Raw genomic sequence first — 71,797 nt, forward strand, 5'->3', positions numbered from 1 at the left:
TCTGTCCAAAAAAAAGAAAAAATTCCTTGGATTTGGTCAGAAACAGAGAATATCTAAAATATTTCAACAAGATCAGACCACAAGAGTTTGTTATCTTAACTGAGAATCTTGAGACATCCCAATTATTTTAACAATGGGAGAGTGGCTCCTTGGCCTGTCTGCTTCCAGCCTGTCCACTTCTCAGTTATTGAGAAATTCATGGGGAATCCTGTGACAACTTTAGTAACTGCAGACTCGGTTAAAATCTCTTTTCTAGCAAGCATGAGAGCTTTGCTTTATGCTTTTTTTCCTAAAAGTCTTCTCTTAAAAAAGATGTGTTTTCTCATCTTTTATTCAAAATTCTGCTAGTTCTCCTAAACCAACAGCTCGTTCTTTGCCAGGTAACTCAGTCTGAACTCATCTTGTATGCATGGGACTGAGTCTTGACTGTTGAGGGCTGTCTGGTCATACTGTGTAGCTTGGATGACTGACAGTTGTGTGTGTCCAGGGTCTAAACCTGGGTATAGGGAGCCAGGTACCAGAATTCATCCATGTCATTTGAAGAAATGTCATCTGTTTCCCTCTTTAGCATGATTACTTCTCAATAGTTTATAATGACTGGGAATATGCTTAGTTGTCCTGTCCTTTTGATCAAGGCACAACATACCTAGCTATTCACCAGTCTGTGGAAGGCAGATGGGTCTGGTCTATGTAGTTCTATATTTATGATTAAGAAGAAAACTGTTATGCTGTTCAAAGGTTGTGTCTGCAGATAATAATGCTTTGCTTCTCCTGGAATGTTTTGCACAAGTTTCATGAAGAAATTGAACTTGTCCTTGTTTTATCAAATCGTTCAGACTTAAATGGCTACTGAAATGATGTCTTCAGCTAGTTTCCCTTTTTCTCCTCCTCCCCACCCACCACAGTGCTCCTGTTGGGAAGGGAGAGTTGGAATGTGCAGACACATGGATGCTGCAGCTTAAAAGTCAGATGTATAGGAATGAAGGACAGTGCTGGTGCATTGATGGAGTGACACCTCTGCTCTCATTGATAGGGGTCAATAATTTCAATAACAATGATCATATAAATATCTGGGGATTTTATGGGCTGAGCTATGGTAACTGCTCTACTTCAATTTATATTTTTAACTACTGAAGTCTTACACATTTATCCTGAAATTGCTTTTTATTACAAACAGTGGCTCTTTGCACAAAGAACTTCATAATCTCAAAGCAGTTATTTTTCTGCAAGTAGATAATTGGGTCATTATCAGCTTTTTCTCAAAAGAAGGGGAAAACTTAATTAGTCTAATACTTTTCAAATGCAGACTGAAAGTTAAAATAATGTAATTTCTGCAATGGGTTGGGCATTTTCTGCACTTTTGTTCTCTACCATTTTGTTGCTTGATGGTCAGTCAGGAGACCTTTACTAGACATTCTTCCTACCAGGCATAGCAGAACAGTGAACTGCATTTATGGCATCTCCAGAGCATTGTGACACATCACAAAAGAAAGCAGTAGGTTGCTTCTGGTTACTCATTGGTGCATTAGATTTCTACTAGCAGAACCATTTTCAGGTTTCCAGATTGTATGTGGCAGATGGAAATAATTACTTTCAATAGGCCCTGGGGTATTGCTACCTGAACAAGAAAGACAGCGTGGCTTCCCTCTCCCACCACCCAGGGTTTAGGATATGCCTAGTTGAAGTGCAAAGAGGATCTGGATTGATTCCTGAGCTTCATTTTGGTGTTCTTTATTATTTCCACAGAAGCAGTTGAGGGGTAAATGAAAATTTCAAATGTCAACCTCCGGGGAAGGTGCTAATCTGATCTGTGACAGCACTTGTTGACAATGAATTCAGAGTAGTCTTGCTTTTAATGCTTGGTTTTCACATGGCTTGTGATGATTTGGGGTTTGTTGAGACCAGTGAGGCTTCTTTATGCATTTGTGCCTTTTAAGCAGTGTCCTTTCTGAAGGCATCAGTGCCTAATCTCAGGCACAAATCCTGTGCAGCAGAAACCTTCCCTGTCTCTTGAATCTCCTAAACACAATCTGGGATTGCAGCATCCTCTGATACTTCTGCATGTAAAACATTTTTAAAATTTGGTCTGTTCCTCTCCAGCTCTTTGGATCTCCCAGCTGTGTGAAAATAATGGGATGTTAAAATTTTAAAATCAAAAAAAAAAATATGATTCCATACACCAACTTCAGAGGACAGCTGCTGATTACAGTACATTTTCTTTGCTATCTTCTTTTTGACTGCTGTTTTCTGTTACTGTAGTAGAAAGAAATTTGTGTTATCCCATGCTTACAGGACATAGGAACCAGCAGATACCTAGGTATAGAAATTCAGCATTAAACAAGTGATTTGTTAATTTTCTGAAGTTGTCCAAAAAGTAAAATGCATTGTGCTACCACAGAGCAGTCCTCAGAGTGCTTCTTTAATTAACAAACTACTTCTTTTGACTTGACCATCTTGCTTAAGATACAAAGTGCTCGCCAAGTCTCTCTCACAGCTTTCATCTGTATTTGTGGAGCATTTTGCAAATGAAAGTTGGGAGGTTTGCTGTCCTTGTAAACAATATTGCAAACCCCAATTCCAGAACTGGGAAATGCCTTCCTGTCTAAACAGGCAAAATTCAACAGATGCTGAATTTTGCAGTTGTTTTATGTCTCACAGCATAAAAGCCATGGTATGAACATTGAGGAAAGGCCTTTTCCCCACCAAAACTCTCAAGCAATCGTACCAGTGAAGCAAAGCTACTTCACTTGTCCTGAAGAGAACATCAGTTGGAGGAAGGGATGTGCAGCAATGGATGAGAAGGTTTAGTCTAACTGGTCTTTTTCCTCACATGAGATCAGCAGAATACTATTTGTCACAGTGTGTTGTTGAAGTACCAATATTAGGGGGGGGCGGGGGTTTAAAGATAAAAGATTGATTTGATGAAAATCGATAGAAAAGTGCAGGAAGCTGCTGATGTGGAAAATTTTCACATCACCCCAAAACAACATTTTTTATCAAACTTTTATTCTTTAAGGTGTCACTTTGCAAGGTTGCATGCTGATGATAATGTTTTGCTGCTAAAGCTGAAGGAAATGAGACTGATGAAAATTTTCTGTGTGAAAGCCTGTAGAAGTTGACTTCAAACAATGAAATGTTCATAAAACAGGAATGCGGCAGAGATGTTCCACAGGAATGTTTCAGCTATCAGGAATATGAACTGTTATGAGCATTTCCCCTCTCAGATTTGCATAGATGGAGATACATTGATTCAAAACAGAAGGATTTTGATAAACAGATATTAGCTTCAGTCATAGCTGAGTAAAGAGGAAAAAAGGTAGGTCACATTCAAAACAACGGAAACTCAACAGCTTAATTATACACTATGAATGGTCCTACCTCTTCAGTCAGTAAAGATGGAAAAGTCCTTCGTTAAATGTTATTGGTACACGTGAAACTGTGGTCTTTAAGCCTATGCCAGCTGCTTCTGAAATCACAACAGTGTATACTGCAAGCTGTGCTGCAATTTCTTTTCCCAAAGTCGTGGTTTAGCCTACGAGTGAAACTTAATTGGGTCAAATGGAAAGGTTTGGATTTGATAAATGAGTTGGTATATGTTTTGTGAACTTCTGTTGCTGAAGTATTTTCAGTTGAGAAATACTAAAAACTTTGGACTAGATGAGTTAGTGAAAGTAATGCAACAGCTTAGATAATGTAACTTTCATGATGGCTGGAGGATGGCTCAACATCAATTACGCATGATCAGTAATAAGAGTAAGCTAAAATTATAGCTTGACAGCGCTTAGGAGGGGACTTGGAGGATGTGTGTAATACGTTTGCTTCCTTCCAAAACTTGTTGGACTAGCAACCTGACTACAGGAAAATCACTGTAATTTGGCTTTTGCTGGCAGTATCAGCACTGGAATCTAGGGCATATATACATTGCTTTGTATATATCTTAGCCCAGATCTTACAGGGGAGCAAGTGAAAATGGGAAAGTTTGCCCTGTTGTTGCTTCTCCTATTTTTAAACAGGAATAGGGACAGCTCAGGTTTGGTCATGCTGGAAAGCAGACATGCACTTAAAAACATTACCTTTATTTCATCCCAAATATCTTATTGAATGGAGATAGAAGCCCATATTTTATCCAGTCTAACACAATGGTGCTCAGGCAGGCAGTGGGGCTGCTCTCAGGCTGCCACAGAGGAGGCAGATGTGGAAGCTCATGGTTCAAATCTTCAGGCAATGGGAAGGCAACTCCCATTGCACTCAGTCCCCATCTGAGATAAAAGCAGTAATCACTGCAAATCTGGACTGTCCTCATGCCTCACATGTGAGGGAAACATTCATAGTTCCTTTAGTCCAGTTGCTCAGATGCATCTGACACAGCTCATGATCTTTGATTTGTAGTGCGTCTGGGGCAGAATTTGTTTCTTATGATAGGTGGAGACTAAAGACAAAGACAACTGTGGGTCTTGGTTTTAAACCTTGGAGAAGTATGGTAGCCAAGCTTTATACTGGATGCATTCAGTTCCTGTTCCTGTGAGCTAAAGAAGCACTAGTGGTGACATGTTTTGCCAAATAAATTAGGATAAGCAGAATGAGCCAGCCCCAAATGTGTCACTGGCCACTTTGGTGACTCCTTTTGCCACACTTGTAAGAAACCTGGAAATTGCTGCAATCTGGAGAGACAAACTTTTGGGTTTGTGCCAGCATGCCCCTGTCAGCAGGGCTTCGTTGAGGTCTCTGACCTCCAAACATAGATAAGCTGCTCTTGTGGGTTAGGAGATTTGAGGCTGCTGGGCTGAAATCCAGCACATTACAACCCAAGCTCTTTACCTTTTCCTTGGTTAATAGGTGCTTGAACTATTTGGCAGGAAGCCAATGAGGTCTGCTAGGTCTGCAGTGGGGCAAGGACTTATGTTTAAAGACCCAGTTTCTAATTAATCCAGGGCCCTTGTAACTCTCTGAGTGGCTTGCTCAAAGTAACATTGGTGCAGGGTCACCCTTGTCTTCTGAGTGTGAGACAGAGTAGATGAGGCCTCCAGTTCTGCTAAGATCATTAACATTTTTAAGTTATCCTTAGAAAAGTGCTAGAAAATTATCTGTGATTATATCTTGAGGTGCAGAAGGTAGACCAAAGTTGATTGACTGATGTTTCTCTCTTGGGCTGGAGTTCAGCATTGCCCCATGCTCTCTGCTGAGGCTGTTTTTTGAATAAAATAGAACTCTACATGGAGCTGTTCTTGGTGTGGCTTCTGTTTAGAGAAGATAAGAATGAGGGAGAACCCATAACCAAAGATCAGCCTAATCCCTTTCTTCTTTCTGCATTTCTGATGGTAAGTACTGGTTGTGGGGAAATTGCATTGCTGCACCAGTCTGGAAGCGCCACTGTAGCTTTGACCGAGGTTGTAGGAGATGGTCCTTGCTGCAGATGTGCCTTGGCTTTACTAACCCACATGATTGTTTTTGATATGCTCTTAGTTCATAGCAAGTATCTCTCAAAGGTAATCTGTACTCTCTGTCACTGAAGTACATCACGTGAAAATATGATGATGTGGTAATCCTATGACAGAGCTTCTTGGTGTATTAGTGTCATGGTGAATATCCCTTTTCAGTAACTGATAGCAAAAGGCCTGATTAACATGATACTTCTATGATCAACTGATCAAAACTATGATTAAAAGCACAGTGCTGGCAGTGCCAATTCCTCTGTCACTGGTTGCAACTGAAACGGAGATCATCTGTAATAAATGGCGATTCAGTCCAGACCCTGGATATACCTGCCCATTGCTTTAACAATTTGCCCTCACAGGGGATTTCAGATCCCTCAAATTTGACTTGCTCAAAGAGAATTCAATTGAAAAACCAGGCCAACAACAAGACTCAAACAGGAAGTTTATTCTGTTCATTAATATAGTCTCTGTAAATATAGTGTGTTTGTTAATATGGTATAAATTTAGTTGAGACAAAAGATCTAAGAAACAGAACTTGGGTTGCCTGAGTTCTGTGTGGTGTGTATTTAATGAATTTTCACTTAATCATCCATTAATATGTATTAATAAAATATACATGGCAATTGAACAACACAGTACTAAACACTGTTCTGAAAGAAAAACACACTGAATAAACTAAAACAACTGCATTTCTTACTAATCTACACAATGCATTTCATTTAAAAGGAGAATTTATAGTATTTGAAATCTCCTACCACATACTGAAACTTTTAGTGTAAACTGCCACTTTCTGACTATCACATATTGAAATACTTGTGGCGCATAGTGAAATTTATGTTACATTGTGTAAAATATATAGTGAAACTGAACTGATGTATAATGAGACACACATGTGCCTGCAATGACTTATCAGTTCCATTATTTTCTAACTAACATTACTTTTGCGATCAAGTTTTTCTGGGTCAGAGGAAGATGATGGTGAAGACGAGGACTAGTACTACAATGGAAAGTGTAGACCCAAACTTGCACAAAAACCCAATCAAGCTGAGTTATCCTTTGTCCTTTTCTGATATAAATTCTAAATGTGAAGTCTGCTGATGGCTACAACATGTCTCTCTTTCTCTGCCAAAGCTTCATTACAAACATCAACATGACCCCAGCCAGGGAAATACCACCAGCCGCAAGTGGAGAGGCTGAGTGCCCAATTCTCAGCAGTTTTCACCAGAACAGGGCTACCGCATGAGAGACTCTGGTGAGGTTTGTGGGGCCTCGCAGGAGCACCCAAGCACAGGTTTGGTCACTAAGACCCATTCAGGTCTTATGGGACACGGACATCTCAGACCTGACTTCCTTTGTCCACCAATGCTCTGGACCTCCTGTGAAGACCCAGAGTGGATAGACACCAATGGTGATGGCTGTGACCTGCAAAACATCCTTCTCTGCTACTTAGATTTGTTTTTTTTCTTACTTAAGTTAGGTCCTGACTCTGCATCCAAGCATTCCTGCTGGGCAGGGCAGGCAGGCTGGCCGCTGGCTGTGCCCTGCTGCTGGCGGAGGGGGACTGTGGTAGCCGGTCCAGCAGTTCCTGGCCTCCTGGTGACCTGGGGTGCTCCTCTGCAGGGCATTTGTTTGCAATTCACATTTGCTTTCCAACCTCAGCAGTGGTTTGAGCTGAGGATGTCAGCTCCTGGGCTGGCTGGCACGGGAGGTAGTTTTATCCCTGTCCTAGTTGACTGTGATCTTTGCAGGTCCCACCTGGCATAAGGCTGCAAGATTTCTCCAGCCCTGTCCACTCCTACCCAGAGCTTACTGCTTGGACCACAAACAGAGTGCTGTCTCTGAGAACTGGCCTGAGGTCTCAATGCTGCTCAACCAAAAGAGTGGGAAATAAACCACAAATCTCACACCTCCTTGATCAGTTCTATTCCAAGCTCCATCAGAGGGGTTTCTTTTATGGGTTATCTTTTACCTGGTTTTACACCCATGCCAGTATGACCAAAGCATTTAACACTCAGAAAGTGATGACTGCAATGAAGTTCCCTCCTTCTGATCTGCCTCAATAACCCTCAAGTCAAGGTGTGCTTATGCAATCCTTGCGTTGGACTGTTGCCCTTTTGCTAAACCAAAATAATCTAGGCCATACTGAAATTGAAAGAAGACCTTCCTACTTCATGTCTGTTGTGCAATCAATGCTCATCAAGAATGGTTTTAACACACCCTGCATTTGAGGGTAAGGTATATTAACCTTTCCACTTGGAATGCCTAATTGCTCAAATATTGCCAACATTGTTCAAACTGCCAGATATGTTAGAGAACAGGCAGAACTGGAGGGACAAGTCTATATAAGGGGTATGACAAATTTATTGGGTAAATTGTATGTGAGTGCTTAACCCTTCTCTCTGTTCTGTTTTTTGTAAGGATAGCTGCCAAGTAGAGTTGATCATGACTAATTCATGTGAGGAAACAGCACAGAGAAGTTAAACAGCAACAACCAGTTTAATTTCACTTGTCACCAATAAGGCCTAACTTAAGTTTCAAAAGGAGATGAAAGGTAAATTTACCATTTGCTCTCTATGTTTTAAATGCTGCAAGAGAGCTTGAAAAGCAATATGCTCTGCATTATTAATGCTACCTCTGTCCTCAGAGCAGGAGGAGGACACAGACACAATTTAATTTCTGTGTATACCAGGACAAAAAATTCTCCGAAGCACCAAATTTGTGTTGTACCCTATGGCTTTTAAAAATCATTCTAGAGGTACATTATTTATCCCTGAAGCAGAGCAGAGCATACACGGGCTCCTACATATGGCAGTGCTAGAACTGACCAAGATGATATAGAAACATTAAAGAAGAAATTGTCATGAGAGAGAAGAAGTAAGCAGGAAACATATCCAAAGTATCTGAGCATCAGCTCTAGCTAACAACCTATTCATCAGGCACAAATATTTCACCCATTACCTCTTTTTTGACCTGTCTTCTTATATGCCCTTAATCAAAGGGTGCAACAATGGTAATAGCGAGTGGATGTATTCAGACAACATCATGGAAGATGATTTGTCAACAGGGAAACAGAAACATTTCATAACGCTTGGAGGGAAATTCATAGGCTAATCCCAGAATAATAGATTTTTAATCCTTGATTGTTTCCTTGTATGATATAAGCTACTGAGTATCACCCACTCCTTTGAACCCTTCTGCAACTTCATTGAGGTAGACCATTTCCTTTTGAAAGATATTCTGTCCAGACCAAAACATTTACCAATTCTTCATCTCTGTGGCTAGAGAATAAAACAGAATAGAACAAAACAAGAATCTTTTCAAAGTATATAGAATTATTATCCCTTTGGGCTAACTTCAGGAAGAAAGCACATGGCTGAGCTTTTGTAAGATCAGGCTTAAACTCGGTTCTCTTCATCTAAAATGCTTCTGCAGAAGCCAGTCTTGCTTTAAATGTCCACTACATGAACTGTAGATGAAGACCATTCAAAATCAGGCTGCCAAGCTGAATCTGCCCTCTACTGAGCTGGGTGAATCTCTGTGAAGAGTCTGAAGGCAAATGGCTCTTGCATATGTTAGCATCTTAGCAATTTTCTCAGCGTCTACAGAAAAGCTGGAGGTGATCACTTGCCAGTAAAGGGTCAACTTTGCTAATGTGGGCCCAGTTATTTTCTTCCCTGGCTGCCCATATCCAATCATGGAGATGTCAGTGTGCTAAGAAGAGCAGCATCTCCCTGTCACTGGATTTTCAGCTCTAGGGAGAAGTATTAGCAAAATAATATGTGTCAAAATAGGTAAAATCCCTCCAAAATTGAGTAATTTGGTAATATCAACCCAGCAAAATAATGAAGGTGAGCTTTGGCAGGGTGGCAGCAGGCTTCTGAGGAGCCACAAAGCCTTGTGAATGTTATAGTTTGTTAAGTCATGGGTGAAATTTCATGCCTCAGAATAAAGTTAGAGATGAGAAACTATGGGCCTTTCACTTTGCATCTGCAGACTGTGAAAAGATGTTCTTCCTTTTTTTTTTTTTTGTGTCTCTCTTAGTATTTCATCTCACCCTTGCCCTTAGTTGTGTGAGTCCCCTCACTCAGGAGGCACCAGGTTTTCCAAAGAAAGGTGGTGTTTCACCACTTCCTTCCACCAGAAATTCTCCTTCTGGGGAGACTGAAGAAGCTGGTGGCCAAGTACCCCTGTGACTGGTGTGCTTGCAGATCCAGCAACACCAGCAGGGATCCAGGAACCCCAGGAATGCTCACAGAGGAGGCAAAAGGACAGGGCTGGGAACAGGGAAGGGGAGGATGAGAAAGGTAACAGGGATGGAGAGAAAGAGTGCAAGGTCCACCACCCTTTCATGCTGATCTGCATAACGGGTGACAAGCTTCTCCTGGCAGCAGTACCATTCCTTGATTCGTGGAAAACACCAATCCTGCTGTGTTGTGCTGACATACTGTAGGACAGCCACAGAGTGGGACAAATCCTGCTAGTGCATGTGCTTTCCAAACCCTGAGAGCTCACCCGGGCAGCCAGTGAGAACAGCACCAAAGCAGCAAGTTTGGACACTCAGAGGTTGAGAAAAGCCAGAATAAAGGCTCAGTCAGGCCCATATGGATGTATGTAATGACTTGGTCTTTACAGGATGCATGTTACCTTTCCCCTTGGCTTGTGGAATCAGGAACCAAACAAGGGTCTAATGTGTAAACCCCACACCTTGGAGGTGGTCTCTGTTGAGAGGGGAAGGGTAGATGGAGAGGCTGTCTTGGCCAGAGAGTGAAGTGCTGCCTAGGGGGAATGTTTTCCACTGGCTGTTACCCAAGGAGTTGTGCATGGCAATGGAGCAAGTCACTCCACCTGAGTTTTCACAGGCTGTGTTGTACAGTAATCTCTGGTTATGTCCTTGGTTTGAAGGTGTTGAGGATTCCCAGTGACCCCTGAAGGTAGGACAAACTATACTGCAGTCAAATAACACTTGGAATAAATTGTCCTGGAAAGTCTGGGCACCCAGAGAGAATATTTGATTTGAAACTCATGTATTTTGTTTCTTTTTCAGTTGTGTATACAGATACCACCTTCCTCTCCCACATGGACACTGACTGACACAGGTGAAGCCTTCAGCATCTTCCCAGTGGGTCCACTGAAAGCACTGAGGAGCAACTGGCCCCAGCTGGAAGCAGGGCAGGAGGACAAAGGCCAGAGCTGTGTGGCAGTGACCAAGGTAGGATGAGAAGGAGGGTATCCCTGCCCTGTCCTATGCAAGACAGGCATTTCCCACCTTGTGTGCTGAGCAAGGTGTAAGTCCTGTGGGAAAACCAGTGTGTGATCCTGTGAGCGAGGGTTGTTCCTGAAGCTGTATGCAGACAAGCTTAGTTAATTCTGTCTCTTTATAACTTTTTTTGGTGCTTGACATTTCAACCTTGCTTGCGGTGTGTTAATGCAAGGAGAGAGGTGTATGTATGCAACTGAGTGAAAGTAGCATCAGCATTTTGATTAGAACAAGGCTTCCATTAGATACAGACACATGTCCAACCTGATACCTGTTTGTTTCCAGGCGATGCAAAGTGAAGGCCCACTCAGTTCAGCACACTTCTGGGGGCCCAGGCTTTTAAAAGCATGTAATATTAATTTCTGGCAACAGATGAGAGTTAATACATTGTGTTTAAATCTGGGATGAGTTGTTGACCAGCTGTGGTCTATGTGCAGAGATACCAAATGCTTTTCTTTAGATAATGTCAGTTCCAGCCTGCAAACCACATGTGGGTCAGAGGCAGGACCAAAGACCAGCAAAAATAACCCATTTAATCTCACGAAGCCATGTCTCTCCTGTGAGCATTTGGTGCAGTTCTCCTCTAATGATTTAAGCATTTCAGAAAGTTCTGGGTGAGCTGGCTCCTTTTCAGTGCAGCATGTCAGTCAGCGCTGGTGGGAGGTTTCTGCCCTTCTGTCTGCACCAGAGAGGTAGATTAGTTAAGCAGAGGCATGAATTATTTGCATGCAGCTGAGGTGGTAAATGTGTTATCTCAACAGCAGAAAAGGAAATGGTTCTCTATAGATTATTAATTACTGAAAAAGCAAAGGCATGTCTTTTGTTGCCACCACACCACTGGTCTGACTGTTGAGCAGATATGGATCAATATCCCCCCTTCCTCCTCACCCCCCTTGCTCTTCACATTTTCACTTAGGCCGAGGTGAAGAGGTTTCACTTTAATTTATGTCATTCCTGTATTGCCAAATGGCATGCCAGAGCAACCGAACCGGGCGTGATCTGACTCTCTGTTGTGTGCTCTCCCATGCAATCCCCTCGTGGGAAAATGCTGAGAGAAAATGGAAATTTAAGCTGTGCACCTAGTCACTGTGGTTTCTTGGGTTTTTTAATAGTGCTTCGTTTGTAAGGTCCTTGGGGCAGAGAGAGTTTGTGTTGAGTTCAGGGTAGTCATAACCTGTGAGGGTTTCTAAATATTACAATATTGTAGATAGTACTGTAAGCAACTTGTTCTCTCCACGAACAACAAAATACATGCTGTTACAGATCAGAGGAGCTCAAAGCAAGGTACAAATATTGCACAAGTCTTGTACCTATTCTACAAATGAGTCGGGCCCTGTATGGGAAGGTCAACTGACTTGTTCCAGACCTCACTACTAGTTAGTGCAGGTACCAAAACCAGAACCCAGCCATCTTGGCTCCAGGGTCCTTGTCTTTACTGCAAAACTTAGCTCTGGCCTTGAGGTATTGAAGTTTTTAGGTTAAAAATAAAAAGTTTGTATTTAAATCTCTATTGTTAGATAAGTTTAGTAATGGATATATCCCCCTGTGTAGATACTCATCACTGCTTTAGCGTTTATTTTTGATCTAAATAATTACACTGAAAATTAATTTAAAAAAAAATAGTATGAATGGCATCAACTGGTATTCCCAGACTTAAGTATCTCAAATCTGGGAGAAATGAGAACCTGTAGCTGAACTCTGTGCCTGGGTCCATCCCTGTATGTGTTTTTGGAGTCAGATTCACATGGGGTTGAGGTGTTCCTTTGTGGCTAATGGGTGCAGAGGGAGATGACTGGCAGGAGACCAGTAGCAAAGAACTGAGATTTAGCATTTTCATGTCTAACAAGACACTTAAAATGTTTTGCAGGGATATCTGCTGCTTCAGCAAATGAGTTTGATGGTCAGGGAGGGGCCCTTGTTTTCTGGCCTCCTCAATTTGGATGAGTAGCTGGAAGTTTGAAGGAAGTTGGAGAGCACTGTGCCTCTATTAAGGTCTGCACCCTTCACTTCTCAGCCCACCTCTCTGTCAGGTGCTCACTAGCACGATGAGGATAATCGTGCCCTAGACAGCAGAAAGGCCTGTGCTGCATTGCCTCTGCTCCAGAGGAGCTTGAACCACTTGCACCTACAGCCATCTCCTGGGCTCCTTTTTGAGGTCAAGCAAGACAAGTGACAGTGCAGCAAACAACACAGTCATTCCTAAATGTTGTATCTGGAGAGTATTACAAGCTCAAGCAGATATGAGGGAGGAAGGAAATCTGCACATCCTTCTTAGCTGCTATGTAGGTCATAACTTCATCTGAATATTTTATGAACGAGGGTCCCAGTGATTTGTGGCATGTGGCACCCAAAAAGGATAAGAGGAACCAAGGTATCCCAGGGGAGCTGCACTGAACTCCTGAATGGCTCCAGATTTATGGGGCCATTTTCCTTCGTATTTCAGCAGCAACTGCTGAGGCTGCTGTGGGGTCCCTCTCTGCAGGGAACAGTCTTTTCTCAAGGGTGATGTAATATGGGGCCATGGGACTGGTGGTAACACAGGACCCCCAGGCTGGAGAAGCAAGGATGGAGGATGTGGGGCACCTCTCAGTCACAACCCATGTGAGGACAGTGGGACAGTCAGTACGGACCTTGGTGTGCAGTCTAAAAGATAGGCATTTTTAGCAAATAGATGTAAAGATAAAAATGCTCATTTGGAAATCAACTGCATGACTGGGCACAGGGATTACTTTTGAGACCACAAGCCTCTGTAGCCAAACTAGAGCCATGCTTCCCAAGGGCCATGGGTGTACCTGCCCTGCCCTTCCCTTGCTGCAAATGACCAAAATGGGCACAATTTTGGTCAGTGGCTTGCAGCCGGACTTGCTCAGGGCCAGCCCAGGGAGGGATGGAGATGGGCAAGCACTTCCTGAAGCTGCCCAGTTTGCAGTGGCCAGGCTGGGCCCCCAGTGGTGTGGCATCAGTGCAAGAGGATGGAGGTGGTGCAGGGTTTTAGGGAGGTGGGGATGTAGGAAAAGAATCCCAGCCCTGGGATCCTGGTTTTGCTCCCTGGGGTCCCAGCCAGGGCCTCTCAGGGTGGCACCAAGGTTGTGGCTTTCGAGGTGGTTTATTGCCCTTCTGATCGTGTTGTGAGGGTTTTGGCAGATTGGGATGCTCTGCTGAGAAAAAGCCCTATGGTTGTCACCTCTCTTGCTTCTCTGTGCTTAAAGCATATTTTCTCAGTTTGCAGTGTCAGGGGGCTGGTTGCACCGTAACGCAATTTGGATTCTGTGTTGATAAGGCAAGTGCAAACTGTCCCCACAGCTCTCGAGAGCAGAATCAAACTGAAACTTACCACTCAGAGTAGAAAGCACATAACACCCACAGCTACAGACATGCACAAATTGCTGCAATATAGGTTAGAAAAAGAGCCCCATTCTGCACCCTCTGGTCTCATTAAAAACACGCACACAGAATCTTCACTGAATGACTATAAGCACCAGCGCGTGTTCCCTCCTAAACACCTAACTAACTTGTAACGGCTTATTAAAAAGGCAAATTTTCACTTTTTATGTATCCTTGCTCCCTTTTGCACCTGGTTGCAGTTTCTACAACATTTTTAACTTCTGTTTTTTTTACGACTAGTTGCGAGTCAAGTGAGACCTCTCCAGAACACCATCCAGCCTAGTTAACTTTGTCCCCATGTAGGGACATGGCTCCAGCTTGACCAGAAGAAACCAAACTTTCCCCTCTTAGTAAAGAATTTCTGCATGGAGCTGTGAGGCTGACAAGAAGAGCAGATCTTGTCTGTAAAGATGCACGGAACCTGTCCTTTAAAAACAAAAGGCCATCTGAATGCACAGGGTAGACTAAGGAAAGTGGCAGGGAAAAAATGTCTCCTGTGGTTCACAGAGGGACAGTCCTCACACAGAAAGTTTTGCCATAGGAAAGCTGTAGGGAAGCTGGGCACTATAATATCCAGGAAATCATGTATGTAATTATGTCTGCCACACTTCTCTTCCTGCACAAAAGCTGCTCTCCACTTTGCTCGTTGAAGCTAGGATTTACTGTGTAAAACTCAACTGGTAAAGCCAGGAACACTGGGATCTCCCTAACCTGAAGACCAGTTATCACATTGTGACACCCAAGTCCTCAGCACAGGTGAACTGGGGAAGAGGTTTTCAGCTTCTGATTTTGCTGTGCGTGGTTTCAATATTGCAGGAATCACTTCTCTTCCCAGTACAGTGTGGCCACACCGGGACAGGAATGCTGTAAGGAATCTCACTTAGTCCTTGGATAAGGAAATGATCAAGGACTTGCTTATTCACAATTAATGGAGAAAAGGAGCTGAAAGCCTTTATTAATCATTGCACAATAAGGAAGTCATACTGGTTTTGCTCCCTTCAATAAGGCTATTTGGTCACACCTACCTGAGTGTTTTGGCATCCCAACCATCTCTCTGCGTGCAGCTGGGGAGGAGGAAGGAAGGGCCACTGTGCCTGAATGTCACCAAGGTGCCTGGCTGCTAGCTCGTGGGGCAGAGAGAGCTCTGAGTGACCATCTCCCTTTTCTGGAGGGCTGGGAATCTCTTTTCAGAGATGTCTGCCCAATGCCCACACCAGTGGTGCCTGATCCCACGCTTCAGGCACAGGTGTCTGCCCCAAAGCCCTGGTGTCAAAAAGGAGCAGAACTCTGTGCCAGTTGCAGAGGTCCCTGCCAGGGAGGGTCAGGTCCCAGGGGTGTGTGTCACCCACCCAGTGACTGCAGCTCCTTGCCAGGGCTTCTGCTCCCTGGTTTACCTATTGTGACAGCCAGTCTGCTTGGCCCCCAGCTCCAGAAAGCAGTTTTTGGCTAAATCTGATGGTTGGCAGGTGCTTCTAAAGTGCTCCAGACGTTCAGGCTCCAGACTTTGTCTGGCACAGGGGGCTGCATTGCCCTGCTCTAGAAGAGGGTACTGAAGGTAATTTTATATTGAGTGGTGGGGCAACATTAGCATAGGATAAGACATTTCGGGAGCCCAGGCTGTGTCTCAGGGGCCTTTCCTAGGTGAGCTTGTGTGGGCTGAAGTTTGCAAAACTGAATGGCCTGAGCCAGTAGAGCTTATGCTGCCTGGAGGTGGAAAAGCATCTCATCTTTCCTTGGCTAGGTTTCCCTGAACAGAGCACCATTTGACTCATGCCAAGTTGCAAGCTGTCACGGTGGAGGTAAGGAGACTTTGGTTTTGAAGCAGAAGGCAGTGTCTGCTTGTATGCATCTCCAAGCAGACATCTGACCCCTCTATCATGGGACAAGAATACCACTTTGCATCAGAAGTAGGTACCAAGGCAGCAGGGGCTTGGCAAGGCCAAGGCTTAGTAGCTCCTCTCCCCTTTGGCCACCACTATGAATGGCTGGGAAAAGTTCCCCAGCCTCTTAAAAATGATCGAAAGTTCATGGAGGGTGTTGAAAACTCTCGAGCCTTCTGTCATTGATGACAGTGCAAAGGTGGTCTCGATCGGTGTGCCAATGTGCTCTTTACCAGCTCTTCCATGTGCTGCTCATGAGAACGGGAAGGGCAGCAGCCGTACTGGTTGCAGGATGGGCATGTTTTAGCATCTAATGAAAAATGAAATCCTTTTGGTTTTGGGAAGTGTCACATCTTTGACAAGAAGTCTTGTTTTTCTGCTGTCCCAGCAGGCCTGGTCTGCGCTGAAGTTGCCAAAATGTCAATCTGTGCCCTCCACTTCCCAGGCTAGGCAGATGCCCTTTCTCTGCTGGTCTACTCCCACACCATGCAGAGGATGGAGACCTCCATCTCAGTGCCAGGGTGGCTACTTTGGTGTTGTCAGTGAGTTTTCCTTAAGACACCATGTCAGCCAGTGTTTTGCAGATACCTGCCCCATGACAGGCACATTCCTTAGCTGTACAGCATCCACTCAGCTCCAGCTCATGCAGTAATTAGCCAAGTGTTTCCTGGCTGCCTTTAATTACAGCCACAACTATTTCCCTCAGTCAAACATAACACCTCTGAATGACAGGAAAGCTTTTGGGCCGCATCCCACGCGCACGTGTTGAGACGCAGCCGTGCACTGGCAGCCACTGATTTGAACCCAAAGGGTCATACCCCCTCAGTGAGTCACGTTTTTCGTTTTCGACCTCAAGGCCATAATTGCCCGCACTGGGAATTTGCGGTGTCTCTCCCAATACCCAACTGAGAGACACTGGGCTTTATAAACCAGCCAGAAGGACAAGATCCTCCTTACCTCTGTGTTTTAGTCTGTCTCAGCTGTAATTCACGCTATTCTGTGGCAAAGCAGCTCAGCTGGCAAGGCCACATTGCCCAACATGCTTGGTCCCCCAACATTTTCACACTGACGGCAGCAGGATGGGCTTCAATCCTGCCTGCCCACAGGCTGCCAATGCCTCTGTTCTGGGGGCACATGGTCTCCCAGGACTGCATTTTGTAGCAGCACCCAAGTCAATGAGCTTTTCCCCCCTGCACCTTGCTAACGCTGTTGCGGTTCGCCGACCTGGTGGTGGTGGTGTTGCCGTGGCTGAAACCCGCTGTATTGCTGGTTGGAGCACACGTCTTCAGCAGCTTCCAGGCAGCTTGGGGGCTGCCAGAAACCAAGACAGCAGCTGCCGGGCTCGGCCTTGCGAGGCTGTGATCTATAACGTGCATTGTCTTTTTATGTAATGTGTTTTATTAAACATCTTCTAAAGCTTACAAGTGTCCCCAGGACATAACTCTCCAGTGCAACGTAATGCTTTGCCAAGTAATGAAGTATGATTTATGGCGGTAATGGTTATCCTATGTTTTTTTTTTTTAAATTATTACAGCAATAGCTCTGTTGAATATGGGAATATAACATGCTGCATTTGGCACGTTTATGACAATAGTGCTCTGGTTTTCTTAACTCCACAGTTCAGTGTTGGCAGTATTTCAAATTCTTGAGACAGATGTTTAAATGAATTTTTTTAAGAGGACAGTGAAATACTTTTAAAACATCATACGGTGCTGAGTGTCTCAATATGCGCAGGAACATTATTTCTTTAACATTCAGGTAGGGCAGGGCAGCACATGGCCTTTCTGGTTTAGATCTCTTAGTAAGTGATGGAAGTAGCAAATGTTGAATTAGCTTTCTGGGGCATCCTGGCCTGCTGTTACTTTTGGGCTGAGGTGGGGAAGGGGACAGACACTTGACCTTCTCCCGAATTTAGTATGTATTCACATCTCCTTTGTGAGCACTTACAACAGATCCACGTTTGTTTTGAATGCAGTTCCCACCATGCTGAGACAGGACTAAGTGGTCTCACACTGACATTTTGAGTGTGTCATTGTGGTCCCAGTGGTTAGGGTTTCAGGCCAGAAATGACAATCATTTGGAAAAATGTAAATGAGAACCCTGGTAACATATCTGCAAGGCAGATAGCATTCAAATATTTCCACTGAAACACTGAAAATTTTGGGGTTTTTTTTGGTCGTTTTTGTTGTTGTGGTTGGTTTTTGTTTGTTTGTTTGTTTTGTTGGGTTTTTTTTACAGGTACTGCCTGAAACTGAGGAAAGACTTGTAAAAAACGAAGGCATGGGTACTTGGCTCTGGCATTGCTGTTTACAACTTTCAATCAGGGAAAATCAGAACCCACAAAGGCAAAAGTCAGCATTGCTGGAGATACCATTGCCCTCGCCATAGCACACATTTGGGGCCAGGAGGGGATGGTGCCCCACATCTAGGCTATGCACCCACTCAGTGCAGAGAGATTGAAGACAAGGGAAGCATCAGTAAAGCAATGAACACTTATATTTAATTTACATTTGACAATTTGCACATAAATAATGATGTAAACGAATACGTAAACATATGATAGTTTGTTGTTCTAGCAAAGTAAAAAGCCTGTTAACTTTGGTCAGAGTCTTTCTCAAGAGAGACAAAAAAAGCCCCCAAAAACACTGTTGATTGTTGCTACATTCACATGTAAAACGTCTAAGGGAAGGGGGAAAACAGTAAAGAGGAGTAACAATTCTTAAAGCTGATGCATATAAATTCTTGTAAAATTTGTGTCAAATACAAGAAAGCACTACAGGCAATAATAGGAAAAGTGTGTGTCCAGTGACAGAGTAGTGATACTTTGGTTTTTCCTACAATTAAGTACTATATTTATGAACTATTGCTACATTTAAAAGATGTCAGCCTCACAATTTGCAGAAGTGGAAATGTAATGAACTGTAGTCCTTCAAAAGCTGTGTTGAGAGACTTGTATTTCAGGATTGTTTGTTTTTCTAACAGAAGCCATTAAAATGAACTTTGCTAAAAAAAAAGAAAAAGATCACTGAACCTTGGATTGCAGAAGTGGGCTATTTCAAATTTTGTAAGAATAAAATCCACTGCGCAGGCTCGAAGGCTAAAGACCTTTCCCAAATCTTCGTTCGCGAAGACTGGCCATGATTTATGTGAGTTAAACTCTTCAGATCATTAATGGCAGGGTACAGGTACAATGAGACGAGGGGCTTATGTCAACTAACTTCCCTCCTGCCCTTACTGTGCTTTGTGACCACATCAAACATTGGTCATGTTTGGCTTCTTTCCAAGTTCTTTCAGTTACGTTTTCTGGCTGTCTGTTGACTGACCACCAGCCTCCTTCCCCCCCACCGGGAGAGCAGGGAGCTGACAAGCCCTGTCCTGCAAACAGGGTCATTCCCATAGAATTCACTGGGACGCCAGCGTGGATGATGTCATTCATGTAAGGTGTTTGCAAGTTCCAGCTCCACCTGGACAACTGCACATGTGTACTTGCAAGTGATGAATGCCTTGGTACAATCTTCTGGTTTTGAGGTCACTGGTTATATGCAAAACTGGGTAACATTTGATTTTCACACTTAGATGAAAAATAAGTTTTATTACATGGTTTGGCTCACAACTTAAGTGGTATAAATATATATACATATACATATATAGTATAGTGGTATAAATATATCTATAAATATACATGTATTCTTTGCTACACCTCAAACATCACCATATCATCTTTGGGCTTAGCAAAACAAAAAGATAAAAGGACGTGCATTCTATCTTTCCCTGTGCACATTTTGGTTTCTTCTCTAAAGTAGCAAAGCATTTAGTTAAAACAGCATTGTCTGCACCACTGGACACAAGCACTGAGGTAATTGTTGTTCAACAACTTTGCAATGCCCTTTTCTTCTTTAATTAAATTAACCACAAAATGTACAAACACAAATACTGAGAAAAATCTGAGTCGTACAGGAAGGACGAAAAAAATTTATGTGCCAGGAAAGGACTTTGTTTCCCACTTTTACCCAGGCAAAGTGGGAGAGGAAAATACAAGTAAAACCGAACCCCTTCTTTCTCAGGGAATCTGACCATCTTTTTTTTTATCCCTGGAAGGCTCTGGCCAAAAAAACAAAACAAAACAAAAAAACAGAAGAAAGAAATCTGCCAAAAAACTCATTTCAGGCAGAATATTAAGAATAATTGTTTCTTTGCTTTTAAACTGCTTTTGGAAATAAAAGAATGTGAGATTTTATTTTTGAAAAACCACGTTAAGCTCATGCATTCCTTTGGTCTTAAAGTTACATGACAATGTGTGGGGCTAGAGCTGTTTTCTAAAACCTGTGGTACTGTCCATGGCAGGTCAGTGCCACATCTGTTCGAGGTAGAGCTGCAGGTAGAAGAATCTTTCTCCTCTCCTCAGAGAGGCAGGGGAAACATTTTCTTCCCTGCTTGCTGCTACTCTGGGTTGTTGATTTGGTTATTTTTTTTCCTTTTCTATTCCCAGTGGGGTGATTTGCACATAAAAGTACATGGCATTTTTTTCAAACATGATCTAGGATTCTGTATGTCACATGTCCAACTTTGGCAATATGAAAAACCGCATTTGTTTAAAAGACATTGGTACATAAAACACATTTACTGAAACCCCAATCTTAGGTTCTTAAAACAGATGTGCAGAAAAACATATCTACAAAGAATGGCCATAAAACAAAAATAAAAACATTTAAAGTAAAAATTACAATGAATTTTCCAGTCATTGTAAACATTTTCCTAATTATTGCTTTTAGAATGATTAATTGCATAATAAATTATGAAGTACTATCATTGAAAAAATAGTTATGGATAAATGATTGTCTTTTAGTAACTGGCGAGGCAATGCACAGTCCTTTGCCTCTTTTTATGCCCTGAGAAAACAGTAACTTTGGAGTTCCTTCTTTCAGCTGGAGAGCGTAGGGAAACTACTGTAAGCCAAGATTGCTTTGCAGCATTGAAACTACGTACAAGCAACTGCTACAGGCACCCTGACTTGCCAAGTCATAAATAAAAAAAATCACTTTGCCAAAAAGTCTTAAGGGTCCATTGGTTCAACTGTTTCTTGCTTGACCTTTACAGGTAACAGAGGTAGTGGATGACCGTGAGGCAACTTCATAATTGACAGATCTGACGACTCGTAAAGGTTGCATCCTGATGAGATGAGCCCATTTCCTAGGTTCCTCTGTAGAGATACTTTCAGATTAGCTCCTTCCATTTCCCTCCTGAGCAGGGTCAGTATATCCTTTTCCACGATCGATGTTAAGTCGATATTGTCCTCCACTTCTTCCAACTTGTCAGCATTGTCACTGATGTCGAACTTCTCGATCTCCTCATTGATTCGATTCAGGTCCTCCATGGAGAGGCCAGAGGCAGGAGCGACGGGGCAGTTGCCCTTCAGGTGGACCTGGAGGCTGCAGAGGTGAATGTAGCTCTTGTGGCAGTGGATGCATTTATGGGGGCGTTCCCGGGTGTGGAGACGCTTGTGCAGCTTCAGGTGCACAAACTGGGTGAATTTGGCTGGGCAGAGCTTGCACTGGTAAGGCTTCTCTCCAGAGTGGAGCCGCAGGTGGGTTTTGAGATTGCTGGTGCTGCTGAACCGCTTGTGACAAACCTAATGTGGGGGGTGGCAGAGAAACAGTGAATGAGTGGGAGGGGATTTTATGGTTTAAATCACAGACACCTAGGAGGAGACAGCAGGATGAAGCAGCAGCTTTTTATATCTTCACACTTTCTCATAAAGGGGAAAAAAAATCCCCACCTTTTTTAATTAAATAATGGTGAATGGCATTTTGAGTGTGGCTGATGGCAAAACTGTATCAGGCAGATGTTGCTCTAGCAGGCTACAAGCAATCATGCTCTCTCCCAGATGCTGCTGCACCAGGGCTGTGCATGGCTGTGGTGTGGACTCCAGCCCTGAGCAGCCAAGGGTTTGTCACTCAGCTCTCCCTGAACACTGTACAGGATGTGCACAAGCTCTGCCGTCCCTTCGGCCTCCAAGGGAAGTCGTCTCTGTGTGTGTTACATACCTGACACTCATGGGGTTTTTCTCCCGTGTGTACCAGATAGTGCTTCTGGAGGTGAGCCAACTGTGTGAAGCCTTTATTGCAAGTCTGGCATTTAAATGGTCTCTCTCCACTGTGTACTCTGAGGTGCACCTATGGAGAAACAAAGCAATTAACAATTTGCAGTTTCCAGTACTATAACAAAAGTACTTTCAGATGTTTCCTAGAGTCAGCAGAAGAGTCCCATTGCCAAAATACAATGTCATCTAGTTAACTGGGTGGTGTCAGCGCTAAAACACACAACGATGATTTCTTGTGGGGAGTGGGGGATGCCGTATTAAGCCCAGACAGATAAACAGCCAAGCAAGTAAGGGAGGCCTGTCTCCACTTTTCCTTGAAAACTACAGGGAGAAACCTGAGCCCTTCCCAGGAGACTCCTGTCTTATTCTCCACTGCCTACCTTCAGATTGGAGAGCTGGCCAAAGGTCTTGGAGCAAACATTGCATTCATACTTGATCTTCCCATTTTGCTTCTTAAGTGGGTATGGGAGAGTTTTGTAACCGGTCACATTCCTCTTACTTTTAATGAGATTCATGGCTTCTTCACCGCCGGTGGCAGCCAACACCACTGAGGTAGGTTTAGGTTGCATTATATGTTCCGAACTGGCTGCTGTACCAGCAGTGGGTGACCCACTGGTAGGGCTGCATGGCTTGTCCTTCATGCTGGCAGCAGCGCCTGTGATAGAGAAGGCACTGTTAGGTGCTGGTATGAGGAAGTCTCTCGGATGATCAGGCTGCAGCAATCGACGGCCTCCTTCACTCGGCAATGAACTGGGGAGTGTGGTGGGGTTCAGCATGTGGTGGGAAAGGCTACCTCCACTGAGCAGGTTGCCATAAAGAGGATACATCCTTGGGAAGAGATTGAAATTGTTGATGCCATTGATATTGTTCAAAGCACTCAAGTTATTACAGCTCATATTGAATGGAGGTAACAGGAATTTGGGGTAGTGGGGGTTATAGGATGGTAGAAAGGTAGGTGGGAGGTGGCCAGGGGGTGCATATCCAGGGTAAGACCCTAATCCTTCTGAGCCATACGATCCATTCAAGTAAGAGTATGGCTCTCTGTGCTCTTGGGAAGTAGGTGCCAGAGGTGAAACAGTGACCCCTGGACTGCTGTGAGGGCTTGAACTTTTTAAACTTTGGTCTGGGCTGCTCCTCCCAGAAGGACTCGGTGTAGTAGATGCCTGGATGGGTGAGTGAGTAATGTAGCTGGGTCTGTCCATCCCGTATGCTAAGGAAGCTTTCAGATAGTCTTCTGGAATGTGAGGTCGGATTGGGTAGACAACTCGAGGGAAGAAACACCTCTCCGGGCTATAGTTTTTACGCAAATCATCCAAGTCTTTTTCTGGAGTAACTGGTGAAATGTTGGTCTGGAAGAAGTCTTTTCCTTTTGTAGGATTGGATTCCATTTTCAGGATTTCTTTCACACTGTGCTCCTTCTTTGGGATGCTCTTCTGATAAAGCTCATCCTTATCAGCACTGTGCTGCTTTGGATTAATGTGGGTTTGTGCTGAAATACAAAGACAAGGTAATGATTACTTAGATATGTCACTGGTATTATCTCTTTTCAAAACACAATCTAACTCCTACAAGTTTAGTGGGAAGGAATGGCTACTCTCAAAGATGAGCAATCATTTAACTTGCCAAAAGACTAATTTTTGTGTGAAGAAATGCCTGCTGGTATTAAGTGTTAATAAAAAGCATTGTTAATTTAAGGGATACCAGACAGTACATACAGATCTGGATGACGATGCGTTTGCAGAGTGTTAGTTTCCACTCTGCAAACTGATTTCACCTTTCTTTCCCCTTAAATTTGACTAGCTTTGCTGTTGAATGTGTCTTTAAGCAGTATTTCTAATAAATGTGGTAACGAGCATTTGTTCATAATACAGGTTTAACAGAAGGACTTTGCAGAACACTCCCAGAAATGTTCCTCAGTAAAATAACAAGGCATGACAAATCAGCTTTTGCCAAACCGCAGCAGTCACTTCACCAGCCAGTTCAATTACTTACAGTACCAAAAAAACCATGGCTGGCTAGGATGAAAGCCTTCTTCAAAGCGAAGGTATTCTCCATCAGTAAACAGATCATTACTCATTAAATATACTGCTTAGGAACATCTACAACAAAGCAGACTATTTACTGCAGATTTCTGTGGCATTCAGTCTATGCAAAGCTCCTCTGCTTACAGCTGTACTTTATAAAAAAAATGCTGAAGCAAAGCAAAAGAAAGCAAGACTGGTTGGCTCCAGCTTAAGTTGAAATGTACTTTAGCAAAAAAACTAAGAAAAAAAAAGGAAAAAGAAATATATTTAGAAGGAAATAGAAGCTAGCATCCACTCATCTCAGTTCAGCACATACTCCATTTATTTGTATTCAAAGACCTTGCTATCTGGACATATTACAATGTAGACAGTACACTGAAAGGTGTCTTCAGTAGAAAAAGAAGTCTGCTTTTATCTAAGTTAGTAATTAAAAAGTCTTGATTAAAGTAAGGTATTGATAAAAGTAAGGTATTTTATTATGGGGAAAAACTACAAAACTACATAATCATGCTTAGTTATGTGCACAGCTTTCCATCAGGAGTTACAAATCAACATTGGTATGTATGTGACTCAAAAATATTACAGTCCTTTAGACACTTTTCTCCTTCCATGACTGACTGCTCTTACTTCACTATCTGAGGTGAGAAACAGTTATTTCTGCAGGATCATCTGAACCCAGCAAGTAACATGTGAACAGGCAATGACCATACTGCTTTCAACATGGATTCTTTGCTTCACTATTCACTACCCTGAAGGAATCTATCATTTGGCAACATTACCCTATAAGGCAAAGAAACAGCCATTTATTAAACGTATCCAACAGAACAGCTGCTTTCAAAGCATGCTTCTACTCACAGCAATCCACTTTACAGTAGCATCCTTTTTCAAATGGCATTAGCAAGCAAATTTAGTTTGAGATATGTGAGCAGTTTGTGTATTTTCACAAATTGAATATTCAATTAGAATATTTATGATAAAACTCAGAGGTGTTGTACAGCAAGCATATGCACACATAAATGCACAGATTACTTCTCTCAATGTTGAAAGTTTAATGCAGAGCTGTATAAAAAATTAAATAATAGCATATTATTTATGTTGTCTAGGTTTAAAAATCATCTACTTTCTTTGGTCATTTTGTCTGCACTCGTGGACTGGAAACTGATTTTCTCAAAGTCCACCAGATTTTGGGGCATAACACTGAGGTCTACTAGGTTCAAGAAGCTCCACAATGGCACTGGGAATATTATCTGTGTCTTCTTATCAGCTGCCTTTCACCACACCAGTGTCCAAGAGCAAACATTTCCAGTGACACTATCAGCATTGGGAAGTATCAAGACCGGGCAGTATTGAAAGCTGCATGGGGGGGGTGGGAAGTGGGACTTGTGAAGCCTCGCAGCAGGAAAAATAAATAAATACCACCTTATCAGGCCCATATCAGTTTCTCAGTGGGGTCTGTCAAGCAGGAAGTTCAAACTGACACTTTTTTCTTCTAAAGAAAAAAATCCAGGGGGAGGGGAAGAGGAAGGAGAAGTGCTGGTGCTGCTGGAAAAGAGATAGAGAAACTGGGGCCACTTCAGCTGGAGGAACAGCTCCTACTGTCACAAGGTTAAACACGAGGGTGGGGACATACGTGCCTTACACACAGGAGCAAGCCCATGAGTGACAGAAAGGAAGCTCAAGCAGAGAGTGAAACTTTCTTTGTGCAACAAGCCCATGCTCCCACTTGACTCACTAAAGATAATTGCTCTTTCCTTCCTTTCTGAATTTTCCCAGTAAAGCCTTCCTTCCTACTAATTTCCATGTGTAGACAGAAGTTGCGATATTTAAAGATTATTTTTTAAGTCTAATTGTGACAAGTCTCTTTAGTTTGAAAGCTATTTTCAGTCCATAAATCCCCTCTTGGCTTTTTCCCTTATTACCTGAGCACAAGGGACACTTGGGAACACCAGAGAGATCAACATAAACACATAAACATAAAAACACACATAAACAAGTGTGTCAGCACTGTGTAAAATAAGAGAAGGCAATGTTGTGGGCCAAGGAGAGGTTCCTAGGTTTTATGCTGAAGGTGGATTTAAACCAGGGCTGAAACTGATTGAGAGGTTTACAATCTTTCTTGTTGCTCTTATAGGAGCCACACTTCAGAGACATATTTTTTATAAATGGATTTTTTTTAAAACTTGTGATCTGAGATTTAAGTTTTTACCAATCAGAATGTCTCCCTCTCGCTCTTGAAATGCATTTCTCCCCCCCGCCCCCATATACACACATACATATATACACACACATACTACACACTAAATATAGGCACATACTCTTCCAAGATCTGTCTAGTTTCTGTGGTCAGAGAGACACGGAAAAGAGATTCATGACAAAACAAGAACAGTGCAGCTGCATTTTTAAGTTACTGATCTGAGGGAAGAGGGGGAAAAAAGAAAGAAAAAAACTTCCAGACGTGCCTCTTGAGGAGCCTGATCCACTTCTGAGGTCAACAGATTATTTAGTTAGATCTGAGATTAGTGAGTGCGTGCAAGGAGAAAAAGGACAAAACTGCTGTTACTTTTAAGCATTAACAAAACTTGAGTGGAGGGGCTGCCTGAAGTCACTCCAATGTGGGTGTTCCAGCTACAGACTGCTGCAGAGCTGTAGGTTTTGCTCTCGGTTCTTGTGCTCTGAGCTGTAGCCTGAGAAAGATTTCATAAAAACAATGATCTGGTTTTTTCTAAAAACTTGAAAAACGGTTGTAGGCAGACAGTAATTTCAATAGTAATTTCAGGAGTGAGATGGTACTGAACACTTCGAGTGGTGAAGCTTAATTATGCCGATTCACATTTTCGATCTAAATTAAGCACTTCTTTTGCTAGTAGTAAGAGAACCTCGAAGTTGTGAAGCGGGCAAAACAAAGAGTGTTTGCACTCAAAATGAGAATGGAGACCAACATTCAGAAGTACACAATTTGATCATCTGTTTTCTGAATGTGTCCAAGGCAGGGTGGCATGCCTTTGAAAACTTTTTGCTCAGAGAAGGTCTTTAAGGGAGCCTTCAAACAATCCTCCATATTAAGTCCAACTTTAGCCTCAAATTCTAGCTTTGTGAAGAAAACCTTTCATATCACTTAAAAATAATTTTTCCTGAGCCCTTTTGAACATTCCAGGAGGCATTTTTTTAAGCAAGTGCAGATGTTTCCTCTCAACCCAAACAGAAAAGCTTCAAAACCAGAAAGTGAAACTGCCCATAAACAAAAGGGAAAGCGAGCGGCAGGGCTGAGCTAACGGCCAGCATGTCAGGGCCAGCAGGAAGAAGAAAAGAATAAAGTGCATTTAAGAAAAAAGTATTAAAAAATTAATCTTTATAGAAGCTGAAACATTTAAAATAATGCCTCATTAAACTTGTTAATGAAACAAAAAGATTGCCAAATATTTTGTAAATATGCAAATTTTCTTTCCCTGACTTGAACTTTTTTTTCTGAAGCTTGACCAAAAGATGTCACCTGCCTGCACTTGACTGAGGAGACAAACATGACAGAGCAGCAGGAAGTTGCATCATATGATTGCAATATATGAACATTATTATCAAATAGTCACGTCCCAAGTCAATGCAATTGTTTGGATTTTGTTGCATTTTTGTTGGGCGTTTTTTGCTGGGTTTTTTTTAACTGTTACCCTCTCCACTGTCCACCCCAAAATAGTCCTCCCATGATGAGGTAAGAATGAAAATGCTAAACTATGTGGGAACCCGGAAGCAAATTTCCTCAGTCTGTTTGCTAAATAGTCCAAATATAAAATATCACAGACTAAAAGACAATCTGAAGGAGCAGTTGAATGAAGTTTAGGTCCATTTAACAAATTACCAAAAATTTATTTTTTTGCCAGCAGAATATGGAAATCTTGTGCCCCCATACTTAAAACTATTTCCTGGACAATGGCACCATCTGAAGGTGACATCTTAAATCCTGACAGAAAACATCGGGAGCCTCAAAACAGGCAAGAAAGGGAAGGGGATTGATTAAAATGAGACTGAATTTCTACCGCTGGGATAATGTGGAGTCTTTCCTCTACCACTGTTGTGCAACTCCTTGCAGGCACTTCAACATCCACTCGAAGTTACGTAGCTCCACTTGGAGCTAATCATGGCTGTGAAGGTAGGTGTGTGCTCCAGCGTCTGAAGGACTGGGTCAAAGGCCCCAATTCAAGAAAACACAGAGGACAGGGTTAAACCCACAACTAAGTACATGCCTAATTGCTGTCTTGAATCTGGATGCTTTCCTTCTACAGGGCACAAATGAACTAACGCCGGGGAAGTTACCTTTAATTTGAAAGTTTGCTGTTACAGAGGCAAGTAGATGTTATATGTGGATGTGTAAATATATTTATGCTCTAAAGTGGTAGTTCTCTCATTTTTGAGGCCACTAATTACAGGAAATAAAGCCAGAGAAATTCCCTGATACATTTTTCCCCAGAGGCCCATCCTGCTCTGGTGCTTAAAGAGGAACTGAGATGCTGAACTCCATGATCCTCAAACCCCTGAGGCACTTAAAGCAGCTGCCTGTATTTTACGTTGGTAAGACTGGAAGGTCTCTGTAGGTGTGTGTCCCAGGTGGCCTCGCCTGTCCTGGGCTGGGCAGCCAACCAAGGTACCGACAGCTCTTCCAAAGCCTCCTGCAGGCACCAGTGTGCTCTGCACACCCTAGACAGGGCAGAGGGATAGATCTGAGTGCAACACAACACAGCCACTGGGTGCCTCATGTTTGCATCAGTGCATGTCCCGTGGGAGGGGGCCCTGACTTCAGCCTGCTGTGGGACCTGGATCCCAACTTCCCCTCCCTCTTCCTCAGAGGGTGCCAAAACCAGCAGCCAGGAGCTGGGAGGGGCAGAGATGCTCGCCTGCTCCTTTGAGAGAAGCCATGCCACTTTAAACACCAAATTACTAGCAATCCTTTTATCTGGAGAGGACTTTCTTGACTTCCTAGCAGGTGCTGGTGTGGGAGTCTCCTCAAGCAAGGCTGTGTTAAGATTGTTCTGGTGGGCCAAAGCCCCACATCTGCAGCAGGTGCAATGTGATAATGATCTGGGTACAAGCCCTCTGCACTTTACTCATAGTACCTTGGTCACGCTTTGTGATAGAGAGAGAGGCTGTAGAGGCAGCACAATGCTCACTAATTTAAATTTAACTGGCCTGGGAGGGAAGGGGCAGAAGAAAACTAAACAGTGCTGGCATTCACTTTAAACTCATCTAGTTCCAATACTAACGCTGGAAAAACCACCCCTGCTTGCACTGTTGCTACAGGGTCTTCTGCAAATAAGCTTCTTTGTGAAACTTCTAGATTTTTTTTCTGTACTTTTCAAAAAAGGGCACCAAAACTTTAGAAAACCTCAATCTTTATGGTACCTGCAGGGTTTTTGGCCCAAATGCAGGTTTTAGGCCTGAATATGTCTATCATAAAAATGAGGGGAAAAATAAAAAAAAGTGAAAACTTTTTATTATTTTGCTGAACTGCTATTTTCTTTAGGCAAAGGAAGCTGATATAAAATTTTGAAATGGTTTAAATGTAGTTATCTTAAAAGAGAAGAATGGTTATTTCAATTTCAGCACCTGGAAATACTGCAAACGTTAAGGCTGAACTACACAATTGTGGCTCACCATCCCATTTCTTTAAATACACATATTGAGCCTACTTTTACTAAAATGGGTTACTCTGCTGTGTCCAGACACACCACATTTTGACCACATTTGAGTAAGAGTAACTGGACACAGTAAGAAACACTTTAACACTTTATGAATATATTCCTTGCTAGTTCTGCAATGAAACCTAAGGTGCCAGCAGACGCAGGAAACCGATCCCGCATTTGTGCATCCTCCTAGCTAGATCTTTGCAAATTCCTCATTCACAGGAACTCTAAATGCTGTTGTCTCATCCCACCTGCAGGTCCCACTGAAAAGCCAACAGTTCATCATATCGGGAAATAAAACTGCACAGAGAGTGGTGAAATGACATATGTGCAAAGATTAGAGAATCACTGAAACAGTTTTTGAATAGAGAATATAGCTGCATAGGACATTCCCTCCCTCTCTTCCACCTGCCATTAAAAGACAAGAAGTTTTCTTCTATTAATTTGTAAGGAAAGAAAAAAAACTGATGAAAGGATGACATCCACAGAGGAAAAATGTACTTTTGATTAATCTGTGTGACATCATTTTTATGATACAGGATGACATTTTAGCTCTAATGATCTCCAAAGCAACACTGATATTTTATAACCCCTTACTTGTTGCCAAATAACTGCAAAAAGTTCTTTTTATAAAAAAAACCTGCTTGGTTTTTCCTTCAAATTTCAGTGTAGGCACTGGCAGAAGGACAAAAGAATGCTCTATCTCAGAGCAGCTGGCCGTGGGGCAGGTGGCCTAAGAGTCCATTGAGAAGTCAGCAAGAATCTTTCCCTCTCTTCAAGGGGCTCTGGGTGAGGTGCTAGGCAGTGACTAAGCTATGAGTAAAGCACCAAGACTGGAAATGGTCAGAAACCACAGAGAAACACAGAGATAAACTCCTGGAAACACCTCTTCCCTCTGCTAGCAGTGCTATTATTTTTGAACAGAAAACGAAAGCTGTGATATAAAGCCAAGAAATGGGGACAAAGTGCACTAAGCTTAAAAAACAAGTAACCCGATTCGAAGACCACAGGAGGTTTGCTCCCATAAGATAAATAAGTGTAGATGCAAGGCTCAAAGTGCATTATGCAGTAAACACGTATTTTGTCAGACACCTAGACAGTCATGGCACATTGCCACTTCCCGGTACAGTGAGGGCAGCCCTTTGGGAGTATGACTGGACAACCTTTAGTATATGCTATCAAAACAGATTTTTGCTCAACCTACTGTGAGATCTGGACTTGAAAAGTCAGAGTGAACCAATAGCTGTGATTCTGAGGGCAAAGGGTATATTCAGGTTGTCCATCCAGAATTTCATCAGATCAGACTCAGATTGTAAACCAGCAACTGCTCAGATTTTTTATAATCTATTTACATTTGAACAGGCACAGGGAACTCCTTCTGTTGTGCTGGGTTTTTTAATTCCCCTTTCCTACTCCAAGCTACCTACTGTGACACAACAGGTGATGCAGCTGTGTAATTATACAACTTATTATTAGATCGTATAGGCAGAAGAGACATTACTAGCATTCCTTGCTCATACTGTAATCCACTTACTGAGGTTCATCATTGTCAGCTCTCTGGAGGAGGGATAGTGCAGCCTTTCTGCAAAGTCTCGGCAATACCACACAAGCAGCTCTTGGTTGGCAGGGATGGGCTTGATGGTATAGAAGTAGATGTTCATTCCATTCTGACAAGCAGCCAAGTTCTGTTCCTGAACAGAGTAGCCAGGGTTTACATAACGCATCCAGTTGCTCTTGTCCTCGTTAAATCCATCAATGAAGTGGTGAAGCTCACCACTTGAATAGATCTGGAATAGAGAGGAAGTGTTTATGAATATATATATCTGCACTATATGCAACATGTACGTACAGAGTCCAGGGGGAGAACAATAAGCTTTTTTTTAATGAGCAGATATCACTGCAATACGAGTCCAAGCTGAGTTCCCGCCTTTCCAACTACGACATCCTGAGAGTTACAAAGGTATTCAAATATAAGTACACAGTCACCTTTTCCATTTCAGCTTAGCCTGTGTCTCTGGTAGTATGGGAAAACAAGACACAAAATCTGAAATGCAGAGTACTCTCCCTGTGTGAACAGTCTACCTTATAGTCCTTTTCCTGGTGCTATGATCAACAAGTGGGTGATGCTGATGACTGCGGGTCTGAGTACATGTTGCATTAATGCTTTGAGTCACCTGTGTATAAGACTGACTGGCTGTGCTACGTCAGTCTTTCTCGCCTTTTTCTATGGCCTCTGTACTTGCAGTTTCCTACCACCTCCACCCAAAGGTTTAAACTATGCAAACATTCTCCACCCCCCACCAGAGTCCTAAAGCAACACTTGCTCATAGTTGAACTGTAACCCTTTTGTAGAACGGCTGGGCGAGGCAAAGATGAAATTCACAGGCCATAACTTAGCGAGAATCTAGAGAGGGGCTAGCCCATGAGAAGTCACTTTTCTTATCAAGGGACATGCTCTGACTTGTCCACAAAGGGGAAAGAAAACATGAATCTAAAAACTGCTTAGCGGCTTTAGGGGAAAGAAGTCCCAATCACTGACAGAAGTTACTGTTTCTTGAAATTGTAAGAATAAGAGAACTACTTTAAAAAAAAAAATCAAGGAAAATCCAGCAGACATGTTTGTTAAAGACACATTGCTTACTTTTGGAGGGAACTAGCTCTGTGCTGGATGAAATGGAGTTCCTGGGTTTCACAAAACAGATGACCAGGCAAAAGCCAGACCTTGAAGCGAGAGCAGCCTGCACCAGAGATGCACCTCACTGAGCAGGAAATGCCTTTCCAAAGGGGAGACAGAGCTTATCTTATGGGGAAAACACTCCAGAGGGTGTTTCTGCCTTTGTGTTCACATTACTGTCTTTCGCACCTACCTGGCCAGGCAGCATGCCCCGCGAGCGCCCACCAGCCAGCCAGGACCCCTCCTCTGCTCCCCAAGAGCCACAGTCACAGGGGGGCGAGGCAGCCTGGCCCTTTAACGCCGGCCGCAAACACCAGAATCACTTTCTTTAAGAGTAACTTCCTGTAAACTGAGAAGGGGGAAATACATGTGGCCTCATCAAAGCAGCTTGCGAGAGATTTTGCGGTGTGTTTGTTATGAGAAAATGGAAGGGAGTTGGGTGAGTTATGCTGCATCAAGAGGAGCCTTCGGGTTTCTCTGCTCACCCCAGCTCACAAACTTCCAGGAACGCGGGGCTCCGGTGCTTGATACCTGCTGCCACTTCCCAAACCAGCCCTCCACCACTCCCACGTCAGGGCCACAGATCCGGCTCCCCTGGCAAAGGCACCCACCAGGCTCCCACTTATTCTGGGGAAGGCGAGACCAGATGTGCTGAGTCACGGCGCGGTTCCCAGAAATGACGTGGGCCCTGGGCGGCCCTGCTCCCCTCACGCGGGCAAGGCACAGGCAAGCATCCCCCGTGCACAGAGCAGATGTTCCTGCTTCTGCCAGCAAGCCCAGGATGCCTTTAATAACATGTGGAAAGTTATCTCCCACAATTTCCTTTGCATATGCAAGCCTGTGTCAGACCCCTAGGAAGGAATTAATTTTCAGTGCAGCAGTCTGTCTTGAACGAATCAAGAGATTATAACAGGGAATTTAATGATGCTTAGATGGCTCCTAGGATAGTTTTTCTGAGGATCCCTCCGCATGAAGGCTTAAAATCACATAATGAGAATGATGTCATCTTTCTTGCTGCAATATACGAATGAAGTCCTGCAAGATGTTTAGCAGTCCCTCTTCTCTGTGTCTGCTTGTCTTATTAACAACTGGCAGGACTAGGGCCAGCGTACCAGATTCTTCCTATACTGCACAAAAGCTCCCAAAAAATTCATCAAAAAGAAACTTTTTGTGGCCTTATGAATGTGAAAAGAGTTGCCTGCTTTGTAAAAATGGTCATGCAAATAACTGCCTGTGCAGTGCTTTATTACATTGCACAAAGACGATCTGAGAAAACCAAAATGATTCAATTAGGTAGGAAGAAAGAGGTATGGGGAATGCTGGTGCTTGGCCTGGGTTTCACCTGGATATGAGGTTGGTATATTACTAAGGCAGGCAGGCACCTGAGCACAGAGGCTTGGACACAGTCCCAAATCCATGGATTTAGGCACAAACAAAGTGGCTAGAAGGCAGCAAAACAAATCTATGGAAGGACATGGGGCTAAGGAGTATTCTCTAACAAGTAATAGTGGGTCTGTAAGGAAACTGAGAATTATGTCAACTGATAAACTGGAAGCACATTCCCTTGCACAGACTGCTCAAGCAAAAACAAATTGGCTAGTGCTCCCTTCCATCTTATGCTGTGGAGTACAGCTTAGGTACCACCTCTAGTGTTTGTCTCTTTTTCCCTCACTAAGATCCTTGGGCTGCTCTTCTAACAATCCTGAGGTGGACTAGAAAAATTTATGACTTGAATGGTATACACTGAAGACTACCACCACCACTGTGTTATAGCAGTTCTATTCAAGACCCACGAAAAAATGTCAACAAATGTATCAAAATTGCAGAGTAAAAGTTTATGCACTACTTTCACAGCTTCTTCACAGCGGGAAAAATCAAGGATGTGATACGTGCATAAACTAGACTGATCTTCCACTGTGAAGAAATGCAAAATAGCCTACCATTACAGCAAGCAGCAGAACTATTTCTTTACAGAACCGAGCACCTATCTGTATTGAAAGAGAGAGCCAAAGTGACAGAGAGAAGGGCTGTGCATCTCCACTGCTCTCTCCACCCACACAGTCCCTACATCCAAGACAGCCAGGCTTTTACTCAGCTTAATTCACCCACTGGCTCTGTTCATGCCTGGCAGTGTACAGAGGCTGTCCCCTGCATCAGATGGGTCTACAGCAGGAAGTGACCCAGCTTCTCAGCCCTACTCATTTAGTGATCTGCTTACTGCAACAACACAGTGCTATTTTTTCCTGCTTACCCGCCAAAAGTATTTTCTGTTTGCATTCTTGGGAACCGTATCGCTGGTATAGATCTCTCCTACCAGGGGTCCAAAGCGTGTTCCTTTTGGGATGTACTCTTTGCTTATAACTCCAGTGACCTACGAGAAGAGCAACAGAGGATCAGTTCATTGCCAGCAGAAACTGAGAAGTCTTCCTCTTTTGCCCTGTCCCCCTTAACAAAGTAAAGCAGACAACACAAGAAATTTTCAGTGACAGGTCAGCAAACAGAAATAAATGAACAGTCATGTTGGATACAATACAAAGAACTTTGTAAGATACTAGCATTTTACCAAGATATATGGAAACCAATGATGAATGCCACCTTAAAAATTGATTTTGTGGAAATATATTCACAAGAAGAAACAGTAAGTGAAATGTGCAGAGACTACCAAATATCTTCAGAAGTTATTTCTTCAATCAAAGGCAACCCCCAAAAGTCTAGTTCCAGCAAACAAAAATATTCAGTATCTAGCAATCACTTCACTGCTACAGAACTCACTTTTCTAATAAGTTAGGAACTGGAATGACTGCTCCTCCAGATCAAAACGAAACCACCCTCCTCCATTCTTCACTCTACACCCACCCTGATAGCTAAATAGAGAACAAAACAAAAAAAAAGACAACCTACAGTTCTCTTACCAGCATACAGTGGCATACAAAACAGAATATGAAATAGGTTTGGGACATGTACTCACAGGTCACCTTCTTTTATAAAAAGGAATCAGCAGTTCCAGTAACATATATTAAGTGGGTTTGGTCAAAAAGCCATAAGGGTTTTGAAGAAAATGCTCCACTATGGTAGGTCTAGGAAATGTACTCTGGTTGTTCAGCTTCCTTCTTGACAGTAATTATACCAAAAAAAGTCACTGACCACAAATCAGGAAGCAATTCATCATTATTCAGAAGAACGTGCCTTGGAGTAACCCTTTGCAAAACACTGCTGAGTTACTGGTTTTGTCTCTCTGTTTCTCACTAATCTTCTTAAATTTAATGTATCCAAATGATGTTAAAAACCCAATAATTTTGTAAACCGAGACCCCCAAGCCCTTGCCAGATTGATCCTGCTGCTCAGATAGTGGAAAAAAAGGAAGGTAAAAAGCTCATTAATTTTGCAATATACAAACTTTCATGGCAAAATGAATTAAACATATCCCTTTCACACAACTTGCCACTTGTCTTTTTACTCACTAGGATTTCAGAACCAGACAAGAACACCAGAAGTTGTTGATGAAGACTGAGAGTTGTGATTACTGCTGTTTGTACCCCAAAAGGAATCGATGTCCTTACCAAATCAGACACATCAGCAGCAGTCATCAGACCCCACAGACAGCTCACTTCAGTGAGCTTTTATTTTTCTTTTAACAGTCCTTCTCAACAAAGGGTGGTACAAATCCCGGGCTGTATGGAGACAGCCCTTCATAAATTAGCAAAGCCTTCTGATTTTCTCATGCTATATTTTCTTCTGTTGTATAACCCTTAATGTATAAGAAAGAGACAGACAGAGAAATCCTTGCCTGCGTACTGGTCAAGATTGAAAATTCCAATAAACAACTAACATCTAGCAAAAATAAAGGGGACAAATGACAACCATGGAATCAAGTAATCACCTGGAAACAGATTGCTGGGTGTATGCTGTGGCTGTTTGTACTCGTTTGCATTTCAACGTGTGTTTCAGCACACTACCAAAAAAATTTAAACATCAACAGTAGAGGTAGTTAAATGCTCCATTGATCTGTGCATCTGGACGGAAGGGAGAGAAGGACTTCCAGAAATTTTCCTACACCTACCATATGCTGAAACAAGCTCAGTGGCTCAGTTTTATTTTTGTCTTGCTTGTACTTGTCTCATAAAGAGCTGAAAAAGGCAGATGTTCTTCTCATTTTCCCTATATATCTTCATTTACATCCATCTGCTCTCTCAAGAAAAGTTCACAACCAAGCTACAGCACACCCTACCAGTTTTACTACATGATAGGCTGAGTTTTTTCATGGTTTTAAAAATATCTTGGCCTTAATTAAAACGACTTTAATGAAATTCTCAGAATTTCTAGAAATCACTCCTTGAACTAGTCAACTTGAAACAGTCTCTGACACAGCAGATACTGTTTGATATCCACCTTACAGACAGTGTTTGCCTCTTCCCCAGTGTAGCTGAACACAAAGATGATTTCTCAGCCTGTACCCATCAGAAAGTTGTTTTGGCAGAGGATGCTCTTGCACAGCCATGTGTGCCAACACTGAAATTTTGCTAACCCAGACTAAAGCTGCCCAGATGACTTTTAGCTGAGGGTGGCTTTCTGGTCAGCAATTCTTGGCCTTCACCGTGCCCCCGCTAGCTCAGCTGCAGAGGCCGATGAGGGGCACTCTCCAGGAGAAGGGTGCCAGCAGTGCCAAGGCAGGCTGGCTCCAGACTGCCGGCAACCCCCCTGCCGCAGCCAAAAGGGACTCCTGCCCCGCCGCAGCTTAGCCGGACGGCTTAATAAGAGGTCAGGAAGCAGGGAGCTTCCGAGGGCCAGGAGGCAGGACAGCGGCGGAACTCCAGGTCCGGAGCCCGGGGTGAGCCGTTCCCGGGCTGCCGGAGGGCTGTGCCAGAGCGGCACTTCGGAGCTCTGTCCGCCAGGTGTCCCTCGGCGGGGAGCCCTTGACGGGAGCCGCGGGCGCTCCCAAAAAACAGAGCCCCGGCGCTGTCTGCGGGGCCCGGACCGCGCCGCACGGCAGACACGCGCGACTTAGCCCACAAGTTCCTCTGCAGAGTCGTTCAGCTCCTCTCCCTTCAGAGCTTCCAGCACTGCGCCGCATCCCTCCTCTCAGTACAGCAGCGTTTCCAGCAGGAAGGCGCAGCCCGGCGGCAGCCCGAGCCCGCACGGCGCTGCTGCGGCCAGGCTGCGCTCGCCGCTGCCCGAGCGGGCCGGGGCGCGCCCGCGGAGCCGCCTGCGAGCGGGGCCAGCTGCGAGCGGGGCCGGCGGGGCCAGCGCGGCCGCCTGCGGGGCGGCCCGGCACGGGGAGCCCGGGGCCGGCGGGAGCCTGGGCCGGCGGCCCTGGAACTGACCAGGGTCCTAATGAGGCGCCGGGGGCCGGAGACGCCCGGGGCCCGCCAGGCCCAGTTAGCACATCCTGGCCTGCCCGCGGCTCCCGGCCATGAGCTGGACGGGCTCCGGTTCCAAATCTGATCTGAGATGGCGCTTCGGAAGATCAACGCTCCTACATCCTTGTCTGGGGAGAGGGTACTGAAGTAAACAACGACTCCTGCTAACTCTGCAATGGGACCACTGAGCTGCTTAAAAAAATCCAAAACACCGAACAAACTCTTACTGGCTTCATTAGAACAGCAGTATTCTCCACATGCAAACAGGACAGGCCATCATGAGTCCTGGAATAACACCGATTTTATTTTTTTTTTAACTACTAGTCCTACAGTTACATAATTTTTAGTCCTTTGTTCAGTGACCAGTTTTCTAAAAGTGATGCCACAAAATAAAATCCTTTCAGATGGCTTCTTCAGTGACAAGACATAAAATGAATAAAAGCAATAGAGGGGAGCAAGTGTTTAAGGTCACACTTCGTAACAGCTCAAAATCACTGATTTCACCAAAATCACTGATTCAGGGTCTGTCTCTAAGAAATGGCCTTATTATAGAAATGCAACTGCAATGGGTGGTTTGCTGAGACATGTTTTGCTCTGCCTAAGCTCACAGACCAGGATGAGGCACTAGTAATACTCAAGACAGCAGAGTAACTAGCACTTTATATCAAAATCTGTTGGGGCTTTAAGCACTGAGACCAAAGGAAAAATTATTGAAAAACAGTGTTTTTAAATGTCTCCATGAAAAGATCATTCACATATGGCCTTCCAGAACATGAGCCTAACACCGCATTTCTTCATTTTTTGACAATTGCCAAAACTAGAGGAAAGGATAAATAATTCATGCACAGAAATAAATAAATGACTTCATGCAAATCTAACAGCCCAAAATGTTTTGAGCAGTAGTAATTCATTTTTTAAAATGCTGACACATTCTGTGAACTCACAACAAAAAATGTGTCCTTCAGAAAAGTCCCTGATCAAGATCCAAGAATAAACAAGAGTATGATGACGTGTCATGAGCTCCCTCGCAAGTTGCACAAACCTTTAAAGAAGAGCTATTCGCTCCACAAAGCATGCAAAGAGAAGAAACAGAAAAAGCAACCCTCCCCAAATAACAGCGGTTGTACTTCCTCCCTCCTAAGAAGGCACGCAGTACTTTTCCTGATCCAACCGGAGACACAATACTAATCATGACAACACTAGGATTTTCATGATCTAATCATGACAGTATTAGCATTTCACAAGCGATGTATTATGTATGTTTTTTGACAATAAACTGACTCAGCATTTAAAACTCTAGGCCAGATGAAGCCACAGCTCTCCCCCAAGTTAACAAAGAAGACAGCTCACATTTGAAACCCACTGGCAAACACGCATGCACGCATCCCCCAAAGTCTTACCTCATCCTTTCGCAAGTGAAAAAAACCACCCTACCGAGCTGTCAGGACTCCAGTGGTTTTCCATGAGGGCAAAACCAGAATCAGGCTCTCTCACTGACCCCATAAACACTGATGTGAAAGAGCAATACACACATCCAGTCCTGACCCCCCTGAACAAAATCAAACTTGGAAGGCAGACAGAAAGAAAAACAATGTTTCATGTCAGAAGTTGCTAGAATGCAAGTAGATTATGCCAACTACAACTACTTCACCCTTCAGATGAGTGGCAAATGAGTGACCTGTCCGTACATTCAGTGGGAACAGTAGTTTTCACGGAAGGTGGGCAAAAAAAGCATCGTATCGGCCTTTTCTTCCAGAGCTGCCTTAGAGGTAGTCAGGGTTTGAAAGTTCCTATTACTCCTTAAGGTAGGTGCAATTCAGCACAAATAAAAGACCAGGGGGGAACTTAGGGGAACAAAAGGAGGATGTCCTATATTCAGACTCCCACTAGCAGGGAGCTGCACAGGTCACATTTTACAAGGAAGAACCAACAACCTTTCAACAACTTCTCTCTCCCCCCATCTCTTATACAGAGATGGCAGCAATCCTCCTACCCTGATTCACTGATCTAAGCTAGAGAGTAAGGAAATTACACCTCGGTGTTTCCAAACACAGTGCTGGGAATTTTGAAAGCTCTTCAGATGTCTGCGGCTGCAACAGGACGACTCAACAGGGGCAGAGAGAGCAAGCAGCCTCAGCAACCAGTCACCAGCTGGCTGCCAAGGATCGTCCTGAGCTGTCGCGCTGCAAGCTCATCCTTCAACCAAGAAATCCTCTCATATCATACAACAGTCACAGCTTTATTTCCCTCCTCTTGCCAAAGTAAGACCTATCTAATAATGCCATAACACAAAGCAAGGTTTCACACTTTTTTTCTGGAGCATGACCTTTCTCTGCCAAAGTTCTGCAGGGCAGGGCGGATGGGAAGAGAAGAGTGATTTTACAGAGAATTTAGCTTTTACCTCTTACCAAACCTACTAGGCACTGTATTAGGCACTGCCAAGCTAAATTCCACGGTGTCAACACCCTTCAGCTGGGAGTCTGGCCCTATTTCTGTACGCAGGATTAAACAAGTACCTGCTCTGGAAGGAAATATTTGATAGGCACGGATGAGTGTACCTCTTCTTTTCAGCTCTGTGGTCAGTATGTTTAGCCAAAGCAGAAGCACAGGTAATAGTTGCTATACCACAAGTCTCAGCACAAGGAGAAATGAAGGGTTGTCCTTTGGGTTATTACCCTACCGAACATCACACCTAGCTATAATAGCTACTCTATATGAAGGAGTAAACACAAAACCAAATTGCTCATCCGGGCTCATTTCTTTCCAGCCCTTCTGAAACAACAACAAAGAATGTACCCACTCCAGGGACAAGGATAGGACAGACTTACGCAGCTAGCTACCAGTGAAGATACTGTCCCAGATAAACAAAAGTTAATTTAAGCTATGGCCACCCTTCTGTCAAGTTTGCTACAGCCCTACCATTACTTCCTTAACCAGACCGCTGGAGTTTTTAAGAATTTAGGAAGTCAGGAATACAACAAGCTCACGAAAAGAATAAAGCAATTTCATAACCAAAGGGAAAACAAAAAGAAATAATTAAACACATTTCCAGGAATTTAGTTTTTTTCCCTCTCTATGTTTTTTAAAGCTATTTATTGGACAACCGAGGCACTTTAATCTCTGAGCCAGAGGCAATGAATGGTCCTGGCAAACAGCAGTCTAGAAATTGGCACAGAGAACTACCCCACAGTTTAAATATGCTTATTCAGATGCTGTTCAAATTGTGTGAAAATTTAACTGTTTGCGAATTGGTACAGAACCAGTTTCAGGGGTAGGTTGGCTGTGATTTTCAGTGAAAATATTACACAACAGATGACCAGTTCACAGTTTCTTAAAAGAGTTATTAGGGTCCCATATTAAAAGCTAGTGGGCAGTTTTTGTTGGGGGGGGGGCGCATGTTTGTCTATGCTAAAGAATCAAAGACAGGCACACACTTTCCGAAGCACTATGATTTGCCTTGTCTGACTCCAACCTTCCCCAGAGCATTGCCGCTTACCTCTTTGCAGTTAGATGCATATTTGAAAGTCAAGTTCCTTGGCAAGGAAGCCTCTGCCTGAGTTAGGGTGCCTCCATCAGCACTGGGATCCAACGGGTGATCATTTACAATGTATGTGCACTTCTCTTCAAAATCAGCTTCTGTCCACAGAGTCATGTCAGCATCCTCCATGTCCATTTTCATTGTCCACTCTCTCCCTTTCACCAGATCCTTGAAACTCACAGTGTTCGAGCTACACTGTGTAGCAGCCTGGAAAAAAAGAAAACAGCCTTTAATCCTCATTGTCCTTCAGTGTTGTGGTTTCCGTCGATACAGCGTGACTAATACAGTTGTCTGTGACACTTTAAAAGCGTATGCAGGATACTTGGTACAGTTGAGTAATAGCCAAAAAGCAGTGTAAACGAAGCTGCTCTGACTGAAGCAGCGCCTTAAAATGCCAGCCTTGGTAATAATGAGGGAACAAAAACAGAGGAAAAAATCCCTAGGCTGACAACCGCTTTACCTCTTTCAGACCCTTTCTTTAATGCTTCAGAGAAAAAAATATTCTGTGCTGAAGAAAACGTGGGGTCATGGCTGCGAGACCACTTAGTCGCCTGTGGAAAAGCTGCCTCAGAAAAGTGTCACAAACAAGGAGAGGAAGAGGAAAGGAGCCGCTGTCTGCGTCTGAATGAAGCTAAAAATGGAAAGCGCATGTTGGAAGAGCGGAACCCAGCCTTGCCTCTTCCAAATGGGGAAGCCTGAACTTTCCCACCGGCTTTCAACACACAAACAACTTTCAAAACAACCTGGCCCCCCCGCCTCCTCCTGACGTCCCCTTATCCTTTGGCATGGAAGGCTGAGAAAGCCGACATCCTGCCAGCATCACTGTAGCAGCAACAGCCCTGCACAAAGCACTACAACACATTTTTGGGGGTTAAAACAGAAAAGGAGCAGGGGAAACAAATAAAATAAATATTTTTTAAAAAAGCTGTTCTATCCCTTTTGATTTTGATGGTACCTACTAGAATTACTACCTCAAAGCACTAGATATGAGCCTAGCAGGACAATTCCAGCAAGTCCTTCAGCCCCTCAGTCTGTTCAGGACAGAAGCACTGTTATCAAAGCTATCCTCGAACAGGTATTAGGGTCAGGCTCTTTCCATAAGGCTCACCAAAATCTGTGCCTACGCCTGTAGCCGGGAATGACGTTCAACCCAGTGTAAAATCTCTTCATTTTTCCTTTTCGAATACGCAGCTACTACGAAATTCACACCCCTCCTCCGGGAAAAACGAAACGCGAAGACTGAAAGTGCACGATCTTCCCAGAAAGAGGGTAAGGTCTGACTGACTTGCGCTCGGGGGAGACCCCCAGAGCTCCCCTGGGACCGCCCCCGCCGGGAGGCACGGCCGGGCCGCCCGAAGAGGCTGGGGCAGGGGTCGCGGCACGCAGCCCCCCCGCGGCCGCCGCGGGACCAGCCCCACGCCCCGTCCCGAGTGCGGTCGGGGCGAGCGGTGCGACAGCGACGGACCCTCGGCGTGGTATGGGGAGAGGGGACTAACAGCGAAACTCAGGCCGCGGGGGAAGGGGGGGCAGGGTGGCGACAGCTGCGCGGCGGAGCGAAAGGGTTAATGCCGATCAGAGAAGCGCTCTCGCTCCGGGAGAGGCGACGAGGAAACTTCTGCTCCGTCCCGCGGGCGCCGGAGCGGGCGAGAAGCAGGAGCCGGGGAGGTGGAGACGGGTGTGAAGGGGGGACGGCATCGCGCTCCTTACCGGGGCAGAGTCCGCGCGCGTTTCCACACCGAAGCCCACCGGCGGCGGCAAACCTGGCTCATCTCTACAGAGTAAACATTTCTCCTTCCTTCCAGTGGCCGGGTCCCCGGGAGACTGACTCACACCTCCAGCCGCCGCTCCTCTCCTGCTCCTCCCTCCCCCGCTGTCAGACAGGTGCTGCTGCTCTTGCCGCTGGGGAACGCTGGGGGGCCGCCTGCCACAGCCGCGCGCTCCGCTCGCCCCGGCCCGCCCGCCGCTCGCCCGCCCGCCCGCGCTCTCGCACCGGCCCCTCCCTCCCTCCTTCCCTCGGCCCCTCTCCCCACAGAGCGGGAGGTGGGACCCTACCTGCGGCCCCTGCCCCCGCCCAGCCCACCCGCGTTGGGTTTTTACATCACTTTTTTTTTTTCCTCCCTTTCGACCCAGACGTCAGCAGGGAGAGCCGCGGCGCTGCCCCGCCGCCGCGGTCTGCCGGGCGGGCGCTTCGCGGAGAGCGCACCTGAGGCAGCTTTTACTAGAAATCTGTTTCTCGTGCTATTTTTAAGCTTCGGAGTTCAACACATGCCCGCTTTCATTCTTCTGCAGTTTGACTTGATAGAACATTATAAAAAATAACAAAATTACTCCCAAGTTCCCAAGGAATATTGATTTAAAACTCGATTCAAAGTGCCTGCTCCCAAACTCTAACAATCATAGTATTTCACTTGAGATGTCGCATTTGGGAGTTTCAGAGTTTTGATTTTATCCCTTTCCTGAGCCTCCTTCTAATCAATGCCTGTAAAAGGAACTGGGAAAAACATTTCTGTTTCTTCCCTTAAAGAAAACCTTCCCGTCTCCCTAGATAACAGCAGGGAAGCTCACAACAGCAGGGAAGCTCACAACAGCAGGGCACGGCAGGCAGCATTTCCAAACCCGTTGCCTCCTTCACAGTGTGGTAAGAAAATGAGCACAGATCTTGCACAGCGCAATGTGTAAGTGACCATCCAGGAACATGCTGGTGATGGAAGAAGGATTGGTAGAGCAATCAGCACATCCCTGCATCCAATTTTTTCCCCTCCGATCCAAGTCAGCATGCTGGCTGAAGGAAGGACATCCTGTGATGATGGCATACAATGTCCTGTTTGTTTATTATTAAGAGCATTCCTGCTTCTCATTACAGAACAACCAGATGCCTTACTTCCTTCAGTGGTCCTGTCTCTTTAGTGAGGCATCCTCAGGCTCAGAGGAACAGTGATGCACAATTCCATTTATAGCCATCCACAGCCCAGCGCGAAACACTAGCTGTTGCACTGTGAGGCAACTCTACTACTTTTCCTTCTTCTCACATGTCTGCAAGCTTATTTCTCATCACTTTCCAGGCACTTTACATGTCAACCAATTTCACATCTTCTTCTAAACATACATCACTTATATTTTAGAGTGATCTGGGTGTTACGTATTTCTTCACAGGAAAAAGGGAGAAGCAGTGGCAGAGGGGCAAAGCAGGTTTTATGCAATCGGGTGCCTGTCTGTCTCTCTGACAGGCATACACAAACCCCTTTCCCTTAACCTGATCCTCCTCCCACTGATAAAAAGACGTGTGGAAAGGATTACTTGCCGTTTTCGGCCTGCGATGCTGAGAATAGCATATCTGTGTAAAGACCTTCCGTATGCACTAGCACGGGAGGGCTCGTGGCAGCAGACATAAGTAGGGCAACTGCTGGCAAGTCAGTGTCCTGGCTTAACTGCCACCACAGTGTAATTCCACAAGAGAGGTGGCCTGAGCACTGGGCTGAAGGATATAAGTGTAATTGGATATACCCAGTAAAACGAAGGCACATCCAAAATGAGGTCTAGGAAGGCTCTGAAGTAGGAAGAACCATTCATTAAAGGAGAGAAATCCGGCCTACTTGATTGGGTTAATTAACTGATGCTGAGTCACACTGCATAGAACAGAAAAACAATGTAGTCATACTGAAGGTGATTATTTTACCAAAAAAAAGTCTCGCTCCGAGAGGCAGCTGTTTCAGAGCTTTTCACTTCCCTGTTAGCTTGAAAGAAAAACAAAAAAGGGGAGGGGGGGGCAAGAAGAAAGGGTTGATGTGTTTCCTTCAGGGACTGATCTTCTTAACGTGAAGTAGAGCAGAGGAAAAAGCAAATCTGCTTTTCAAGGAACTGAGAATGCTTTTGGGCTGGAAAACAAGAGGAAGCAGAGATTAGATCAGATCAGATGAAGTAAAATGTTCCTCAGGACAGGAGGATGCCACTATCCCAGGTCAGTGCGGCTCTTTCCCTGGAGCCTGAGGAGGCAAGCACAGCCTGTGAAGCCTATGGACTTCAGGTAACACTGAGGCACACTCCGAGGCTATCCTGAAATTAACTCCAGGTGCCTCAGTGAAGCTGAGCCCAGAACTACTATAGTGCAGGAGAAGGGGTTTCAGTGCTGTGCAGGTCTAGCCTAATAGTGCCTGATCTGGAATAAAACTAAGTTTATCAAGAAAAAGAGACAGAAACAAATTGTTAAGAATGCGTACTAAAGTAAGAAACACAAAGGAAACTCTGCCATTAAAGAAATATATAGACTGACCTTCTGACCTTCCTCCTTAAGAGAGAAACATAAAAAGACACCCTGTTCAACCAGAAGTTTGCTGCTCTTTTATAGAAATCGTTTGTACCAGCAGCTGCTATTGTCTGGAATGTGCAATCTCAAAATATTGTTCATTTCAAAAAGATCATTTTTAGTCATATTTTATTTTTTTCCTTCTCGCTCAGAGAAAACCTCAATTACTGTATTAATCAGCATTTCTCAGGCAGCTCTCTCTCCAGCAGCTTTCAGCCTGGCAACAAATCATGAATGGCCCTAACAGCTCTGATCTCAGAAATCCCCATCCATTTCCTTTGATGCTATCACCACTTCAGCTCAACAACAAGCCTGCGCAACTCAGCCTCAGCTGCCACTGCTGCTGTTCTCCCTGCCTGCTGTAAGGGGAAGAAGGAGGGAAGGGAGCTGGCTCTAATAGATGAAATTTCTTTACAAAGTTGGAGGGGAGATAAAATGCACACAAGAGATTAAAGAAGAGTCTCATTTTCACATCCTCCCCTTCCCCAAACAAGGTCAGTGGCAGATTGACCACATCAAGGGTAACTACCAGACCCACCCCCATTTCCCACTTCCTGCATGTAGGCATCCTTGTGCTGGTAAACATTTGGGGACCAGTTGTGGTCATTACTTGGAGAAGGTACACCATGTAGTTGCACGACTGCACATCTTTTAAAAGCCAACTGAGAAATCAAACTCTAAGAAGAACTTCCTTTCAAGTTCTGATATACACTCACGTTTTGGGGCCACATTTTTGAAAACGTGGTTGCTGTCAGGTTCAAGGCAAAGAGAGAGAGACCCAGCACACTCCAGTGACTGTGCAACAGGAAAAGTTACAGCCGTCTTCTCACAGACTGGCCTGTCCTTTGCAAAACAGAGCCTATAGGTTTCAGATATGATCTCAGAGGCTTTGTATGCCCTAGACAACTTTAGCATGCTATTGCCTATAAGGAGAGAAATTAAAATTGCTCTTGAATCTACAAGGTTTTTGCAAGGGCATTTGGGGTGGTGTGTGGTGTAACGAGGAGGCTTTTGAATTAACACATGCAGCTTTCAGGGACTGCTTTTAATTACAGAGCACCCTGGTCATTGCCTCGTAGCACTTCCAAACGCCAAATGTTTATTTTTGTCTCAGCTGAGCACTACCAAGAGCCGATCTTTTGGCTGCACTCTCAGCTACCGTCTAGTGTAAGCCTTAACATCACTTTTGGTTTCTGTTGTTTTATCCTCTCAAGAAATTTTCCTTAAAAAGAGAAAAAAGGAGTCAAACTGAAATACCATATCCCTTTTTGTTTCCAGCTAGGCCTTATTAAAATACTGCTCAGATGACATACGAATAAGCCAGAACAATCCTCCTCCAATTGAATAAAAACATTCTCCCAGCACACAGAAGCAAGAACTAAACTTCAGCCATTTCCTCTCATTGAGGCTTGACTTTGAGAAGGAGACAAGGCTGTATGGGCCTGCTATCAGGAGGGCAAGAAGGCTCTGTGAGAAGGTGGACCACAGATGTTCCCTTCTTGTCTACCATCAGCCTTCCCATCACACTTCTGAGCAATGGTGGTCTTGGGAAAGGTAAGAATGACAACCAGAAGCCCATAGAACAACACTTTTATTGTCTTTGTATGTTTCTATGAACCTAAGTTCGTATTGGACAAGAAAACCTGAGCACAAAAATCAACCTTTCAAATCCCAAAAGTGGACTTTTGAATATTCTATCCATTGCAACTGAGTCTGAGGCAAAATTTATGACAACAGGCCAAACCATTTCAACCACTTTCCAACCTTACTGGTGACAAGGGGACAAAAAAAAGGGTGTGTTTTGGAAAACTTTCATTTAAAAAAGGCTGATTTCTAAATTGTCACAGAAGAGGGATAAGGTGGTATACATACAGTAGAAGGCTCACTCCTGTGAATATTTCAGGTATCAGGCCCACAACAAGCTCACAAGCTGAAATAATGAAGCCACCTCAGAATAACTGCATAATTTACACTTTCATGTCTCTTCCCTGCTTGGCAGTCATGACACTTTTTGGGGTATTCTCTGTTAAACCTGCCTGGTAAGACACAGTCATATGAACAATAGTGAAACTTCAGATTCTGCCCCTACACAATTCCGTTTTCATTTCAGATACTCTCTGGGTTTACCAATCTCCTGGAGCTGATGAACACAGCAGAAGGAGGGTGAGATCCATGGGTGGAACCACGCCACTTTTCTCAGACAAAGAGCTGGCCACAGAGTGTGTTTCAAAACAGATTAACAAAAACAACAGCTACACACCATGACAAAGTGCATGTGGTGGAAATAAAAATATTTACCCACAGATTATCACAGATCTAGCAATGTGACTACCGTGCATCTAGGACCAAAGGATTCAAAATAGTGACTGTATGTTTAGAGCTAATTAGGGAATCTGGTAGGGTTGGTCCGAAGGACCACTTTTTAATCTTCTAAGAGTACAGTTGTCATTTCTTCACCTCTCCTACCTCAGGGTGGTGAAATAACAGTCTTTTCATACCTATGTGTTGGGTGGGGGAGGGAAGAATTCCTCTGCTATTAAACACAACTTCTCATTAAATAGTTGACACCTTATCCTTCTTTAAATGTTGTAATGTTTACTTTGCAAAACCCAGGAAAGCTTTTAAAATAAAGATAGCAGAGAGATTCTTAAGCCCGGTGTCCTTGCTTATCTGCTCTTTATCAACCAGCTATTGTTTCTGGAGGAGCCCGTTGGGGAAGGTGGAGCAAAGGGGGTTAATGTTCAATAGGTATCTATCAGTTCCCCTGAAGGAATAGCGCTGCTGACAGAAGAGCAACACTGGGCTCTCAAGTACTTCCTGCAGAATGTGACAAACCAGAGAAGAAAAAGAAAAAAAAAAAAGAGGGCTGCAGCTCCTTTTTTTTTCTTTTTTTTTTCTCTCTTTCCCAAAACAACTAGTTTTAAGAAATACATTGTCTTTAGGAGAGATAATCCCACAATAGAGAGTCCATTAGAGGTATTAAAGCATTGGCAGTGCCTGATCTACAAGAAGGGCTCTGTCCTGACAATAGACAATTAAAGCTGATAAATCTGCACTACTTGTTGCCGTTCTAATTCCTCGTAATTGTATGCTACTTGTCCCTGCCTCCTGCGTCCAGGGATGAAGCATGCTTCTTTAATCTCCAGAGTACCTGACCTAGTTCCTATGTGGTCTTTTCAGGACCTGTTTTCTTCCCATCTGGACTTCTTCCCTCCTACTCTCCTTTCCTGCTTCTCTCCCCCTAAGCATTAAGAAGAGGTTAGGATAGAGGGCACAGAAAACACCAGAGCACAGCACCCGGATCAATAATTCTGGAGCCCCAGACAATGCGCTAATCTGCAATAACAGCTAATCATGGTCAATTTGGCACACCAGTGATTAAACAGTACTTTTCATTAGGCTCAACAAGTAGAGCAGACGCACACTGACAATTCAAATTGCCCTATCAGTAAGAGCTGCCAAACTCACGTGCACTTCTGCATTTGTAGCTGCTGCATCACTAGACCTGCCAGACTAGGTCTTTGGGGGGGGCTTACCTGTTTTCTTTTGACATTTTATGGACTAAGACTCCTAACTGTGTTTTCTATAAAAAACAAGCCCCTGCCTCATTTCACTGTCACAAATTCTCTTAGTTAAAGGGCTCAGTGGGTGAAATTGTGATGCTGAAAAACGATCGTTGCAATTACATATTTCCTCTTGGTGCTGACAGCGTTCTTGGTTTTACTTTATGTCTCAAAGATATTTGCTGTTTTTCTCAAATTTCCTTTTTATTTTCTTGGAAATGTTGCAAGCCTGCTGGTGACAGAACAGAAGCATGAAAATGTGAAGCACAGGATTTAGAAGATGGAAAACAAGTAAAAATTACCTTGAATCTATTTATTTTTCAAACTGAACTGTTCAGCCAACATCAAAAATATTTGGACACTCAGGAACGGTTTGGATTTTCTTTTTTCAGCCCTGAACTTGTGAACAAGCCACTACCATCTCCACCTTAGAAATCTACACAGCTAATAACCTTTATATGCCATTTTGATAGTGACCTTCCTGTCACCCTCATAGAACAATTTGTTTTGACAACAGTTTATTCTGGTTGCAGTAGTACCTAGCAGGTCCATTTTGCAAACTGCCCTGAAAGCCTAACCCAAGAGTTTACCACAATTTTTCTCTAAGGCACAGCACCAAATTCCAGGACTCCTAGAGACCAACCCCACAAACCCAGAGGTCTCCTTCTGTTTAACTTTAGCTTATCATCCTTGTAGTAACTTGAATAAGTGTTAAAACTGCATTTCAAGTTGCTCGTAAAAAAAAAAAAAAGAGTGTGGAAGATGTCAAACAAAAGCAGGAAATGTCTATTCCACTATTAATATTAATGAATCCCTAATGCATTTGTAACCCACTTGAGGTTAAGTCAGTAGAGTTCTTCTTCTGACAGCTATTCCTCTTCAGACTACCACTGCTGAAATGTTGATGCTTTCCCTTTTGCTCTGTAATCTTTAAACCAAATTTAAATCAAGTTTAAACCAGAGCCTACCACAAAATCATGCATTTTATCCTAAGTGAACACAAAGCCCTGGAGAGAGTGGTTTAAAACAGCACACATGTCTGCTCAATTTATCATTTTAAGATAGGAAGCTGCCGCAACAAACAAAACACCTCCTTGAAAGTGGGACAGCAGCAGATTGTGGTGCAGAAAGCGCCGGGATCTTTTGTTTTCCTGGAGAGCAACAACAGGGCTTTACGGCGAAAGACAACAGCCTCCCCTTGCTGAAAGCTAAATCAGTTCACATAGAAAAGCCTGCCAACTGCTATTTAGATGGTAGCAAAATATTGCAGATAATTCACTTTTCGTGGTAAAGCAGAAACAAGCAGGCATGCAGCACCCAGCAGGGGCTCAACTGATAAAACGGTGTCAAACTCAAACCATTTGTCAATTGGAAGGGAAGAGAGCAAGCTGAAAGATGGACTCAGGAAGTAGATTTATCTAGTGCGACACATTAACTAGTATAAATACTAAGGAAAAAGTAAACACATTTACCCAGCAGTATCTCCAGCCAGCAAAGAAAGGGCTTCTAAGCCTCAGACCCACGCTGGCCATCTAACCACTCAGCTGTCAGCTACAACAGCAGTAGCATTTTTCTTCTTGTGCAGGATTGCAATGCCATTTAATTCATGGCACTAAAAGGTTTTATTTAAAGTGTACGTTATAATTAAGCAAAACAAAAGCGTGAGTCGTCTGCTGTTCTAGTCTCCTCCCTCCACCCAGTAGCCAAACCAATAAAACCACCTTGGCAGCAAACAAGTCAGGTAACATACCCCGGAGAAGAGCACAGATTTGTTATAGAATCATTCACTTTTCGTCTGGCTTGTTCGAAACTGCCTTATCAGAAACTTCTGTGCCGGAGGCTCCCGAGGCAACGGAGGGGGCTGACAATGCAGGTCAGGCACAGTAAGTCGCCAACAGCGTAATGTGGGGCACATAAACAAACTGGAATAATGCAGGGCAGAAGGGCTCTTTGCTTTCCATTGGGAAGTATAAACGAATAACACAGTCTGTCAGCAGTACATCCCTGCTAAGATCACCGGGAAGAAGGAAAAAGTTTCAAAGGGCTTTAGGATACCAACCCACAGCCGTGTGGCAACCTGTAATATCAAAGAATGGCGCAACATATCAGCAAACCATTTTAACACTCAATCTAATATAAACCTCAAAAATTAACAGCAAAGTAAGTAATTTGCATCATGTCCCAGCCCCCCCCTTCAAAAAAAAAAAAAAAAAAGGGAGTTAGTTCATAAAGAAAATTACCGCACAGTTCTTTGTTCAGCTGTACCTTCATGTGTCCACACAGCACAGGTTCCCCACCTCCAGCTTATGCATCTCAGGATTTTAGTCCATATGGAAAGTCTGTCATTCACTCTCACACCTTTACACGCACACATGCATGCTCATGCACACCACACCACACCCGCGCTCTCGCTCCTCAACACACACTGTCTGGAACTGCTCCGAGGATTTTAGAATTTCCTCTTGCTAGCAGATTCCTCCCTCCCCTCACATCCACTCCACCCCGTTCTGTAATTAGGCTTAACAAGAGCAATTAACAAAACAAACTCCTCTCCTCCTGGTGGCCTGATAATTCTGATTGTCATAATATATTAAGATGTGTAAGCCAGTTTAAAATAAAGGTAAATTACAAGATTGCACAAGAGCCATTTTGTACCTATTTCTACTCCTTTTATCGTAGGGCTAATGAACATTCAGACACGCCTTTAATTTAAAACATAAAAAACCAAAATTCACTTTTGAGCAGCAGAGCTCAAAATCGACACTTTTGAACCAACAAGACTATTTTGATTTTTTTGCAAGTTTATTATAGGGCAGCTCCCTTCTCCTACGCAAACTCCTTAGAAGCAGTTTTCCTTGTGGAATTACTTTGTGACCCTAAACATCCAAGATGTGAAAGCAAGTTTTAATGCATCTTTTGGCTCTACAGATGTCCAAATAAACAGATTGCAATTGTTCCTTTTGTTCTGCCTGGTGTCTAATGGCATGATACAGGAGACCAAAGCCTCAACATTTTTCTGATAGTTTGTCCATCCACTTTTAAATCCCTTTCCTTCAGCAATCAAATCACAGAAACTTAGTGTCAGAATCATCAGAAAAACAATTGAGAACTAACCGAGTTCAAGTGGTCAGTGGAGAAACTTTGATGTCCTTTGATTTCAGTGAACTATGTGTAAAATACACAGAGAAAATTTACAGACAGCCAGAATTCAATTGAGAAACATATCTAGTTCTTGTTCTGCTTATACGCTCTGTGAGTGTGTAATGAAAACTGTCAAAATTAGTAAACATATCAAGCACGCAGAAGACCAGAAAATAAAACCAGTTTGATAGGTGACATGGATTTTGGTTCGTATGAACTGCAAAAAACATTCTGCTCCCTCAGTTATGTACAACCTGATTCACAATACCATCTGCCAACCACAGACAATTTTTAAAAAATACAAGGAAAAAAAAAGGAAAGGCTTATGTTGCTAGTGTATTGTTGAAATCCTGCAGTTTCTGATAAGCTTGATATGTTTTCCCAAGTCAATGATTTCATCTCTGCTGGGTGTCAACATTTGCACAAGAATAATTTTGGGGGTCAGAAAGACATCAGCAAATGAGATTTCAAAAGGTTTCATAAGAGCACAGATTGCTCAAACCCAGGGAAAGGAGGGTTTCAGCTTCCAGAAGTTCACTCTTCTGCTTCTTCATTCCTCCTTCCCTGAAACTGAGTCAAAGTTCTGTAAAAACCTACAGCAAATCGTCAGATTTGCAAGACAACAGTCTCACATAAAAACCCCCAAGCTTTGCAGTGAGACAAACCCTCCAAAATGTCAGTAAATGGAGACCTATTATGGTGCAAACTCAGGCACTCTTTCAATTGGTAGGAGATGCCAGGAGATCTAGAATTGCATTAAGAAACTCATTTCTGCACTCCTGGCATATGATGCACTATCTTTTTTTCCACTTCATTTGGTGTTCAGAAAGAAGAGTGATGATTAAAAAATCGTTTTTCCAGATTTTTTTCTCTCCTTTCTCCTTGAAAGGCCCAGTGCCTTACTTTAACCACAGACCATTCAAATGAAGACAACCAATTTTGTCTTGTATTTTTCCGCTTTGCTCATCAGAACAGCAGCACTAGAACACCTCACAAACATCAAATAATGACTAATCTGATTTTCACAATACCTCCCCCATATGTTGATGAAGGTATTATTGCTATTCTCTCTCTGCAGAAGGGGGATGGAGACACAATGACATTAACATCAAAAGCATACATTAATTTTGGGATGTGGAACAGCCAATTTACTCAGCACAGTACATTACTTTCTACGTTCAAAGCATTTCTCTTCCTGGCATCTGTGATGGCTCTGTATTTTGCAGGACTTCACATCAGGCACCCAGGAAGATGTCAAAATTATTGCCCACCTGTGAAAGACTTTGCTGAGGTGAATTGGTGTGAATATTATACAGAATTACAGAAGAAATAATACCTAGTGCTTCAGAGCAGAGCTCACCTGCTCTGAGAAGAGCAGCATTTTTTTCTACCATGGTCATCTTACTTCCTTAAGCTGCAGCAAATGAGATGGGGGGAAGAGGTGTCTTAAAGATAACATTACGCCACCCCAATTCATCTCCCCTAGCAAGCTTGTCTTATGCCTGAATGAGGCAAGTAACCAGTTAACAGTAATTAAAGGAGTAATTAAAGACTGTATCATAATGCATAAGAGGATCAAATTGGGGTTAGGCAAACAACCTTAAGTCTGGAGAACTTGAGTTTGCAATTTTAGTAATGTTTTTCTACAGTTTTTATGCTGATTTTTTAAACTGTAAATAGAAAAAGTAGACACGGCATGACCTGGCACTACACTGATGCCCAAACAGATCAGCAACAGAGCTAGGATATTATGATCTGCCACAGGCAGACTTCTGCAGAGAAGCTGGCAGACCTGGCTCAGAGCAACCATATGGTTGTTTTTGGCAAGGTCAGCACAAGCATTGTAAGGGATAGGACACTTCTGTTGGTGAGTTTCCCCAGGAGACCTGCTGGAAGCAGAGGAATGACTGCTTTCAGGCATCTTGATTTCATGCCAGGTTTGATGTGGAGTTTGTTCTTCCTTCTCCCAGACCTCGTCTCAGACTTCTTACTGGTTTCCTTGGCCAGCAAGTCCTCAGCTTTTTACTTCTGACCCCTCTTGTAACTTCCCTTTCCAGTCACTCCCATCTTCCACTCCCACACCCAGGCTCCTGTGTGCCAAGTCTTCTCATCAAGCCAGTTTCAGTCCCTCCTGGTTCCTCATCTGCACTGCACTTTTTTCCTGTCCTCATCTAAGCAAACATGGCATGCTCTCCATCCCCATGCGCCCTTTCCTGTTGACCAGCAGGCCTAGCCTCCACAGCCTGCACAGCAGTGTGGTGCAGTCAAGTCTCCAGGCATCTCCTGGTGCTCCTCTGCAGGCGCGTAGCAGTGAGCCCAGTTCACAGGTAGAGCAGACATGGAAGTCAAGCCTACTGGAACTCCTGCGACTATGTTAGTATGGCACTGAGCCCGAGCTAATAAGCCCTGGTGAGAAGCCGGATATATTAGCTTGGGCTTAGCACCGTGCTAATGCAGTCAGGCAGCTTTTGGATCAGAGCTGGCTTACATCCCACCCGCTTTTAACACTGAGCTTGCTCGTCTTTGTCTACAATAACCCGTAAGGATAAATCCCTCGGTCCTGTACCAACCTTACTCTCAGTTTCCCTGATCTCCGGGCATAGTCTCTCCTCCTTCATAATCCCCTCCAGGTTCAGCTCTGGTCCATAGGCTTTTAAAGACAGTTCCTTTTGATAACTCTCTGGCCTCAGGATGGTTTGCAGTAGGCACGCACCAAACATGCACTCCTCTGCTCTCAGTTCGGGTGCTCCATTCCAAACCCTACATCGTTCGCTCTTTGAAGCAAGTCTTGATGCCCTCCTACAGCTCCTAGGAAGGCTACTCTGCCAATCCTCTATCTTGGCTTCTAGCTCAAAAGCAATTCTCCTGGGTGTGAGAATCAGAGATGGAGGTGGGGACAGGACAGGAGTGTGTTGAACCTCTATCAAAGACCCAATGCAAATGAAGCGCATGTGGAGATCCATGAACTGGGAAGTGCTCCTGGCAGAGGGGATGGTATTTTAGCATCCCAGACAATGACAGTCACCACCCTCCCCTACCACATATGCTGTCCTTCACTGAGCCACTGAACATGTCATTCTAACTTCTGGTCCAAAAAATGGGGGCTATCATGGTGGAAATTACTTTTCAAAAGAAAAGTTGTCACATTCTTAATGTCTTAGCAATACAATTTTTGTCATAGCCAAGTTCTTCGAAATGACAGAATAGATTTAGCCAGAAGAAAGGAAAATGCAAGACAGACTTGAGCCAAACATTTAGAATTTGGTAGAATTATGAGTGGGATTTCCTAATGCAAATGGTCTGTCTCTCTTAGCAACAGGTGATGCTACCAGCATTGCTTATACTAGGTATCAGTTTCCTGAGATTAATATTAGGCGGATGAACATTCTCCTTTACTGAACATTCTTCTTTGTATGAGAATGAGAATATTACCATCACGCACAAGTCCCATACAAAGCACGTGCATGGCTTTAAACCCTTTTTCCTTGGACCGCTGTTCCAATTTGAGTGACCCAGACCAATGCACCAGAATCATATTCATTATACAACATGGCAAAGTTTGATAAAGAGAGAGAGGATGCTCCTGTTCCAACAAGTTTACATAATTTGCTCCTTTTAATATATTAAATCCTAATGGGTAATGGAGACAGAGGAATGGTGAGACTCCTATTTTTCATCACTGTTAAGATTAAAAAAATAAACAAGTGACTGTGTAATTGCAGTAGCTTACTGTAATAAAACCAGATCATAAAATGACTAATCTCATCACCAAATAATTATAATAAAAGAATTTTTTTTTGAAAGATTAATTTGTACCAGTCTGTCCCAGCATACCCCTCTCATCTAAAACTATTAGAACTATGTGCACACAAATCAGACAACAAGGAGTAAGGGAAGCTTGCAATCAGACCTAATGTCTTCCCTTCCTCTCTGCCCCCAGTACAGGACAGCCACTTCCTCTCTACAAACGCTTTGCTCAGATCTGTACACAAGTCAGGCCACATCTTCCGGGGAGGCTCAAAGTCTTTGCAGACACACAGTTGCCTTCAAAGCATCACTGGAAATCTGTGTGGGAAGACTCTAAAATATTAAAACCATCCTATACTCTTTTCTTCTAAGCCAACAACAAACCAGCTCTAAACTTATCTACCACTTCTCTGTTCATTTTATTCTGGGCTGCAGAATAACCTTTCTGACTACTGAAAAAGATGCACAAATGCATAAGCTATATGCACACCACATGTGCGAAGGAAAACAAATAGAGACAATGTGTATGTTCCTTCCAGGAAGACAGTTCTTTTCCAGAATGCTAAAATTATGCATAAGGTTTTCCCGTATTACCAAAAAGCATGCAAAAAGCAGGCTGGTGTCAAAAAAAAGGCACTTCAAAAAGTAGCTTATCTATCTAAACTGACTTACCTTTTGGATCAACACTTCATTGTCATCTTGCCTGATTTTCTTCTCCCACAGCTCACCACTTGCCCTCTAGCAGATTCACAAGTTATTTAAGCCACGATCTTCAGTTTTAAGAAATCCCCAGCTAAAAGTTTGCTACGGCACTCATAACCACAGCCCAGCAGCAAGCAGGATGCAACACTGCTTCTTCTCGTGCAGTGCTCAGGCAGCCAGCCCATACTGACTGACTGCAGATGAGAGATGGTCGTGTTTTCTCTGTTTCCCCATTTCTAACCTGAGAGCCCCATTGTGCAGCAGGATAACTTTCAGGGACACATCCTTCATACCCTCTCCTTGCTGCCAGATGTCCTCTGCAGATATTTCACGGCTTACATTTTTGTATTTCACAATAGGTTAACAATTTTGATAAAAACTCCCAGGCTACTAGTCCTGAAAGAAGTATGTATTATTCTTAAAGAAGGTGGAGAGGCCAAAAGAACTGGTCTGAATTAAATCCTCAGAATTTCTTTTATTTCACATTTCTTTCTGACTCTCAAATTGAAACTTCTGCCAGTCCTTTATATAGATAACTGGATTCCTTTGAAATATGGTCAAGCTGACAAAGTGTGGGGCAGTGTGATCGAGATGCTCTTTCTCTGAAATACCTGGCACAAATGCACAGTGCTATTACAACTCACTGCACAGAGAGAAGAGGGCACTAACAGACCTTCAAAGGCTCATGATCAGTTTCTGTGCATGGGTGCTGTAACCCCACAGATAACAGTGAGAATGGATCAATTGGTTTAAATCTAGCAAGGATGTAAAGACAAACAGGGGCAAGAAATTCAGTGTATGTACTGGTTACTGAAAACAGGCAAGACACAGGGAAATATTTTTTCTGATTAATTTACATAAAAATAGATTTGACTTTTGTACAGTTGATGTGATCTTGCAAATCACCACATTGAAGAAATCTAAACAAAGTCCATCTGCATACTTATAAACATGTACAAATGTTTAAGGGATGCAATATGTTAAAAAAAGTCAACAATAATGGTTAGTCCATGCTTCCAATTATATTCTTTCTTCAATTAGTCTTGAAGAAACTAACACCTCTATTAATCATTTCAATTAACTCCACGCACCACATGACATCCGCACCAGCAGCCCATATGTTGCGTTCCAATCACCCAAATATTAAAGCCTTTTTAATTGATTGATCTAAAGAACATTCAACAGGCTCAAGGTGGCAGCCAGCCAGGAAATCCCAAAAGAAGATGACAAAAAGGTGGGGGTGCTAAACCAGCTTCCCAATTTGTTTTTCCTCTTCCTCCAGGGTTCACTAAGTTAATCCAATCACAGCCCATAAAGCCCCTTTTTAATAAAATAAATAAATAGATAAGAGAACACACATGTTGGCTTTCCCCCAGAGAAGCCCCCTCCGCTAAAGCTGGAGAGCCATCCTGTTAAGAAAGTGCCGCATAGGAGGGTGCATTTTTTATCCAGCAGAAATATTTAGCTTGGCTGCCCGCCAGGGAATGCTGAAAGAATAGACTGAATTAGGGGATTTACCTTCCACGTGTTTGGCACGCGTCATTAGAGGCTCTGAAGAGCTTGACTCCTTCGCTCTCTCACTCTCTGTTTTTACTCCCCCTCACCAGAGCTTTGATGCAGAGAATAAGTATGAGCTATAAGAGCAGTTGATGTGTTGCAGTTCTAAGTGTTAGCATGGTGGCTTCTGCACTGTCGAAGAAAACTGATGCCCAGCTTCTGAAGGTAATTTTTTTTTAAATTCCAGACAGGTATAGGGTGATATGCTTTAAAAGCCTTTGCTTTAACACAGAAAAAAATCCCCATGCTATGTTTCTTTCTTTTCCTGACAACAACAACAAAAAGTTTTTGAAGTTTTCTGTAGACAACTTGGAGTAAGCAGCTTAAAAGTAAATTCCTTAAGTGAAACTTCAATCACAGAGTATTTTAGGAGCTCATTTGAAAGGTTAGTTTTGTAACAATAACTCATGAATTTCTCTCTCTGTCATTTGACTTTCATATGCTGTCATGTGGACTTATTTTAAAAAACACTTCTTTACCTAAGTACTTTAGTCTTGCAAATACCTATTAAAATCTATGACCAGAACATGTTAGTAGAGGTGGTAGGTCTATACCTCAAGTAACTCAAGCAACTTCTCAGAATTTCTAATTTGTGAAAGGAAAGACTATATTTTAAGTTAGCCTCTGCCACCTTAACGAGAGGGAAAAAAAGAAAAGAGAAAACCCCCCCAGTTTCTGGATGAATAAAAGTGTGGAGGTCCTTAAACCAACAGTAAAAGCAAATGTTTGTGTCTGGCACACATGCAAACCCTATTTATAGGGCAGAGTTTTGCAGAACAACTCGCACTGCCACTAACACCCATCCACTGAGCTGGTGGGAGCACTGGGAGAGCCCTGCTGCTACCATCTTATCACAGTATCAAATAAATACAGACCCTATTCACACACAGTTTTTATCACTATTGATTAAAGCAAATCAGTTTAGAAGCTACTTGTTGACATGTTTACTCAGAGCAAGATTCAAACAGAGTTTCTGAAGTAGTCCTGGCATCCCATCTTTGCTTGCAAATAAATCTGGGTCTGACTGTGGTTCAGCTAAATTCATGCCACCAGATGACAGACTCCATGGGCATTTCCATCTCTCTTTCAGTAAAACTAGTTCATTGGGCCTTGCTTATCAGGAGATCCTGCGGGCTACAGAAAAGCAACTTAAGGGGTGGATACTTGCCCTCAAATGAAAATACAAGATATTGACTCTACTGTCAGAAGAGTGCTGAAGACCATGTCCTTGCTGAATGTAAAAGACCAAAGCTGCAGGGACCTCCTCTTAGCTTAAGGGCAGACTGATAGTTTATCACTTCTTAGATAAATCATTCATAATTCATAGCCAGGTTGAAAACCACACAAATAATGAGCTCTCAGTATTACTCAGCGGAAAGTGAGAACTGGAGTTTTCCACCCAAACCCGTAGAGGCTGACAAGTTCAGACATGGTTTTGTGAGCTCCTTCCTGGACTCCACATTTTAAATTCAGTTTAAAGAAAGCTAGGCAGCCACTTCCCCCGTGTCTGTGAAGTAAAGATGTTAACATCCGTGCTAATAATACAAACTACCCCTTCTTTTATCAAAGCCTTCAGCAACTGCAAAGGCTTTCTTTCCACCACAAGGAAAAACTGCAAAAATAAAGCTGCCTAGTTCTGCTGCCAACAGGGCAGATTTGGCTCCAGACACTGCGCAGATGCCCACCAGTGCCTGAAGCATTGATTTATAAGTTCATAGAATTGTTTCAGTTGCAAAAGACCTTTAAGATCATAGGCCTTAGAGATCATTAGGCCCAGCACTGCCAAGTCCACCACTAAACCATGTTCCTAAGTGCCACCATCTACATGGCTTTTAAATACCTCCTCCAGAAATAGGCACTCTACCACTTCCCTGGGAAGCCTGTTCCACTGCTTGACAACCCTTTCAGAGAAGAAATTTTTCCTAATATATCCAGTCAGAACCTCCCTTTGTGCAACTTGAGGCTTTTTCCTCTAGTCGAAAGTCCTTCCTGAGCCTCCTTTTCTCCAGGCTAAACCACCTTATCTCCCTCATAAGACCTGTGCTCCAGACCCTTAACCAGCTTGAAGCTCTTCTCTGGACTTGCTCCACACCTCAATGTCTTTCTTGCAGTGAGGTGTCCAGAACTGAACACAGGATTTGAGGTGTGGACTCCCAGGTACCGAGTACAGGGGGATGATCACTGCTGGCAACACTGTTGCTGATACAAGCCAGGATGTCACTGGCCTTCTTGGCCACCTGGACACACTGCTGGCTCACGTTCAGCCACTGTTGACCAGCACTCTCAGGTCCTTCTCTACCAGGCATCTTTCCAGTCATTCTTCCCCCAGCCTGTAGTGCTGCAGGGTGTTGTTGTGACCCACGTGCAGGACCAGGCACTTCACCTTGTTGAACCTCATACAATTGGCCCTGGTGCACTGACCCACCCTGTCCTGTCCCTATCCCTCTGCAGAGCCTTCCTACTCTCCAGCAGATCAACTCCTGCCCAACTCAGTGTTGTCTGTGAACTGACAATGGGTGAATTTGAACCTCATGTCCAGGTTGTCAGTAAAGAATTTAAACAGAACTGCCCCCAGTACTGAACTGGGGAACTCCACTGACTGGCTGCCAGATGTATGTAACTCCCTTCACCACCACTCTCTGGGCCTGGCCATCCAGACAGGTTTTTACCCAGAAAAAAGTGCACCTGTCCAAGCCATAAGCAGCCAGTTTCTCCAGAAGATTGCTGTGGAAGACAGTATCAAAGGCTTTACTGAAGTCCAGGTAGACAACATCCAGAGCCTTTCCTTCATCCACCAAGCAGGTTACCTTGCCATAAGGAGACCAGATTAGTCAAGCAATAAATCCGTGCTGGGTGGGCCTGATCTCTTAGTTCTCTTGTACGTGTCACTTGATGGTACTCAAGATGATCTGCTCCATAACCTTTATGTTTCCAGTAGAGCATCTTTGCTGCTAAATTCATCTCCAAATGACTGACTGTGCAGCATTTGAGTACTGCACGCCAGCAGTACACAGCATTTGAGTAGCATTAGGAACTGCAACAGATAATTCCCTATCAGTTGTTACCACATTATCAGAAAATAGAGTAAGTGTTCTGGACTGACAGTCCCAAAGGAAAAATTCCTCTGTGAAAAGACTGTGGGTTTAATAGAAGGTAATAGTGAACTAAGATGCAGATGCTGCAGGCTCGCATTCCATGACAAAGCACCACATTCTTCTCCATGGGAACGTGTAAGGGAAGGTGTTTAGTTTTCTCCACTCACCTGGCACAGGGCTGCCTTCCTATAAACACTCAGTGACACAGAAGATGCATTTCTGTTAGCTCTGGCCTCTATCATGTACTATCCCAGGAACATGTGGATTTCAGTGAATCTGACTGGAATGGCCTGCCTACTTTGCCTCTTGAATAGATACAGTGAGGCCAAGTGTATTTCAGTATTGTGATTGATGTTTTGAAACTTAGGTCAAATAACAGAGAGCATTGGCCTGACAATATCAGTTCAGTGGCAAATTGCTTGATGTATTTGTCGTCATTAAAACGAACTTGTGTTAAAACACAGTCCGCTCATCATATTTACAGAATAAAAATATGACCTTTAAAGTGAAATAAAAGAGCTCTTTTTTCCCCCCTACATCTCCTCCCTCTGTGTTTTTAATTAAAACCAGGCACCAACACATGTATCCATCCTTCCTTCTGTAATAGTTTGGGATTCCACTTTCAAATACTATACAGATAAAACGAACGTTTATGTGTTAGTGATTTGCAATGCAGTAAATTCTCCTTTCCCAACCTGCCGTCTTCATTAAAATCTTATTTGCTTGGTAATCTCCTTTGATCGCTAAAGTTATAAGAAGCCCCCTCCTCTTCTTTTGATACTATCAGTGTAGCTTTTGACCAGAGAGCGTGATGAATTAAATGTATGACAGATATGACAGGTGAGGAGTGCTTGGAGAGGGCTTAAACAGCAGGGATAAGACAAAGCCCCCATTTAAGAACAAAACCCCTACCCGATGGCTAGCCCGTTAATGACCAACCACTCTGGTTGGATGAGGAGCAAGCTGATACTACAGACAAAGCTTTGTTAGCCACGGGGCTGTTCTTCAATCAGGCCACACAACCAACTAATTGAAATGCCTAGTTTTTCCCCCTCAGGATTTGATATACAAACTAGAGGGTTTGTAGGTATACTCTTTTTTTCTTTCTTTTTTTTTCCCCTATAATATATTAATTCAGCCACCACAAGTTTACAGCTGGACTAAGTGGAATTACAGCATATAAACCTAAAAATCTATCTGCAGGGATCCAGCTAAGCCCTAGAGAGAGACAAGTCCAGCAATACAAATCCAAGGAAATTTGGAAGTCAATCCATTAGGATTACTAGGCTTTTGATTTTGGAAGTCACAGGCTCAAAATATGGAAGCCATGAACTCTCATCTTCCTTCATTTTAGTCTGTTTTCAGAGGACTTATTGACCCTTTTTTTTCCTATTAAAACACATTAATAAATGTGAACAGAATTATGTTGGTTTTCCACTATATTTGCAAGGAAGGAAGGCAGGAAAATATTTGCTTTCCTGAACTCATAGTTAACATACCCTTTAAAATTTCAGATGTATTTTCTACATGTTTAAAGTTTCCACAAGCAAACTTGTCATTCTTCTTATCAGTTAAAGACCACTCTTCCCCTCTTCAAAGTTCATTTAACTTTCAGCATGGTGTGCAGTACTAAATGTGGAGTTTCAGACTCCTGCTACTGTAAACCACTGGATGCTTCCCAGAGGGGAAGGAATCTCTGTGCCCCCTGCAGACCAGGATTATATTCTCAATGGGCAATCTCTCATTTTAGCCTACCAATCTGTGGTTAGCAGAAGGCCAAGAGTTTCCAGGGGTAGGTGCCAATGCAACATTCATTGTTAAACCCAACTGGTAAAGAAAAATTAGATTATAGGGATGTAGCAATGATCTGCATATAATAGAAAACACGAACTGAAGCAAGAAGAGTTTTCACTTTCAGAAGAAATTAATTTTTTATCTCTTTGCCCCTTCCTGTCCTTCCCTCACAGTGTGCTGTGGCTGAATCACAGGTACTGGTATCAGGAAACTTGGGTTCTGTTCTTAGCTCTTCCGCAGGCCTCTTATGTGGCTTCTGGCACACCTCTGTTTCCCTATATAAAAATGTGAATATCCTTACCTATTTCAGAAAAAGCGTGGTCTAGTGGTTCAAACCATAGAATAAAGAATTCTCAGACTGAATACAGTATCAATTTCTGCTGTGTCTTGGAAGCAACTACCCTTACCAACCCAAGGGGTCAGCTTCTCCTGGAAAATGATGCATGGCCAAAATCCAGGCTTCCTGGTAGAACACCTGTGCTATTTTTCAAGTGGTTTTTTTGTCGGGATGAGAGTTCAGCCTCACCTTGCAGTGAGACCACTTATGCGAAGCGCAAAAGAAAAGACAGTCTGAGCTACAGCCAGCAAAGCTTTTGGAGCTGCTCTCACTAGAAGGCCATGGTGGCCTTGTCTCCAAGTGTTTATCCCCAGACTACCCAGCAGACCTGGCCTGACTCATGGCTGGCTCAGCCATTATAGTCCTAATTCAGCATTATGGAGGCAGAAGGCTGAAGTCCCAAAACTTTACCAAGCAGGATAAAAGGCTGAAATGATAGCTTTCCCCTTCCCCAGGGAGCACTCTGTAACTTTTGGCTATTTTGCAGCAAGCCACTGTGTCTCTCATGCTCTCTTCTCCTCCACTTGTCCTCCGTGAAAAGCTCGCCAAAGTTTTGAGTCCATTCAGCTTGGAATAAGTAGCAATTTGAAAACTCCTGCAGGGCAGAAAAAGTATTTCCTGTCTGGCTGTATCTCATGGCTCTCTGTCTCACTGGACACTTGCAAAGGTTAATTAAATAATGCTTAGATATTCGCGATACATAAAGTCCTAGACAAATGGTAAGTGTTAACATTATGAAGCATAAAAGGGTAATTCAGAGAGAATAACCTAGAAATCTAGAGGGAAATATGGTTAACCTCACAGAAACACTAATTTCTTCACTATGGACTCGAATAAAGCTAGGCAAAGTTGTTACTAACCTCTTACTGAAAAAAACAGACTGATGTTTAGGAAAAGACCGTTGGGATTCAGATCAATAAATAAAGGGGGAGGGGAGGAACAAAAAACCACATTAATCTGGTGTATTTTGGGTTTGAATGTGCAGATCTGAACAGAAGCCAAATTTTTTTTCAGACAGCTTTCCAATCTCCCTATTAGTTATAATGTTATAGTCTTATTACACATGTTGCCTACTAGATGTGCTCTGACATTTATAGATGTCAACCCCATTTCTTAATTCAAGACATTTGTCTCTTGTGATCTCTGCACCTCTGGGTTAGAGTTCCAGCCAAAGAGGTGAGCCAGCTTGTATCTGCAGTGCAGCCATAAAATCCTCCAGTGCTACATCCCTGAAAACTGCTGCTGCCCTGAGAAAAGGCCTGGATTTTGTCTGTCTGCAGCTCAGCACCCAGAAAGGACATTTTGCAGAAGGGCTCGGTGGACATTCAGGAAAACTGCTTTCAGGACCTTATCTGAAGGACAATACTTAACTTTCACCACCTGGGCCTGGCCCCTGAAAGGAAACAGTCACACTCAATTATTGTCCTTTTCTAGACAATTACTATTTAATCAAACCTCCAGCTGATATTAACTGGTGGAAAAAAGGCTATTTTTAGTTAGGACAGTGATTCCCCCTCACTCCTTTCATCTATGAGTAATGTATTTCCTTTTGCTCTCAGTACCACAAACCAGTCCACACCAGATGCTCAGTATTAGGTAAAATTAAAAATGTGGGCATCATACCCTTTGAAAGATGCTTTGAACTCAAATTAATATACCTAAACCCACTATTTAAATTAAAGATATCCTGTCTCTCTGCTGTGTAGTTTTCCCTTTTATCAGAAAGGGAATTTTATTCCATTTAAAAGTTTTTTGGTTCAACTCCACAGACCACGTTTTGACTTAACAACACATTGTAATTTCCTTTTAGCCACAAGAATAAAGGAAACGTATAGAAGCAACACCATAATCTTGTCAAGCACTCTCTTTCGTTTCCCTGAACAAGCCTGTTCGAGAAAATGTGAAGCCAAAGATTTTTAAGATCTGGAAGATGTTTAGAACATGAAACACTTTTATTGAAAACAGATGTATGTATTTTTATGCATTTACTGATGTACCTACACACATAAAATATACGCCTAAGAAATTCTTTTATGGACAAGAACAGAACAGCCTGAAACCTGCAGAGAGTTTGCAGAGTTCGATCCTCTTCTCTCAGCATTTTACCTTTTCCAGACTTTTGCCTGAAATCTGCATGGATACTTGGGAAAGCACCACCAGGGAACTAACAGCCAGGGAACGCCTGCACCTGTGAGCAGGGCTTTGTAACTGCTGCCAGAAGTAAAAACATGGGAGCAATGTAAAATACATTGATTTCTCATGTACCTCTATGTATATAATAAAAAATGGGCTCCTGCACTACTTGTGTCATTTATTTACATGTTTGATCTTTTTCAAAACAGAGTGATTTAAATGCAACTGCTCTGCTTCTGGAGCTACAGACTTGAGGCAGTTTGGTGAACAAATTCAGATTTTACATTTCATAAGCAAATACCGTCCACTTTCACATTCAGTTTATCCTCTTTTGATGTTCACCCTTGATGCCATCACTGACAACATTCAGGCTACAGGCAGAGGTGTAAGAGCTGACTTTGGGCTCTCTTTGGCATTTAACCATGTCAGGCAATGGGCCTGACTTTGGTTTAGGTTTTGCTGGCCCATGAGGTGTGCCCCGAGCACACAGCAAGCCCAGGAGGCACCCACACATACTCTGGGGGGACGCAAGCCTGCATGTGATGCCGCTGCCTCTGCAGACTTTGAGGTCTCTCTTGGTCTGTGGCAGCTTTGCCAAGGTGCTAGTGAGGTACTGAAGGGCAGCTTGGCCCTGGCCACAGCACAGAGAGAGGGACTTGCCAGGAGAAAACTCAACCACCAGGCTATAGAAACCAATGCTGAACCTGCTGCACTAGACAAGGCTAGAGATGGTAGTTGGCAGTGCCAGTGATGCCACGAAAACCTACTTCAGGACAAAGCAAAGGGGCAAGTTAAGCATCTGCAAGTTCTCTCAGCGCAGGTTAGACACTGATAGTAAAAAAGTTCATCCCCAAGAGCTTTCTCCTTGCTGGAGGTGTTGAGTTAACTGGTGGTGACCTCCCACTGACCCACAGGCAGCGTCCGCAAGTGGTGTGTGGCAGTGGTGGCCAGGAAGCTCTTCTCCCAAACAGCGCCCTTTCAAAACACCACTTCGAAAAGCAACAGCTGAGGTGACCCAGGAGTCAGCCGCCCAGCCCTGTCCAGCATGGAGGATGTCTCCCTTCACCTTCCTGGGATTTCATCCATCTTCATTTGCTTTTTCTTGCTGCCATTTCCTCTGACTTTTCAGACTTGGGACAGTGGTAGCTATTATTCATTCTCTTGTTTCTTACCAGCTGTGCAGCAAAGAGCTGCAATTTTCCATCAATAAATACCACATCAGTGCTTATTTAGCCATTATTTTAATTGCTGCATTTTTTGCTCAGGTAACTCTTGAGTAAAAGCAGGGTTTACTGCATCATTACAGTTTAGAAATCTAAAAGAGTAACATCTCAATACAATTACTAAATGTCACTCTGGGTAGCCACAAAATAACTTGGTAATGAAAACTCTGAATAGGAATGAAAATACAACTGAGGTATAAAGAATGTAATTATCCAAACCATTTGAGGTTAAGCAAGTATGAACAAACCTCCTCATTGTGTACTCTTTTTGTCTATAAAAAGAGCGAAGATGTGAAGCAGCAGGACTTATCCCTTCCACTATGAACAGTGGTGTAAACAACAAGAGGTTCTCCAATTTCCAGCTAAAACAAATCGTTTAGCTCTGAGTAATTCCAACAGTTTTAGTCATCAACTTGCAAAACTGCGTAACTCATATTCAGTTGACATCAATTTGAGTAATCTTGTTCCCACGTCTGGTTAAGAGAGGACTGATATATTTTGTTTTCACAGTAGGGAGGGGGAAAGCTAGCCCTTATCTTCATCTCTGCTTTTGAGGGTACAGGAGAGATGGGGAGAAATGAAGCTGTTGCGGGGAGAGAATTAGGGGGGGGGAGATGAAAAAGTGAGCAGGAGTCCTGGTAGCAGATTTGGGCATGGGATCATGTTCTCCAATCTAAGAACAGACCCCAAAACTCTAATACCTCAACCTTCCTCCCCAAATGTCAGAAGGCTGGCTGTCTAGTTTGCATTAGTGGATAACAATGGTGAGGAAGGCAAACAAATGTGGCAGCTGGTGACAAGAATCTCTCAGCTCAATAGAAGAGACAGAAAGAATCAGAGATTTCATGTAAGAGGAAGAGATCTAATGACTTCCCCAAGGTTTAACTGCAAGCAGAGAGCAGGGATAGGAGCTGAACCCACAAGTCCTGAATCATAGTGTTTTGTCTCAATCACAAGACCCTCCTTCCTCTTGGGTGTTTTGCACTATGTAGGGTAATCAAGAAAAAGACTGCCTTGCCCTTCTAAACCAGGAATTGAATACTAAACCTATAAATCATCTGGAAAATTGAGATGTCTTGATAGAAAGGCAATGGGTTCCAAAGAAATTATAAACTTTGCTATGTTGATCATCTGTGTTTAATCAAGATCAATTTCAATGGCATCAGGTTAGAAAATGCAGAGCTGTTCTTAGATGCATAGAAAAGATGCAAAAGAGCATGTCTACACCATGCAGCATGCTCAAAGCCTGCAGAGCCAGCTCCAAGCCTGCTGGCTATGGAAAAGCGTAGTGTCCTGAGGGGCATCGCAGTATCAAGAGAGCAATAAAGATACATTAGCAGCTAAGGTAATAAGCTCTACAGCTCAGAAAGGCACACAAATTTAAGTCCAGGGACATACACTGTTTCTAAGGCTACCTCAGCCACTGCTCCTACTCTTGAAGGCCGCTGAACCTTGTTCCATTATGCAAGCATGATCTTTCTTGCTTTCCTACTTTGCCAAGGTTGGGAAATGATATGGTTATGCTCTATAAATGTGTTGTGGGGTAAACAGCAAGGAGCTATTTCTTGATTTTTTTCAGCTAAAGATTTTCTTAGAACAACAGAACTGCCCCAAGCAAATTCAGGTCAAAACTACTTTAATCTGAGAGAGGCTTTTCCGTCAGAGCAGTGAGGCAAAGAAATCCCAGCCTGGGTAAAACGGGCCTCTTTCATTAGTAGAACAACTTTTTTTTTAACAAAGTTGCCTTTCCCGTCAGAAGACTGGGCTGAGCAACTGAGGAGACCTCTTCTAGACTCATCTTTTCAAAGTCTTCTAAGGCATTTCTAAGAAATATCACTGTGGTCTAGGCATTCAGATACTTCCAGAACAGTGAGCTAGTAAAACATTATGCAGACATTTTTTCAGAGCAGAACCTATATCATAAATTTTCCACCTTTGGAAAAAATTCTGTCTGACTGAGGAGTATACATGTATGTGCATGCCCATGAAATCATGCTATTTTCAGTATCAAGACCCATCTTCAAGCAATTTCTCACTCTTATAACGCATTTATCTTATGTAAAACAGATGCATGTCTCAGGTTAGGGTTTGTCTTTCAGTCTTAAGATTGTGAATACCCCTTTTAATTAAAATGGGAAATACAACTTTCCTCATTTAGTTCAAAGCCTGAAGCCCACTAGCACAAGCAGCCATCTGCAGGTTCAGCTAGAACCCTTTCAGCATCCCACCATAAGTCTACTGGTTAAATTAAGTGTCTTCGGACATGGATAAACCAGTGCAGCTCTGCTGAGCTGTGCCTGTTTAAACGAGCTGTAAAAAAGCTGAACTAGTAGTGATGTATCCGTCCTGACTCCTGAAACTCCATCACCAATTTGTTACATTACTACTGTTTAAAACCTGCATAGCTGATGAGATGAGCCACCCTTGTTGGCAACACTTTTTAAAGTCTCTGCTCTATGCTGTGCCTAATGGGATGAAAAACAACTAAATGAGAAAAGCAACAAGGATTACAAATGGAGATTATTAAACTGCACTAGAGGTAAACTGAGGGGGAACACCTAATGATCCTTAATGCCAAATAATTCAGTCCTAGCTTTCTCATTAAAACATCTTTTTTTTTTTTAAGTCTTCCCTTTTCTTCGTGTACCCAAATGAAGGCGGAAGCAGGCATTTCCCTTCCCAATGATGGAAGTGATACCAACTATTATGTCAGTATTAAGTGAACTTCCTTCCATCCATTTCTGTGGAGTTAATGTCATCTGACTCAAATGAGATTATTAAATGCGGGCTGTTCGGTTCCAACAAACTAAAGCCTTGCAAGTTTATAGGCACAATTGCTTCAGGCTTCTCCTACGGGTGATCAGAGAGAGTGTCTTTTGAATAGACTCAAAGAAACACATTTTCACACCTGTCAGGCCTAGATTAATATCCCTGCTAATTGCACTTTAAGAACGGCCAATTAGTTCTAGTTATAGAAGCTTTCATGGGTAAGGGGGAGAAGCAGCCTGTTATCACCATCAGGACTCATTGTTTCCTTGAATAGATTTGTGTCCCAAACTGCGCGTGCCTCAGCGGTTTGACTGGAAGACCTGCTGCACGCTACTGCAATGATGCCTTTATCCCAGCCCCAAACCCGCTCCAATGATGATAGAGACAGCAGAGGTGACCATGATCCTAAAAGGTAAACAATCCCTATGCTGAGATTACAAAACCAGAAACCCTGTTCAAACCAGAAGCAGTTTGCTGAAATTTTCCTAATAATCCAAACTTATTTTTTGTCGAAGAAAAAAATCTCCTTTTTGCTCTAAAGGGACAGTATTTTGTTTGTAATAACAGCAAGGAAAAAAAATGCCCAATCATGTTGCTGAATTTGCAAAAGACAGATAAATGAAGCTCTGGCCTTGAAGTAGCAGCCTGAAGAGTAACACTGCAGAGCCAACACTACGGTGGGACGCTTGAAAACAAGTCAGGGACCAAGGGTTAGCCCAGCCATTGGAACGTGACAGGAAGGCTAGTTAATAAACACCAGCTAACCCCTTCAATTACAGCAATAAATTGTTCAATTGGTTAAATGTCCACAGGTTCTGCCCCAAACACCTCTGTGAACTGTTTAATTAGCAAACTCTTGCATCACTGGACGATCAGATCTTGGTGAGCACGGCAGGGACACTCGGCTCCCAGGGACTGAGGGGCGCTGCTGCCCCGTGGAGCTCCCCTCTGCAGAGCTTGCCTTGAACCATGCATCCTGCAATGTTTTAACAGCTCTGGAGATTATTCGTTCAGTGCCACCTATTTTTAAAAACAGGATTAATATTGTGCGGGCAAAATACATCTTAATCGCCATTCTTTCCACATCAGTTTTCTGTATTTCGATAAGAAGCCCCACAAATTACAGCTTCTCACCTACCACAAGATTAGATAGCAGTTCACATGAGACGGGTTACGTAGCACAAGAGATACCGAGTACCTGGAAACTGCATGCTGTTCGAAACAGACCTGCAGATTAAAAGTCAGCAAGCCTATTTCTTGAAAATATTTAACACACAAAATTTGGAATTATCTCACCAATAGTTAAGAACATTTGAAACATTGTAAAATTATCCATCATTAAGATTACTGCTGGCTACAAAGGGTATTTAGAGTATACTCATCAGGTACATGCCACTAAAGCATTAAAAAATTCTGATACAGAAAAAGTTTTGGTAAAAGCTATTTTACAAAAAACAAACAAACAAATAACCACAACCACTTATTTCTCCTGAATAAAGCAGCAAGTTTAACTTGATCAGTGAGGATCAATTAACAGTTTAAGACTCACATAAGTTGCCTTCATTGGACCTTTGATGAACCACTGATACTACATATTCTGATACTAACTAAAAAACACACAATGATGCAGGGGAAAAATGCGTGAGTTTTAAAAATGTTTATATTAATTAGGTAAATTCCATTTACCAGGAATTTCATGTCTGAAAAACAACTAGTCAAAGGAGATAAGTACTATTTGTTATCTTTAGACAATGAGGAGAAATTACATTTCCCTGCTGAAGCTTGCTGGCTCCTGGGATTCCTCTCCCGAGTACTGTGTTCTCCCACTGAGCTGCCTGGAGAGCCTCACACCTAACTCAAGCTTGAAGATTCTCTTCCAGGTACGTATCAGACGGGTCTACATCCGCTATGGGAAACCTGTATGTTCAGCGTCGTGTAACTGCTTCAGGTTTAAGGACATGAATAGTCTTATTTGATTTAACATGCACGTCTTGCACAGCTAAGCAAAGCAAACTCTTTAAAATCGGGTTCGTGGGAAGATTTCTATTGACTCTAATAACTGGGTCAATCTTATACAATAAATTCGAATGCAAATTTTAATCCTTATGTTGCCAG

The 71,797-nt window shown here is 43.3% G+C and overlaps 1 protein-coding gene and 1 long non-coding RNA gene across 5 annotated transcripts; one reads left to right on the top strand and one right to left on the bottom strand.

The window, feature by feature from the left end:
- Positions 1-18,434: 18,434 nt before the first annotated feature.
- On the bottom strand, positions 18,435-43,192 carry PRDM1 (PR/SET domain 1). Of its 3 annotated transcripts, none has more exons than XM_064649864.1 (7): positions 43,026-43,192; positions 41,277-41,525; positions 34,675-34,794; positions 31,284-31,536; positions 22,437-23,545; positions 22,001-22,129; positions 18,435-21,585 (listed from the first exon to the last, which is right to left on the bottom strand). In XM_064649864.1, the coding sequence occupies exons 2-7, from the start codon at positions 41,457-41,459 to the stop codon at positions 21,010-21,012; spliced, it is 2,370 nt and encodes a 789-aa protein (XP_064505934.1). In that variant the 5' UTR covers positions 41,460-41,525; positions 43,026-43,192; the 3' UTR covers positions 18,435-21,009. The 3 variants fall into 3 exon arrangements, with proteins under 3 accessions (XP_064505934.1, XP_064505933.1, XP_064505932.1); XM_064649863.1 differs by lacking the exon at positions 43,026-43,192 and adding an exon at positions 41,779-41,877; XM_064649862.1 differs by lacking the exon at positions 43,026-43,192 and having other exon boundaries at positions 41,277-41,558.
- On the top strand, positions 42,055-48,272 carry LOC135411801 (uncharacterized). Of its 2 annotated transcripts, none has more exons than XR_010429324.1 (3): positions 42,055-42,793; positions 46,900-47,175; positions 47,732-48,272. It is a non-coding gene; the product is annotated as an uncharacterized LOC135411801 (long non-coding RNA). The 2 variants fall into 2 exon arrangements; XR_010429325.1 differs by lacking the exon at positions 42,055-42,793 and adding an exon at positions 42,830-43,199.
- The last annotated feature ends 23,525 nt before the right edge of the window (positions 48,273-71,797 follow it).

Source organism: Pseudopipra pipra, chromosome 3 (assembly GCF_036250125.1).
Source record: "Pseudopipra pipra isolate bDixPip1 chromosome 3, bDixPip1.hap1, whole genome shotgun sequence".
NCBI lineage: Eukaryota > Metazoa > Chordata > Aves > Passeriformes > Pipridae > Pseudopipra > Pseudopipra pipra.

What these genes read in the sequence shown, in the direction of transcription:
- PRDM1 (XM_064649862.1), bottom strand. Translation starts at nt 41,558, where the DNA reads ATGAGGATTAAAGGCTGTTTTCTTTTTTTCCAGGCTGCTACACAGTGT. An exon ending in GCCAGCTCTCCAATCTGAAG is followed by an intron (nt 22,130 to 22,436) that starts GTAGGCAGTGGA and finishes GTTTCTCCATAG; the next exon opens with GTGCACCTCAGAGTACACAG. An exon ending in AAAAACCCCATGAGTGTCAG is followed by an intron (nt 21,586 to 22,000) that starts GTATGTAACACA and finishes CCCCCACATTAG; the next exon opens with GTTTGTCACAAGCGGTTCAG.